Here is a 72,089-nt window from a genome sequence, read left to right on the forward strand (position 1 = left end):
ATGTCTGGGCAGTGCTGGGAGTTGTATCCACCCCCCCTCATATGTCTGGGCACTGCTGGGAGTCACATTCACCCACCCCACATATGTCTGGGCACTGCTGGGAGTCATATCCACCCACCCCTCATATGTCTGGCCTCTCCTGGGAGTCATATCCACCCACCCCCATACTGTTGGCCTCTGCTGGGAGTTATGTCCACCCACCCCTCATACGTCTGGGCACTTCTGCGAGTCATATCCACCCACCCCCATACTGTCGGCCTCTGTTGGGAGTCCTCTACACCCACCCCCATACTGTTGGCCACTGCTGGGAGTCCTCTGCACCCACCCCCATACTGTTGGCCACATGGGGTTGATGGCGTGTGTGTGCCTCATATCACTATTGTAATGGTGCCGTACGCGAGCCTGTGAGACGCACCGTACCCCAACATTCCTGGCATGTGTGCGCATCGTATCACTATTGTAATGGTGCCTTACGAGAGCGCGTGAGACGCACCGTACCCCAACATTCCTGGCGTGTGTGCGCATCGTATCACTGTTGCAATGGTGTCATACTCGAGGGCATGTAACGCACCATACCCCAACATTCATGGGTTGTATGTGCATCGTATCACTATTGCAATTGTGCCATACTCGAGCGTGTGAAACGCACCGTACCCCAAAATTCATGGCATGTGTGTGTGCCTCGTATTACTATTGCAATGGTGCTATACGTGAGCGTATAAGACGCACCGTACAAGTACACTTCCGTTGTTGCGGTACGTTGCTTTCACCGTATGCGTCGTCGTCGGATTCTGTGCACCAGGTCGTAGGGGTACAGGACTGGGATGACATGGAAGATGGGGTTCATGGCATGTATGTCGTGTACCGGGGATGCGGTTCGGCTTGGACTGTGATTTTCCGGATGTTTTCGGATCCCGTAGAAAAAGGGTCGTACGGAGTGTCGCAGAGATGAATCGTACTTGCTGGGCCGGAAACTGCTGCTTGATTACGTACGGACGTAGCGTAATGTGTGTTCCGAATACAATTCGCAAGGATTTTTTTAGCGTACAGTGTTTAGTACGATTCGTATTGGGACCTGCTTTGGTTACGAATCGTACTTCATCGTACGTACGGGAAAGTTTACGGGTACGATTTGTATGGGAAATATGCTCCGTACGGCTATTTGTAAGGGATTTTACCGAATCGGAATCGGCCCCTTTGTGTACACACACTTTATAAGAGCTCGGTTTGCAGGAAGCAATAATTTTTAAGTCTTACTCAAACAATGGAACCCATTTATAAGGTAGTGTTAAACATTCTGTAAGTTTTTTTAAGTACATTTTGTAAATATACATGCATCGTGGATTTACTAAACCCTCTAACCATTGCACCGGCCCCATCCCAAGTGACATTGCCATTGACTTTTAAACCCACAGACACTCCTACTGGACCAGTCTGATAAACCTCTTGCTCAACCAAGGCTTCCTTCCTGCTGCCTTTAAAGCGGGACAGGTTACTGCCTTCTAAAGAAACCTTCTGCTGATGCAAAACATTATCTGTATCACCAACCTTACTTTTCTTGCTAAAATTACAGAAAGTTGTGTGGCAAAGCAACTTGCCAATCATATTAAAATCAACTCCCTCCTTGTCAAATTCCAATCTGGTTTTACCCAAGGTTGCAGTACTGAAACAGCCTTACTTCAAGTAAGCGATGATGCCCGGTGAGTAGTTGACTCTGGTGGATCTTGTATCCAGATCCTTCTTGACCTATCCGCAGCCTTTGACACTGTTAAATCTCAACACTCTTTTTGAATACTTTAAAGTTAAGAATGGGTTTTGAAGGCACAGTGCTCAAATGTTTCGAATCATTCCTCTCGGGCAGATCTCAGATGATCAAAATAGCTAATTGTAGAAAATGGGGGGTGGCAGGCAAACCTACCATTCAGGAATGGATGAGGGTAATGGACTTAAATATCACGGCTGAACGTGTCACATATCACAGCAGGGAATGTCCCAAAAAATGTCATAGGATCTGGGACCCATGGAGATGTTACTTTGTGCTCGATATTGGGGATGACACACAACGGTCTGCGACGCATTCCACACAAAGAACTCTCATGGTGGGGTCAGGATGAGACCTGATGTTAGGCACATCATGAATGGATATATGAGGCCACCTCTAGATCTCTAATACACTTGCATGGTGGTCAATTGGAAACAAGGGTGGTGTTTATACTTTTACATGTATCAGCAAGGGGAAGGGAGAGTGGCTTTGAAATAAAAGAGATTGTTTCCTGTCAAAGACGTTTAATTTTTGCGGACATATCCTTCAATGACTGTATTTTGCCAATTGTTCAGTGGAATTATTTTTTTTAAATAGCTAATTGTCTCTCCACTTCAATGGCTGTTGAACAAAGTGTCCCTCAATGCTCGATCCTCACGCCCACTCTGTTCAACCTCTACATTGAATCGCTGGGCAATCTCCTAAAAAGATCTGGGGTCCATTATCACCTATATGCAGATGTCACCCAATCTACCTAAAGGTTTCTTCCATTCATGACATTTCAATCCTCAATACCACTCTCTACTCCATCCACCACTGGCTGTCTACTTATCAACTATTACTGAATCCTCTAAAACAGAATTCTTCTCCTCTCAACCTCACTTTCTCCTCCCCCAATCCAATCTTGGATGAACAATTTGCACATTCTCAACAACAAGCCTATCATTGTTGACAGTGCCAAATTTCTAGGCGTCATCCTAGATAAAAGGCTCAACTAACAATCCTATATCCATTTAATCACCAAGAATGCATGCTACCAATCTTCTCAGGGGGGTTGGTGCTTCGTTCCTGAACAAGACCTAAAAACCCTGGTCCAATCATTTGTTCTTTCCAGATTGGACTACTGCAACTCTCTCCTTGCAGGCCTCCCCAAATCCCACCTTTCCCCTCTAAAATCTATCCTCCACTCAGCAGCTCGCTTCGTATGTGGGGCTAAAAGAAATGACCACATCACACCCATACTGTTGTATCTTCACTGGCGTCCTATCGAAGAAAGATCAAGTTACAAAACTGCCTGTATCACCCACAAAGACTTGCACACGACCACCCCACACTATCTGGCTAATAAATTCTAAATCTCAGGAGGCTCTAGACCTTCACGCAATGTGGAAAACCTTCTGCTCAAACCTCCTACCTTCAAAAGGGAATGATGTATGGCTCAATCCTTCTCTGGTAATGTGACCAGAATCTGGAACTCACTTCATCCATCCCTCCGAATCACCACCTCTTTCTGGACCTTCAAAACGGATCTAAAAACTCACCTCCTCCAAAGACACTTCCTGGAATAACTCAAACCATTTCTTGACCATTATGACCAGCTAGCACTCACATGAGATCAACTTTGTAAATATGTATTTTACTCCTGTTTCAACCTAATGCTGATACATTTCATATTTTTTGCAATATAAATATGTAACCTGATAGCGTTGAAACTGAATATATGTAACTTGTTAGTGTGATCAGCCTATTTTGTGTACCTGTAACTGTATATATGTAACTTGTTAGCGTTTTCAGTCTATCTTGTGTACCTTTAAAATTTACATGGCACTCACATGAGGTCAACTTTGTAAATATGTTTTGTACTCCTGTTCTAACCTAACACTGACACCTTTTATTTTTTTACAATATAAACATGCAACTTGTTAGCGTTTTAACTGCATATATGTAATTTTTTTGCGTGATCAGCCTATCTTTTTTATCTGTAACTGTATATATGTAACTTGTTAGCGTGTTTAGTTTATCTTATGTACCTTTTGTAGCTTACTGGTTTCTTTTGTAAAGCCCTCTGACACCTTTGGGTAAAGTTTGCGCTTCATAAAACAGCATTAAATAAATACAATTATCACTCTCTGCTGATTACACAGACACCCTACTCCCGTAAGTAAAAATATGCTGCCATAAAAAAGATGTTTAAGTTATTTTACACGTTCCGTTTTTATTTCCTGCTCGAAGCTGGACGAAATTGCCGTTTTCACATTTTAAGATCTTTAGAGGCAGATTTACAAGGCACTTGCGCCACGTTTACGCCGCCGTTGCGTCACGCCAAGGCGGCGTAAACGTGGCGCATCCCTGCGACCCATTTACAATGTGACGCAACTAGGCAGATGCGTCACGTTGTAAAGCCCTGCGCCACATGTGGGCGTTCCGGCGCAGGGTGGGCGTTCCGGGGCAGGTGCTCCTCGCAAAAGTGCCTGCGTGAAAACTACAAGATTTCAGGCAGGCACTTGTGCGACGCTGCTACGTCAATTCCTTACACCTGCTTGAAGCAGGCGTAAGGACTGATGCAGCACATTAAGTATAGGGCACACCCGAGCATTGCTGGAGTCGCGTCACGATTGCGACGCGACTCCAGCGATGCGCCGCCCTTACGTCACGAGATGCGTCACACATCTGCCTACCCTTGCGCCACGGCGCGCCGCATTGTAACTGCGGCGCATCTGCATGACGCAAGGGTAGTTTTGAGTGACGCATTTGTTCTGGCGCATCCCTGCTGATTTGCAGAGATGCGCCAGAACTCATAAATATGCCCCTTAGTTTCCTCTAAGCAGGCCAGTCACAGCATGAGCAACTACAGATAACAACTCGCTAATGTCACATTTCTTCACCTGGCCTGGGCTGCCGTGCACTCCCTACCTCATCAATAGCACAAAACACGTGTTAAAACATTTTCGGACTTATAGAAGCAACAGGTGTTTGGCCTCTATACTACAGTGCAAAGTGAGCAGGTAAAGTGAGCGTCATAGACATGTCTGGCTTTCTGACATTTGTATCTGGTATGGAATGGGAGATGCAACGAGGTCACTGATGTTTGGCCATTTTTTTGGAAACAGAAATAATACATATTATAACTTGCTACTATACATATTTTGTTAATCTTCGGTGTTGTAGGAATGTAATCTCACTTATCCTACAGGATGTTTTTAAAAGACAGTTACTTATTTTTCTATCACGGACAAACTCTGCATGAAATTGCCAGAAACGCTAAAAGGAAAAAGGAAGTTGAACAGCCTTCAAAACATATATCTAAACAACTATCACGTTCCTACTTTTTATTTAGCATTAAATATATTGTGCCTAACATAGGGAATTGAAAGCCTTGAGATAAGCAATCCAAATTTAAAAAAAACATTGGCCTCATAAAGCAAATCTGTATTCACGATATACATAAGCAAACATGATTTGGCCATGTTTTAACAGCATCTTTTGTGTAAACCATAGGTAGATTTATGTGCTGTGCATTTTTTTTTCACGGCCAGCAGATATTTTCACTGCATTTGTCTGCCCACTGTGAGGAGAGGCAGTCATGTTAAATAGCGCTATACAATGTGTTAGTAGAATTCCACATTACAGAGACACTGATGCAATTTTTGAGCATTTTTCCTAGGATATGCCAATTTACTCCGATAAAACAAAGTGTTCGGGCGGGTTAGAAGGTTTGTACAAAAAGAAAATATAGTATGATAGGGGTATTAATATAACACTTACTTCCCCTGATGAGGAACAGAAGTGCTCTGCATCAGATAGCATGCTACTCATTGAATGGCTAAACATTATGGGGCAGATTTACAAGCCCACTGCTCCACCAGTGTCACTTTTTGTGACTTACTGGTAGGGCATGTTAATGCTCCATATTTACAAGGACAGAAAAAGCCACCCTGCGTGACTTTTCCTGCCCTTGTAAATACGGCCCCTTTACATGCAGCACTTTGCGATTAAAGGGGCGTTCCATCGGTTTTGCTGTTGGTGTTCCCACACAACACCATTGGAACAAGACACATTTCCAGACTTATGCGGAATCGTAAATCTGGAAATGCGCCTGAATGCTACGCCACCCTAGGGGTGGCGTAGTGAGCTGCAATGAGGGGAAATGTTTTCTTTTCTCCTCGTTCTTTCCTCTTTCAATGTGTGCTACATTCTACAGCATGCATTGAAAGAGGACACTGCCTGTAGTGATTGTTTTTGTGCAGGAAGGTGCCCCTTCTTCACAAAAACAATCTCCCAATAACGCAGGAATCCTTGCACCATGGTGCAAGGGTGCATGCGCCAGCACATGGCAGCAGTTTGTGCACCAGCGCAGGGGAGAGCACAGGAATGCAACATATTATTGTAAATATGTTGCATTCCTGGGCTTTGGAAGTACTGTAGCGTGGCACAGCCAAAGGGCTTGAGTTGCCGCGCTGCGGCATTTCCCTGTAAATCTGCCCGACAGATTTAGTCATGCATGCGGGATTTAAAGATATACAACCATAGGGATTACAGATTGTAATGATGTTTGTGACAATCTATCACACAGTTTTTATTGCGCTACTTATAAATATGTAGATGTTACATTGGTATTCAATCTGAACTAAAGGGATGCTAGAAACTTTGTCACACATAGGGAATTACAGTTTGTCACACAGATGTCATTTCATTTTCCAGAAATTTTCAAATTAGAGATTTAGGCTCAATTCCAAGTACCCTTTTAAAAATAATATATGTGTGTTAACTGAACCTATGGGAATTATGAGTTTTGTATAAATACCACACCCTTGAAGTTTCCCCAGATGTATTTTTAGGATTTCAAATCTCCTATACTTAATGAGGGGGAAATGCCCAGTAAATACTGAGCCATGTGAATTTCAGTGCATTAAGCTCCAGAGGCCACTTGTTATGGCCTCTTTTCTGGGAAAATTCAGAATACGTGATAACATACTGGACTAGATAAATTCCACAAGCCTGATTGTCAGTTTTTTTGTGCTGAAATAATTTTCTAAACAAACACCAGGAACTCATAATCCAGGCCTTTAAATTGCATTGGGATTGCAGATTGCTTTACTCTTATCATACAGTTGTCATGTTGTTTGTGAAAAGTTATCAGTTTTGTGTGTCCCTTGTTATATTTATGGATGCTACAGATTGGTATGCAAATTAAGGAACACATTATGATGCTGGATGGAAAAGGCTTCCATCCACCGTGCTTGTGGCAAAAAATCCACCCGCATGACCCTCAGCATCTCCGTCAGTCAAATCATGATGCAATGCACGGAAAATCCTACCACGGCGGACAGAACTCACAAAAGACCGTCCCCCATGCTCGGAAAAGTAACAAATCCGACCGCGGCGGAAGGGGAATGCAGTTCAAGGGACTAAAAAGGCTGATCCTGCCGCGGAATGACCGCATGGCCAATTACGATGAAACCGCGGAGCTGGAGGATGGAGCATCGCGCTCCGATCTCCTTGCTCGTGCATAGAACAAATGAATGGAGGTAGTAAAAAACTGAACAGCGATGCACAAAATGTGCCTGCACTCGAAACTGCCCTCAGTCACATCACACACACCACAATGATACACCCCAAATGTCCATTGGCAATATAAGCCATGCCCAGCTTGAAAGAAACAGATGGAGGATATCACACATGTGGACACACTCACATACCACAGCATAAAACCAACCCCTTCCTGGACCAGCATCCTTTGCACACCAGAAGCTGATATAGAGAGACAGGACTCCATTTACGCACACAGCCCAACATCACAATCACCCATCTCCACACAATACAACTTCCCACCCACACACCTGACACACTTCACGTAACTCCACCCCCTTGCACTTTTCTCATCTTTGCACCATGGTAAAACTGAAAATGCCCACACTCACCGACACTGAGTTGAAAGTGATGGTAGATGAGATAATAAGGGTAGAAGCAAATGTGTATGAAAGCCTGGTCCAACACACCCCACTTGTGCGCAAAACCCAGATATGGACAACGATCTACACCAAAGCCAATGCTGTAGGGATCACCTTACGTACACTGCATGACATCAAAAGGTGGCGGGTGGACCTCAAGGCCCAGGTCAAGCATCGGGCCCATAGGAACCATGAGGCAGCCCAAAGAACTGGTGGCCGTCCTCCCATACCACCACTAACCTTCACTGAATGGGAGGAGAAGGTGCTTGCCATACTGCATCCCGAGAGTCTCACAGGAATCAAGGGGGGAGTGCAGGCTGGTAAGTACAAACAAAATGATCACATCCCACTTTAATGTACTGTTGTGCACAACAAGTGAGCCTCAATAGCCAGACAAAATCAAACTCGTACAATGCACGCGGTCAACTTAAATGTCTCATAAGGCTAATATTTCCTTCCTCTGCTTCACTTAACAGGTAGGTAGCCATCTTACTCGGGAGGGGTTTGTCAGGACCTGACAGCAAGACCACAACTCCCACAAGGCCCTCTGTCTCCCTCCCAAACAGCATGGAGCACCCTCCAAACCCCACAGCCATGTGGCAGCCATCACTCTCTTCTGCTTCATGTAACCGGTAGGTAGCCTCCCTACCCGGGAGGGGGTTGTCGGGACCTGACAGTAAGACCACAACTCCCACAAGGCCCTTTGTCTCCCTCCCAAGCAGCAAGGAGCACCCTCCCCACCCCACAGCCATGTGGCAGCCATCACTCTCTTCTGCTTCATGTAACCGGTAGGTAGCCTTCCTACTCGGGAGGGGGTTGTCTTGACCTGACAGCAAGACCACAACTCCCACAAGGCCCTCTGTCTCCCTCCCAAACAGCATGGAGCACCCTCCAAACCCCACAGCCATGTGGCAGCCATCACTCTCTTCTGCTTCATGTAACCGGTAGGTAGCCTCCCTACCCGGGAGGGGGTTGTCGGGACCCGACAGTAAGACCACAACTCCCACAAGGCCCTCTGTCTCCCTCCCAAACAGCATGGAGCACCCTCCAAACCCCAAAGCCATGTGGCAGCCATCACTCTCTTCTGCTTCATGTAACCGGTAGGTAGCCTCCCTACCCGGGAGGGGGTTGTCGGGACCTGACAGTAAGACCACAACTCCCACAAGGCCCTTTGTCTCCCTCCCAAGCAGCATGGAGCACCCTCCCCACCCCACAGCCATGTGGCAGCCATCACTCTCTTCTGCTTCATGTAACCGGTAGGTAGCCTTCGTACTCGGGAGGGGGTTGTCTTGACCTGACAGCAAGACCACAACTCCCAGAAGGCCCTCTGTCTTCCTCCCAAACAGCAGGGTGCTATTCGACCACCACATCCTGCACTTGTGAGCCAACTCTGTCAAGCTGCATAAGTTGCAGCCAGCGCACACACAGAAAATACCATTGAGCGTTCACTTGAATCACAGTGTCATTGATGAAGTCACATGTAACTGCAAAGCAAAACCCAAGAACGCATTGGCCAAAACCCAATGTGCAAGTACCATTATACCAAAGCATAAAGGCTCACATCAATACAAAACATGTATGTAGACTCAGTCAAACATCGCAACCCACACAGGGACAGTACAAAAAGCACAACAGTAATGAGGAAGTTGCGGCATAGTAGACAAACAGTCATAGCAAAGTCACAAATATCCTAGCATAAACAGAAGTGGATGAGCAACAAGTTGGTACTGGAGGACATGCACCTGGAAATACAATATCTGTACATATGAAATTGGTGCTAAAGCCATTGTCACATCACTGACAAGCAATGTATTTACCTCCACATCATGTCCCACTAATAACAAAGTAATGCTAAGATGAAAAGTAATGTTGTCTCAATCAAAATGTGCCAAATATGAACATCAAAATTGTGCCGTGTACTGAACATGCTGACAATCCAACCTCTGTTCGACAGGTGACTCGCCGGCAACAGCAGGTGCCTGTGCCATGGACGAGCCCAGACAGTCTCCCACCCAAGAAGCAGAACCCTTGGATGAAGACTCCCTGGTTTTTATGGATGAGGAAGACTGACCTGGCCCCTCCGGCGTGCCCAGGCAAGCACAGTCTCTGGCCCTCAATGTCCCCACCACCAACACTCCCACAACAGCTGCAACAACAATGCTGCAAATACAATGCTGACCCTGAAGCACTGACCTGTGTGGCAGCCACCTTCAGCATCACCACCGCTGCCTCCAACACTGTCCCTGTGCCAGTTGTAGTCAATCCCACCAGGCAGCCTCGGGGTGCTGGGGACAGTGTGCAATGGCAACAGGGCATGTGGCCATCATGCAAACTCTCCTTGGGGCATACCAGCAGAACCAGTGACAGATGGGCCAAGTCCTTGACGAACTGCGTGAACTCGCCTGCTGCAGAGGTTCATTGACACTCATTTGGGGCAAATTGCAGAATACATGGGTCAGCTTGTGGGTGTCCTGAGGGACATGCATGCAACACAAATAGCTGGCCACCCCCCCGTGGCCAGCTGGATGATAGTCACACCACCTCAGCAGCAGCCACAGGGAGGGGTGAGTCACATCACAGCAAATCCTCAGACACCTCCGAGCATGCAGCAGGTACCCCCCAGGCCAAAAGGCGTAGGGGACATCCCAAAAATTCCCAGGGGGATCATGTGGCAGAGCACCGTGCCATACCAGTTCACGGAGCAACAACTGATGTCACCACTGTAACAATGAGCATTGACTTTGTTGTAAATCAGAACCCACATTGCCACAAGGATGGGAGTGTTCTGTTGGACTTTGGAACTCTACCATTGTGTGTTCTACCCTAACTATCTGTGTGCCATCACTTTCAAATTCAACCCTCAACTGTCACTCATTGTTAAATAAACACAACTCACAACAGTATGCTTTTGTGTCAAGAGCATTTTCATTACAATAAGTAGCATGTTAACTCACATTGCAATGTATCAGAATATGTAAAAGCGATAATCCATTAAGAGAGTGGATGAACCTGGAAAGACACAAGGAAATGTGTGTTGACATATTATGGAATAACCTCAAAAGCACACCACTAGGCAACACTGTACACTATGCCTTCCAGATAGCAGCGGCCAACATCATCAACATGGACAGTAGGTGGACTGGAGCACACAACTACACCTCCCCACACAGTTCACCCCTTAGCATCCTGATAAATGCAGTTCAGCTGAAAAACTTACTTTTGTCACCCTTGTTGAGAGTCAGCAAGGTTGGTGCAGGTCACTGCTGTGATTCTCTAGACACATCTGTTTTGCATTATCATCCTACATCAGTAGAGGTAAGATACATTGTGATCGGTGTCTGCTGAGGAAGCTGCCATAATCCACTTGGGTCTCTTTACCTCTCCCTGCCCAAATCAGGTGAAACACTTCAATCCCATGACAAGTAAGTATTATGACTGCAATGCATTTACTTGAATGCTAAGGTATGAACTGTGCTGGGAGATGAAGCAGTGTGCTCCCATCCCCTTAATAACATCAACATGGACATGACGGAAGTTGTCACAGATCACATAGCGCAGACCAATGAAATCCTTAGCAGTGTGCCCACAAGAGCCAGCATCACAACACATCCTGTCATGTGGACGATGTTGAAATTGTCGCATTCACACACTCAAGTACTGTGGCACAGGGCTTATCATGTGACATGTGCGATTTATGCATGTTTACCCACATGAACCCCAGTCCCTCACATCATACCCACACTAAATCTATTTTACAACCGAAGTTTACTTCTCCTTAATGAGCACAACTGCTGCGGTCACAGGGCAGGCATCACGTATTTAGAAACTGTTGCACAATGTGGTCCTTGCTGAATCAATGTTCTCCTTACTCCCCCATATGTGATTGTGGATAGTCATTTGTGGCCTCACATTCCCACAGCAAAATTATACTTCAATAAGTGTGCAGGCACAATCGGCTTCTGTTTAGACAAGGATTCACTCTCACACCAGCCCGGAGACCTTCAAATTCCAAGTTCTTTGACCGTCCCGCGTGGGCCAGTCACTGCTGAACACGGCACTCCCACTTTTTGTTTAGGGAACTGACACACAAATTATTGATAGCATATGACACTGAAGGCTGTTGCACACTTTTTTCAAACTTGTGGGCTCTGGCCTTGTCCCTTCGTTTCATGCAATTTCTGGAGTACTACCGGATATCATTCCTCCAGTTTTCATACTGCATTTAGCGCTTTAAGATCATTACTTTGGCTGTAAAGCAAAGTGCCAGTTCTGTGATTGCTCTCATGCCATGTCTGACCATCCTGTGGTCCAGGCCGACCCCGGTCAGTTGAAACTGCAGTGTGACCGTATGCAGCATCTCTTTGGATGTGTCCCCTTAGCTGTGCTATGCATCAGTTACAGGCTAACTTTCCGCTATGCCTATTTCACCTCCGTGCAACCTGTGTTCTACTCTCGATGATGCCACTTTCACTGGGCCATGGATGTCTGCATTTCCAACACATCCCTTGCTGCCCTGGACCATGAGCTGTGGGTGAGTCCTTTGTTGGTCTACGACCAGGACTGCTTCGGTGATACTCGTTTGTGGGATGCCTATCAATGTGTCGGACAGGCTGCCAGCTGCGCCTGTGCGTGTGCGTTTGCGCAATGTGAGGAGCAAAGCTGTTCCTTCATAATGCTGGATTGAATGGCGGTCCTTTTTGCTGAAGATGATTTGTATCGTCTTTTTGAACTGATTGCTTTCGAAGCTGTCTGTGCCTTCTTGGATTCATAACTACTTAACAGCAACAGGAACTGTTGGCGACTATTTCAATATCCTTTTAACTTTTTCACGCCTACTTACAGGAATTTTCATTCAGCTCTCGGATTATAGCCCTGTCTGCATTAGCTTTGCCTCTGCTGACCTCTGCGGTCTGTATAGCTTGGTACCACATACCTGAGCAAGGGGAGGCTGACATCTGACCATCATGGATATTGTCGACCGGCTTCCATCATGCAGCTGTAGCACATGAAATTTACATGGTGTTTTCTTTTTGCAAGTACATTAGTAGTTGTCTGTCACATGAAAAGTGTCCGCAGAACTTGTCCAGGAGTACTGCCTGAACATTCTGTCTGTGGTCGGAGGACATTGTCTGATGTCATTCTGTGCTGGTCAGGCCCTAGCACCCCAAGTCAACAAAGTGTCACAGCTGCTATAGGACATGTGTTCCTTTTAGATGTCATGGGTAGGTGGACTAGTTGCCCAACACTTGGAGAGTGATCCATCCAGTGATGAGAGCGACACAGCACATGGGATATACATTTCACTATGTATTGTCTGAGGAATGGGGTCTGCTGGCAAAACTCATAGACCTGGGACATCTCATACAACTCCTCCCAGCAAGGGATGGGTGGATATGCTTGTGGGTCTTCGTCCAGAGGGAATATTGATATGACATCTTGCTTCATGTGTTATGGATGTGTCACTATGGTAACTGTTTTTGTACTCATGCATTCTCAACTTGTTGTGGCAGGTATGTTGCATGTTGTGATACTGTAGTAATAAATGCAAATTTCAAAGTGTTTCTTGTCTTCAACTTATCTACTTGTGTACAGGCATTTGAATACCTCGCAGTGAGTAGAAGAGCCAGTGAGGCACTATAGCAATTGGGTCCTGTGCATATGGGTGCTTCAGGGTGCTCAGTCCATGCCTGCCCAAGTTCTCTAATCCTGTGCATAGTCCTGTATGTGTACAGAATGCCAGCAACAATGATCAAAGTTTGTGAGACAACAGCAAGGCAAGCAGACACAGTCATAGCCACTCATTGTTCACTTAAACTCAATGGAAGTAGTTGACGATGAGCTGTTGATGCTGGTCAAGGCCTTCTTCCTCACCACTGTCATCGTCACTGGGCATGTGTGGGTTGGGAATGGGGGGCTGCTGCTGTTCATCATCGTCCAGAATCAGGGGGATCCTTCTGTGCAAGACTAGGTTGTGTAGCATGCAGCAGCCTACTACCATCTGGCATGCCTTCTGTGGTGAATACATAAGTGCACCACCAGTCAAGTCTAAGCACCTAAATCTTGAATTCAACAGTCCAAAAGTGCACACTACCACACAACATGTCCTCCCATGTGCATCATTGTATGGGACTTCCCTCAGTGTTGGTGAATTCCGCAGTGGGGATAGCAACCATGAATGATTGGGATACCCAGAGTCACCTAGTTGTGTGACAAACAGTGTGATCTGAATATGTAAGGAGAGCAGCATTTCACACATACATCAAAGTCATTGACACAGCCCACTCACCAACAAGCCAGGCCCTCTCCGATGCAGATTGGTCATCAATTGGGGTATGGTGCTGTTCCGCAAGATGTGGGAGTCATGTGCCGACCCAGGATAATTTATACACGCACCCATGTGAGATGATCTGGTCTGCCTGGCATACCACTTGCACGTTGATGGAGTGGTAGTGTTTGCGGTCCCCATAGATGTGTTCACTTGCCTGTGGCAGAACAAGGGCAATGTGGGTACCATCAATTGCTCCCACTACACTTGGAATGCCTCCCACATCATAGAACTCACCCTTCACAGCTGCCAATTCATCCACCCTCGGGAAGTGGACATGTCTGTCCTTGTAAAGCATCTATGCTGACAGAACGTCATGCAACTCCATGCTGTACAAGGGCTGTGACATCCCACCAGCGCTTGCCACAGTGTACTGGAAAGACCCAGTAGTGAAGACATGCAGTGCAGCCATAACCTTCACTGTAGCAGACAATGCAGCTGGACATATTCTTTGGGCTTCAAATGGAGCTCCAACTGGGCACATAGGTTTGGTAGTGTGCGATAATCCAAACGTAATTTCTGGATGAATTTGATGTCCTCCATCGTCGTCAGGTCGGGACAGGTCAGGACAGGTCGAAAGATGAGTGGTCTCCTACTACATATGTCAGGGTACACAACCATGGGCTGAGTTACAGATAAGATGTGAGGAACAGTTTACCCAGACACTCACACACCCACAACATTGACAGAACTCATGCTCACGTGAATTGCACAAGTGACCTGCATTCAGACGTTGTTTTTCTTCACTTACTCGACATACTGACACTACAACATCCAAAGAAGTCGATGTGTATGGCATATAGTACTCTGCTACATCAAGCATGAACTCCCCTGTGGTTAGCACCTCTGTTTCCCAGCATCAGTGCTGAGTTGCATGTCGCTGCTGTCACTGCACGACTGCAAGCTTTAGTCCCACAATACACAACAACATTATCGGAAGAGGGCAGAGAGTATCACCTGGACAGTACAACATGGATATACAGCATGGTGGACAGACACATGTGGACATTATGGGGTCAGTCCTGCATGAGTGTGTGAGGAATTTGCGTAACAGACATTGCAATGTTCACCTCAATGAGGAACAAATGCACATGGATTGTGTATACATTCCTACATGGCTGACAATGACAGATGATGTTGGTCAGAGCTGTGTTTGTTTGTTCCACATGTGCACTCCTATGATGTGTGTAGGAACATTTACAGGCAATGGCAGCTAGGCACACTGCATGCCACATCAGTCCGTGTGTTGGGAGTGCTAGGGATTACAAGTATGCCTGCTTTGCAGACAATGGACACCTCTGATTGTCTGCCAACATCAATGACCCTTCACAAGACGACCCCTTGCCAAGAGACCCCAGTCAGTTGTCAAGGGATATTCAAGCGATATTCACAGGTTGGATGTTTCATTACACAACATTGGCACAGTGCGAGAGACCTTTGTCCTTTTTGACTTCTTCCCTCATTCCAGTCCATGCTGGCCACGAGGCATGACTATGTATGTAATTTCACTCTCCTTTTCTTGGACATACCATGAGCGTGAAGACTTGACTCAAAGGTCACATTCTCTCATACCTTCATAGTGTAGTGACCAGCTGGTCACTGTTCTAGTTGTTCTGATGTACCAGCCACTCCCAGAGGGCCGGCTTACTCCCCACCCCAAAGCCACTCAGCACAGGTGGCTGTGTGGAAACTTTATATGCATGTGTGCCTAGTGCCTCACAACATTACAAATGGGGTGCAACAATCACTTTAGGCGAATGAGTTGTGATGTGTGATGCAATTCGCATGTTGACAATGCAAATGCAGAATGTATTGCATGCACATTAGCTGGCCTGCTCGTGGTGCAGATTGGCCATCAATTGGGGTATGGTGCTATTCTGCAAGATGTGGCAGTCATGTCCCCAATAGGCTTCAGGGGCACCGAGGGTCACTCATGAGGATTGGGTGGGCCTCGCACTTTGCATTTGGAAGGTTGCCACATTCATCGTGGTCACACCACGCCTGCTGGGAGTTGTTGTAGTTATTCAGGGGTTGCATGCATGGAGATGATTGGTACGTACCTCTGTTGTTGAGCGCGGCAGCGTCTTGTCTGCTGAGGTGCATCAGGTAGAACAGCGGGAAAGGCCTGTAGTGCAGGACCCATGTTGGCTCTGGTGGTTTGGATGGGTACTGTATCGGCTTTTCCTCGCCGTTGTTGTGTTCCGCAACATGGTGGTTGATACGCGGCCGTGGTAAGGGCTGCTTGCAACATCGTAATTTGGTTGGCGGATGGTTCGTGTTTCCGCACGGCAGTCTTGCTCTGTTGGCTCGGTCCACCACCCTTGTGTATGCAAGAAAGCGTGCGGAACCTGAAAGACCATGGCAGACGGAAAATGGCCTCTGTTGGACCATTGTACTTTGCTGGTCGCAATGACAGCAACTGAAGCAAATATAAAATGAACGATTTCGGCCACCGGCACCAGCGCGGATGGGCTTCCGTCTGTCATCGTGATGAGCCCTAAATTTGAGGAAAGCTCACTGCATTATGAATTTTATCATGAATGAGAAAATTAGAATTTGATATGCTCTTTGTCACAAAAATGCAAAATGCAAGCAATTCATCATTTTTTGTCATTTGGCTGGGTATATATGGTAATTATAAGCACCAACATAAGCATTCTATTGGCGGGTGGCCAAGCAAGATGACTGACAACACGCTTTAGTTGCAGGCTCCACAGTGCCCCTTTACAATTCTCTGGCATCCTGTGTTCCGGCCGCATGATCCAGCGTAGGCTCAATGAGAGTACACAGTTCACTGACACAACATGTATGTAATAAATAGCGATGTAAAAAATATTGAGTAAAAAATAATGACAACAAAAATATCGATTCCTATACATAAACAGGTAAGTACAAAAATATTGATCAACAAAAATATTGATGCAAAAAATATACATGTATAAAATATTGACTTTTATATAAATATAAAAAAATATTAAATATTAAATGTAATGTTAACAAAATCAAATACATTTAATATACATTTTATTAAAATATAACAATTAAACTTAATAAAAAAGATAAACACACAAACATAATATTTATACATATGTATTTACTTTAAAGCAATTCATATACTAATATTTTTTATTGATGGTAAAAGTTTAAAATTATACAAAATATATATATCAATGATTGAAAATGTAAAAAACTCAAATCTATAATACATCAAAACATTAAACTATTAAAAAATATTTAAACTTACATTTCACAATACAGTCAGTACAACAGTTGGGAAAGTGTTGGATAGGGGAAGGGTAAAAAAACTATTCCTACTCCAGTGAGTGCAACAGTAAGGAAAGTGTTGGATAGCGGAGGGGTAACATTTACTATTCCCACTCCAGTAATTGCAACAGTAGGGAAAGTGTTGGTTAGCTGAGGGGTAACTTTGTAGTCCCACTCCAGTGAGTGCAACAGTAGGGAAAGTGATGGATAGCTGAGGGCTAAAAAAATGTATTCTCACTCCAGATACTGCAACAATAGGGAAAGTGTTGGATAGCGGTGAGGCAAAAATGACTATTCACACTCTGACAGTTAAAAAAAATTACAAATTAAGAAAAATTACAACAATAAATAAATAATATTTTACAATTTGGAAAAATATATTAAATATATAAAAAGAAAACATATTATACTATAAGTTACATATAATAAATACCTGCAAATAATATATAAATGTAATAATGAAAACATCAAATACATCTTTTAAACTAGAAAATATTTACAAACAAAAACATTAATTAATACATAAATGCATTTATTTTATTTCCTACCCTATAACACCACACCAATAACAACACACTTCAACATTTTAAATTACATTTACTTCCATAATTAATACTCAAATCAAAAAACATATAAAAACTAATAAACTTTAATAAGTTAATTAATGTTTATTCAGTGTTTTTAATAATACTTTAACACTATAATGTCCACAACACACACCTAACTTAAACTATAAAATGCTAAAACACAGTTAAATCTTATTCTTATATTAAAACCTAATACTATTAACAACTAAGTATAAAGTATTTAAAATGTATTTAATACCAACCCTTTAAGACTTTAAAAGTAAAAACAATACACACAAAATAGACAATTACCCAAAATAAATATCAAATAATTAAAATTAATTAACAACTATGTATTAATTATTTAAACAAAAACTACTACCTATCCATTCTCCATATAAACACCACAACCTGAGGGTTTGAGTGTATGAGATAATTCCGATTACTGCACTAGCTTGTCATTGCAAAGGGCACGAGTTAGGTGCTTGTACTGCGCTGCTATTCTTTTAAATTGTTGGTTCCTTTGCAAGGGGCACGAGTTAGGTTGCTCACTCAGCGCTTTTAAAAATTTCAATCTGTCAGCTTTCATTGCAGGGGGCACGAGTTAGGTGCTCGCACTGTGGTGTGACTGTGTAACTTGCACTCAGTGCATTCCTGTTCCTGTTTACGGATGCTGCTGCTGTGAGAGAGCAGGGGGCACGATTTCAGGTGCTTGCACTGTGCTATCTGAATTTAAAAGCTCACTGTATATTTTAATTTCACTTCCTGTGTTTCCTGTGTTCACTGTATTTGCTTCCCACTCATCGTTCCACCCCGAGCCGAGCTCGTTGTTGTGGAGGGAGTTCCTTCTTATTACTTTGCACACTTCCGGCGGAAGGGGAGAGCGGTCTAGTCGCCACACCGCCGCCTCCCTTCATTACCGATGTGCTGGCCGACGCGCAGCGGACATGCGCAGCGGGCGCGATGATTGCGCGCCGAAGTCGCGCCAAAGTCCAGCCAGTCTGCGCCCGTCCGCGACTGGCCGGGACCAGGGACCATGCCCCCTAATACTTCATTTCCAAATCCTTCGATTATTTACTCCAGAGATGCCCTTCTCAGCCTCCGACCATCGTAATGCTTACACAGCATGCCCCCGAATTGCCATCTCGCCCCCTTAACCTGTCCCAACTGTAACCTTTCCCTCTCCTCCCTTCCCTCCCTAACGAACATAACAACCTGTAACTTCCCTCCATCTCAATCTCTGCCTATATACACAAAGCCCCCCCAAGTGTATACTTTCATCAGCCTAAACTGCAGGTCTTTAGTGAAACACAAGAGAGACATCTTTGATCTGCTCATCTCTTCGCAACCAGCGGCTCTATTTCTTACAGAGACCTGGCTTAAAGACCACTCTGGCCCAGACATTGCATCCGCCCTCCCTGACAATTACACTGATACCGGACAAAACAGAGTGGGGAAAGATGGTGGTGGGATAGCCATCATTTTTAACAGACTCTACTCCTGCAAATGGGAGAACCTGGACATACCGAACAGTGAAGCAGGCTATTTTAAACTACTGCTATCTCCGAACTTTACCTTCTCCGGGATACTCATTTACCGCTCACCTGGGCCATGACCTTTCCTGAGTACATAGCCCCTCTACTTCAGGACTCCACGAATTTCACGATCATTGGTGATCTTAATTTACATTTTAATGACTCCTCTTGCCCAATTAGCTCCAATCTTCTTCAAGACCTCACAGCCCTTAATATCATCTTACACAACTCTGGCCCCACCCACAAAGCTGGTTACCTTCTTGATCCCATCCTCTCCAACCTTGAATCCATTGTGTGCAGCCCATCCCTACCCATTCTATGGTCAGACCACTATTTGGTGACCTTTTCTGTCACTTTTAGCTGTCTGCCCAACTTCCCCTCGACCCCTACTGAAATTAGACCTTCCAGAAAATGGAAAAATCTGGACCCTATAAAATTTAATTCTTGTCTTATTAATACCAGGCCCCTCACTGAAGTCACCAACACTAAAGCGGAGGCTTCTATTAATAGCTGGTTAACTGAAGCTGTTAACATATGCCTACCCCAGCAAAAGAAAAAGCACAACCAGCACCATCCCCCCGCACCTTGGTTCACAGACGCACTGAAAAAAGAAAAAACTTTATGTAAAAACCTTGAGCGCAAGTGGCGCACACACTACGACACAGGCTCTGAGCAAACCTACAAGATCGCCTTAAACAACTACCACCTTCTCTGTAAAACTGCCAAAAGAGAACATGTCAATACCACCATACTTGAGGCACAAAATCGCCCCAAGGCACTCTTTAAGGTTGTACTAGAACTTTCAGGAGCAGCATGTCAGCCCAAAGCGCCCTGCTTAGACGCCTCACAATGCAACTCCTTGGCTGAATTTTTTATTTCTAAAATCGATGCCATCTACGCTGATTTTGACAAGCCCATCCCCCCTCCCCCCTTCTAAAATTACCTGATCCGGCTACTCTATGCAATCCTGAGGCTTCTGTGGACATGCATCCCTCACCCTCGCAACAGAATAGCTCCCCTAATAGACTTGATCGTGTGATCTCTCATGCACCTGAAGTCTTAGAGGAAATCCACCTTTCACCTGTCCAGCAAATCTGTACTTGGGATCTTCTCACTAGTTCTACACTCATCAACATCATCAGCAATATCAAATCTGGTTCTCCACTTGATCCACTTCCCCCTCAAATTTAAAAATTTTTGGATACTCCCTCCCTTAACCTCATCCTGGACCTACTTAATTCCTCCCTCAGAGAAGCCAAGGTACCCTCCACATGGAAACACGCCATGATTGTGCCCTTACTAAAAAAGGCCAATGCCGACCCCAATAACCCATCCAATTTCCGCCCCTTTTCTCTCCTTCCTATTTTCTCAAAAATATTGGAAAAGCACATCAACACACAACTTACCTTGAATGTTGAATCCTGTAAAATCCTTCATCCTTCTCAGTCAGGCTTTAGATCCAGTTTCTCGACTGAATCTACCCTGCTGGGGGTCTCTGAAACTATTAGATGCTGAGTGGATAGGGGGGAAACCGTGGCACTCATTCTACTCGACCTGAGTGCCGCATTGGACACTGTTTCCCACCCCATCCTTATCAATGCCCTTAAATCATCCGGCATCACCGGCCCAGCCCTCAACTGGCTTGTAAGTTTCCTTTCAGACCGTACTTTCCAAGTATACTCTCCCTCTTCTGTCTCCCAAACCTATAAATCGGCGTATGGTGTCCCCCAGGGCTCCATTTTGAGCCCCTTACTTTTCAATCTGTATGTCAGATGTCTGGCTACGATTGCGGAACAAGCGGGGCTAACCATTTACTCATACGCCGTTGATACACAGATCATCTACTCTCTCTCAACTGGCTCTCAATCCTCTCCCTCTTCCCTCTGTGCTGGCCTCAGTAACATCACCACATGGATGCACGAAAACAAACTTAAGTTAAATGGTGGGAAAACAGAGCTCCTTCTATTTGGTAAGAACACTTCTCTGTGGGGGCCCCAACATTGGCCCACACAAATGGGTACGCCCCCCGTTCCTTCTAAAACGGCACGCAATCTTGGTATCATTTTTGATGATCAACTTTCCCTGAAACACCACGTGCTAAAAACCTCTTCCACCTGTATTACCATCATCAAGTGGCTCCGTAAGATCATTTGGATGCTCCCTCAGGAGACTCAGAAAATTGTAGTCCAGACCTTAATCACCTCCAGACTAGACTACGGCAACATCCTTCTCCTGGGGGCGTGCAAAGAGGTGACCCGTAAAATACAGACAGTCCAAAACATGGTGGCTCGACTGCTCTGTAAAATCCCTAACCGATCCCCCACTTCTAACTCTCTTCGTGAATTGCACTGGCTACGCATTGAAAACCGTACGAAATTTAAGGCCTTATGCTATATGCACAGAATCAACGCAGGTCAAGCCCCATCCTACCTTAGTACTTTAGTGCATCGATACTGCCCTGCCCGCACTCTCCGATCTTCCAATCAGTGCTGGTTTCAAGTTCCCAGAGTTAGGAGAGCCAGGATGGGTGGTCGTTCTTTCTCCGTCCTGGCTCCCTCCCTCTGGAACTCTCTTCCACCTTCTCTTCGCACTGAATCCTGTTACCTTAAATTCCGTAAAGAAATCAAAACCTGGTTATTTAACCAATAGCCTCGCCTTCTCTTCCCCATAATCTGGTCCATAGCGCCGGGAAACCTCCGGGTAGCAGCGCGCTTTATAGGCTTAAATATCCGGTGCAGATTGCCCATCAATTGGGGTATGGTGCTGTTCCGCAAGATGTGGGAGTCATGTGCCGACCCAGGATAATTTATACACGCACCCATGTGAGATGATCTGATCTGCCTGGCATACCACTTGCACGTTGATGGAGTGGTAGTGTTTGCGGTCCCCATAGATGAGTTCACTTGCCTGTGGCAGAACAAGGGCAATGTGGGTACCATCAATTGCTCCCACTACACTTGGAATGCCTCCCACATCATAGAACTCACCCTTCACAGCTGCCAATTCATCCACCCTCGGGAAGTGGACATGTCTGTCCTTGTAAAGCATCTATGCTGACAGAACGTCATGCAACTTCATGCTGTACAAGGGCTGTGACATCCCACCAGCGCTTGCCACAGTGTACTGGAAAGACCCAGTAGTGAAGACATGCAGTGCAGCCATAACCTTCACTGTGGCAGACAATGCAGCTGGACATATTCTTTGGGCTTCAAATGGAGCTCCAACTGGGCACATAGGTTTGGTAGTGTGCGATAATCCAAACGTAATTTCTGGATGAATTTGATGTCCTCCATCGTCGTCAGGTCGGGACAGGTCAGGACAGGTCGAAAGATGAGTGGTCTCCTACTACATATGTCAGGGTACACAACCATGGGCTGAGTTACAGATAAGATGTGAGGAACAGCTTACCCAGACACTCACACACCCACAACATTGACAGAACTCATGCTCACGTGAAATGCACAAGTGACCTGCATTCAGACGTTGTTTTTCTTCACTTACTCGACATACTGACACTACAACATCCAAAGAAGTCGATGTGTATGGCATATAGTACTCTGCTACATCAAGCATGAACTCCCCTGTGGTTAGATGGCACAGCACCTCTGTTTCCCAGCATCAGTGCTGAGTTGCATGTCGCTGCTGTCACTGCACAACTGCAAGCTTTAGTCCCACAATACACAACAACATTATCGGAAGAGGGCAGAGAGTATCACCTGGACAGTACAACATAGATATACAGCATGGTGGACAGACACATGTGGACATTATGGGGTCAGTCCTTCATGAGTGTGTGAGGAATTTGCGTAACAGACATTGCAATGTTCACCTCAATGAGGAACAAATGCACATGGATTGTGTATACATGCCTACATGGCTGACAATGACAGATGATGTTGGTCAGAGCTGTGTTTGTTTGTTCCACATGTGCACTCCTATGATGTGTGTAGGAACATTTACAGGCAATGGCAGCTAGGCACACTGCATGCCACATCAGTCCGTGTGTTGGGAGTGCTAGGGATTACAAGTATGCCTGCTTTGCAGACAATGGACACCTCTGATTGTCTGCCAACATCAATGACCCTTCACAAGACGACCCCTTGCCAAGAGACCCCAGTCAGTTGTCAAGGGATATTCAAGCGATGTTCACAGGTTGGATGTTTCATTACACAACATTGGCACAGTGCGAGAGACCTTTGTCCTTTTTTACTTCTTCCCTCATTCCAGTCCATGCTTGCCACGAGGCATGACTATGTATGTAATTTCACTCTCCTTTTCTTGGACATACCATGAGCGTGAAGACTTGACTCAAAGGTCACATTCTCTCATACCTTCATAGTGTAGTGACCAGCTGGTCACTGTTCTAGTTGTTCTGATGTACCAGCCACTCCCAGAGGGCCGGCTTACTCCCCACCCCAAAGCCACTCAGCACAGGTGGCTGTGTGGAAACTTTATATGCATGGGTGCCTAGTGCCTCACAACATTACAAATGGGGTGCAACAATCACTTTAGGCGAATGAGTTGTGATGTGTGACGCAATTCGCATGTTGACAATGCAAATGCAGAATGTATTGCATGCACATTAGCTGGCCTGCTCGTGGTGCAGATTGGCCATCAATTGGGGTATGGTGCTATTCTGCAAGATGTGGCAGTCATGTCCCCAATAGGCTTCAGGGGCACCGAGGGTCACTCATGAGGATTGGGTGGGCCTCGCACTTTGCATTTGGAAGGTTGCCACATTCATCGTGGTCACACCACGCCTGCTGGGAGTTATTGTAGCTATTCAGGGGTTGCATGCATGGAGATGATTGGTACGTACCTCTGTTGTTGAGCGCGGCTGCGTCTTGTCTGCTGAGGTGCATCAGGTAGAGCAGCGGGAAAGGCCTGTAGTGCAGGATCCATGATGGCTCTGGTGGTTTGGATGGGTACTGTATCGGCTTTTCCTCTCCGCTGTTGTGTTCCGCAACATGGTGGTTGATACGCGGCCGTGGTAAGGGCTGCTTGCAACATCGTAATTTGGTTGGCGGATGGTTCGTGTTTCCGCACGGCAGTCTTGCTCTGTTGGCTCGGTCCACCACCCTTGTGTATGCAAGAAAGCGTGCGGAACCTGAAACACCATGGCAGACGGAAAATGGCCTCTGTTGGACTATTGTACTTTGCTGGTCGCAATGACAGCAACTGAAGCGAAAAATGAACGATTTCGGCCACCGGCACCAGCGCGGATGGGCTTCCGTCTGTCATCGTGATGAGCCCTAAATTTGAGGAAAGCTCACTGCATTATGAATTTTATCATGAATAAGAAAATTAGAATTTGATATGCTCTTTGTCACAAAAATGCAAAATGCAAGCAATTCATCATTTTTTGTCATTTGGCTGGGTATATATGGTAATTATAAGCACCAACATAAGCATCCTATTGGCGGGTGGCCAAGCAAGATGACTGACAACATGCTTTAGTTGCAGGCTCCACAGTGCCCCTTTACCATTCTCTGGCATCCTGTGTTCCGGCCGCATGATCCAGCGTAGGCTCAATGAGAGTACACAGTTCACTGACACAACATGTATGTAATAAATAGCGATGTAAAAACATTGAGTAAAAAATAATGACAACAAAAACATCGATTCCTATACATAAACAGGTAAGTACAAAAATATTGATCAACAAAAATATTGATGTAAAAATATACATGTATAAAATATTGACTTTTATATAAATATAAAAAAATATTAAATATTAAATGTAATGTTAACAAAATCAAATACATTTAATATACATTTTAATAAAATATAACAATTATACTTAATAAAAAAGATAAACACACAAACATAATATTTATACATATTTATTTACTTTAAAGCAATTCATATACTAATATTTTTTATTGATGGTAAAAGTTTAAAATTATACAAAATATATATATCAATGATTGAAAATGTAAAAAAACTCAAATCTATAATACATCAAAACATTAAACTATAAAAAAATATTTTAACTTACATTTCACAATACAGTTAGTACAACAGTTGGGAAAGTGTTGGATCGGGGAAAGGTAAAAAAACTATTCCCACTCCAGTAAGTGCAACAGTAAGGAAAGTGTTGGATAGCGGAGGGGTAACATTTACTATTCCCACTCCAGTAATTGCAACAGTAGGGAAAGTGTTGGTTAGCTGAGGGGTAACTTTGTAGTCCCACTCCAGTGAGTGCAACAGTAGGGAAAGTGATGGATAGCTGAGGGCTAAAAAAATGTATTCTCACTCCAGATACTGCAACAATAGGGAAAGTGTTGGATAGCGGTGAGGCAAAAATTACTATTCACACTCTGACAGTTAAAAAAATTACAAATTAAGAAAAATTACAACAATAAATAAATAATATTTTACAATTTGGAAAAATATATTAAATATATAAAAAGAAAACATATTATACTATAAGTTACATATAATAAATACCTGTAAATAATATATAAATGTAATAATGAAAACATCAAATAAATCTTTTGAACTAGAAAATATTTACAAACAAAAACATGACTTAATACATTAATGCATTTATTTTATTTCCTACCCTATAACACCACACCAATAACAACACACTTCAACATTTTAAATTACATTTACTTCCATAATTAATACTCAAATCAAAAAACATATAAAAACTAATAAACTTTAATAAGTTAATTAATGTTTATTCAGTGTTTTTAATAATACTTTAACACTATAATGTCCACAACACACACCTAACTTAAACTATAAAATGGTAAAACACAGTTAAATCTTATTCTTATATTAAAACCTAATACTATTAACAACTAAATATAAAGTATTTAAAATGTATTTAATACCAACCCTTTAACACTTTAAAAGTAAAAACAATACACACAAAATAAACAATTACCCAAAATAAATATCAAATAATTAACATTAATTAACAACTATATATTAATTAATTAAACACAAATTACTACCTATCCATTCTCCATATAAACACCACAACCTGAGGGTTTGAGTGTATGAGATAATTCCGATTACTGCACTAGCTTGTCATTGCAAGGGGCACGAGTTAGGTGCTTGTACTGCGCTGCTATTCTTTTAAATTGTTGGTTCCTTTGCAAGGGGCACGAGTTAGGTTGCTCACTCAGCGCTTTTAAAAATTTCAATCTGTCAGCTTTCATTGCAGGGGGCATGAGTTAGGTGCTCGCACTGTGGTGTGACTGTGTAACTTGCACTCAGTGCATTCCTGTTCCTGTTTACGGACGCTGCTGCTGTGAGAGAGCAGGGGGCACGATTTCAGGTGCTTGCACTGTGCTATCTGATTTTAAAAGCTCACTGTATATTTTAATTTCACTTCCTGTGTTTCCTGTGTTCACTGTATTTGCTTCCCACTCATCGTTCCAGCCCGAGCCGAGCTCGTTGTTGTGGAGGGAGTTCCTTCTTATTACTTTGCGGAAGGGGAGAGCGGTCTAGTCGCCACACCGCCGCCTCCCTTCATTACCGATGTGCTGGCCGACGCGCAGCAGACGTGCGCAGCGGGCGCGACGATTGCGCGCCGAAGTCGCGCCAAAGTCCAGCCAGTCTGCGCCCGTCCGCGACTGGCCGGGACCAGGGACCATGCCCCCTAATACTTCATTTCCAAATCCTTCGATTATTTACTCCAGAGATGCCCTTCTCAGCCTCCGACCATCGTACTGCTTACACAGCATGCCCCCGAATTGCCATCTCGCCCCCTTAACCTGTCCCAACTGTAACCTTTCCCTCTCCTCCCTTCCCTCCCTAACGAACATAACAACCTGTAACTTCCCTCCATCTCAATCTCTGCCTATATACACAAAGCCCCCCCAAGTGTATACTTTCATCAGCCTAAACTACAGGTCTTTAGTGAAACACAAGAGAGACATCTTTGATCTGCTCATCTCTTCGCAACCAGCGGCTCTATTTCTTACAGAGACCTGGCTTAAAGACCACTCTGGCCCAGACATTGCATCCGCCCTCCCTGACAATTACACTTATACAGGAAAAAACAGAGTGGGGAAAGATGGTTGTGGTTAGCCATCATTTTTAACAGACTCTACTCCTGCAAATGGGAGAACCTGGACATACCGAACAGTGAAGCAGGCTATTTTAAACTACTGCTATCTCCGAACTTTACCTTCTCCGGGATACTCATTTACCGCTCGCCTGGCCCAGCTAGCGCCTGGGCCATGACCTTTCCTGAGTACATAGCCCCTCTACTTCAGGACTCCACGAATTTCACAATCATTGGTGATCTTAATTTACATTTTAATGACTCCTCTTCCCCAATTAGCTCCAATCTTCTTCAAGACCTCACAGCCCTTAATATCATCTTACACAACTCTGGCCCCACCCACAAAGCTGGTAACCTTCTTGATCCCATCCTCTCCAACCTTGAATCCATTGTGTGCAGCCCATCCCTACCCATTCTATGGTCAGACCACTATTTGGTGACCTTTTCTGTCACTTTTAGCTGTCTGCCCAACTTCCCCTCGACCCCTACTGAATTTAGACCTTCCAGAAAATGGAAAAATCTGGACCCTATAAAATGTAATTCTTGTCTTAAGAATACCAGGCCCCTCACTGAAGTCACCAACACTAAAGCAGAGGCTTCTATTAATAGCTGGTTAACTGAAGCTGTTAACATATGCCTACCCCAGCAAAAGAAAAAGCACAACCAGCACCATCCCCCCGCACCCTGGTTCACAGACGCACTGAAAAAAGAAAAAACTTTATGTAAAAACCTTGAGCGCAAGTGGCGCACACACTACGACACAGGCTCTAAGCAAACCTACAAGATCGCCTTAAACAACTACCACCTTCTCTGTAAAACTGCCAAAAGAGAACATGTCAATACCACCATACTTGAGGCACAAAATCGCCCCAAGGCACTTTTTAAGGTTGTACAAGAACTTTCAGGAGCAGCATCTCAGCCCAAAGCGCCCTGCTTAGACGCCTCACAATGCAACTCCTTGGCTGAATTTTTTATTTCTAAAATCGATGCCATCTACGCTGATTTTGACAAGCCCATCCCCCCTCCCCCCTCCTAAAATTACCTGATCCGGCTACTCTATGCGATCCTGAGGCTTCTGTGGACATGCATCCCTTACCCTCGCAACAGAATAGCTCCCCTAATAGACTTGATCGTGTGATCTCTCACGCACCTGAAGTCTTAGAGGAAATCCACCTTTCACCTGTCCAGCAAATCTGTACTTGGGATCTTCTCAATAGTTCTACACTCATCAACATCATCAGCAATATCAAATTTGGTTCTCCACTTGATCCACTTCCCCCTCAAATTTTAAACATTTTGGATACTCCCTCCCTTAACCTCATCCTGGACCTACTTAATTCCTCCCTCAGAGAAGCCAAGGTACCCTTCGCATGGAAACACGCCATGATTGTGCCCTTACTAAAAAAGGCCAATGCCGACCCCAATAACCCATCCAATTTCCGCCCCATTTCTCTCCTTCCTATTTTCTCAAAAATATTGGAAAAGCACATCAACACACAACTTACCTTGCATGTTGAATCCTGTAACATCCTTCATCCTTCTCAGTCAGGCTTTAGATCCAGTTTCTCGACTGAATCTACCCTGCTGGGGGTCTCTGAAACTATTAGATGCTGAGTGGATAGGGGGGAAACCGTGGCACTCATTCTACTCGACCTGAGGGCCGCATTTGACACGGTTTCCCACCCCATCCTTATCAATGCCCTTAAATCATCCGGCATCACCGGCCCAGCCCTCAACTGGCTTGTAAGTTTCCTTTCAGACCGTACTTTCCAAGTATTCTCTCCCTCTTCTGTCTCCCAAACCTAAAAATCGGCGTATGGTGTCCCCCAGGGCTCCATTTTGAGCCCCTTACTTTTCAATCTGTATGTCAGATGTCTGGCTACGATTGCGGAACAAGCGGGGCTAACCATTTACTCATACGCCGATGATACACAGATCATCTACTCTCTCTCAACTGTCTCTCAATCCTCTCCCTCTTCCCTCTGTGCTGGCCTCAGTAACATCACCACATAGATGCACGAAAATAAACTTAAGTTAAATGGTGGGAAAACAGAGCTCCTTCTATTTGGTAAGAACACTTCTCTGTGGGGGCCCCAACATTGGCCCACACAAATGGATACGCCCCCCGTTCCTTCTAAAACGGCACGCAATCTTGGTATCATTTTTGATGATCAACTTTCCCTGAAACACCACGTGGTAAAAACCTCTTCCACCTGTATTACCATCATCAAGTGGCTCCGTAAGATCATTTGGATGCTCCCTCAGGAGACTCAGAAAATTATAGTCCAGGCCTTAATCACCTCCAGACTAGACTACGGCAACATCCTTCTCCTGGGGGCGTGCAAAGAGGTGACCCGTAAAATACAGACAGTCCAAAACATGGTGGCTCGACTGCTCTGTAAAATCCCTAACCGATCCCCCACTTCTAACTCTCTTCGTGAATTGCACTGGCTACGCATTGAAAACCGTACGAAATTTAAGGCCTTATGCTATATGCACAGAATCAACGCAGGTCGAGCCCCATCCTACCTTAGTACTTTAGTGCATCGATACTGCCCTGCCCGCACTCTCCGATCTTCCAATCAGTGCTGGTTTCAAGTTACCAGAGTTAGGAGAGCCAGGATGGGTGGTCGTTCTTTCTCCGTCCTGGCTACCTCCCTCTGGAACTCTCTTCCACCTTCTCTTCGCACTGAATCCTGTTACCTTAAATTCCGTAAAGAAATCAAAACCTGGTTATTTAACCAATAGCCTCGCCTTCTCTTCCCCTTAATCTGGTCCATAGCGCCGGGAAACCTCCGGGTAGCTGCGCGCTTTATAGGCTTAAATATAATAACCTGCACCTAAAATTAATTACACAATTGCAATAATATATTTTTTGTTAATTTAATTAATATCAATTAACAAATAATTATTGATAAAAATAAATACACTACGTAACACCCTTTATACCTATTAACCCTAAATTACCAAATAAATAATTAGAAATAACAACCAACTAATAATTATTCAATTAAAAATCAATTACTTCCCACGCTTTACACCTATAAACTCCAAAACACACACCTATAATTAATTACATAATTACCATAATTAATTACGAATTACTTAATTAAAATTAATTAACAACCAATTTTAATTTATCAATTAAAAAAAATTGACTCCTCACCGTATACACCTATAAACACCAAAACGCACATCTACAATTAATCACACAATTACCATAATTAATTACAATTGAAGAATTATTATTAATTAAAACCAAATTATAAATTAATTAATAATACTTTACATATTTAACACTAAACATCTCAATTAACACATAATAAATAAAAATAATCAATTAATTTAATATAATTAAATTACTTCCCACCCTATTCCCCTACAAACCCACAACCCGCTACGGAACTAAAAATTGAAAGTTGCCTATATTGATAATTTATTTAACTGTTTGGAAGCCACATAAAGCAGAAGAGCAAAACACACCTTACAGAGAGCAGACCGATGCTGCCCTTTGTTGGAGTCCAATCCTGACACTCGCTTTATGCGAGAGTCAGGCAGGCACTTTCACGTGCGCTATTGCACATGAGTCAAACATCATGGATTCCCATGGGCTTTAATCACTTCAGCACTGGCTTTTTATTATCTGGGGACGTTGGTTTCCACCACCAAATGAGCCGCAGTTGAGCCTCTTTTTTCAGCGGCCCCAGGGGAAATAGCTACAGCTCGAGATTGGCTGCATGGCCATGATTATTGGCTCAGACTCTACCCTTTCCCAAGTCATCATAGGAAGGGGCGGGGTCAGGTGTGGGATCAGTAAGCATCACGGACACAGAACCCACCCCACCCTATAACGAGTTGCGAAAGAGTGGGATTCCCTTACTCTCCCAGCCTCCAAAAGCCTCACTGTGTCACTGTCATCCATGCATGCTACTGAGCTGCAGGAACAATAAGACGGCAGGTCGCTGAAGTTAAATGTTGCTTGCTAAGGGACAGAGCTGTTCCTGGGGACTAGTGACAAAATGTGTTTTACATTTAGGATCCGCTGTTGTGGCATCCTGGCAATTATGCAGTCCAGAATCGATTTTTGGGCAAATTCAGTGATATTAAATAACTGCTTTGACCTAATAATTGGATAAACTCATGCTAGCACAAACCTATAGGCAGGTTTAAATGGGTGACTGCTCCTGCACCTCTCTTGGCATGGGACATCCAGGTAAACTTGTTGATCCTCTTTTCCTGCAATGGTCGTAGCACATTCCCCAGCCTTGCAGTCGGTTCCCCAGGAGCAGTTAAAGAGAGGGCTCCAGGTTTACACAGCTCCAGTTTTACTGGAAGAAATGGTGGGGGCTGCACTTCACACCGACGCTGGTTCACCCGTTGCCCACATTGTTTTAAGGCTGGGGAGGGCACAGTTGTTCGACTGCCAGTGGTTGCAATGACACCATTCATTTTTCAATTAGCTGGCAGGTTTGTCTGCAAGTCACCTTTGATTCGGCTTGGAAGCCTGCTGGGTGGCGAGAGTTGCTTTACACACATTTTGTCTTTTAATCACAGAGGAGAATAACATTACACACTTGTTTTTAGGTGTGGGCTCAACACTGTGTGAGTCTGAGCAAATCATTTAATCTCACCCTGCTTAAAAAACACAAAAAGGAATGTGTCATTGTGCAATGTAACTGGTGCTCGTTTATGTAGAGTGCTCCAATACTTTTGGGTGGAACTTCTGCTGTATAAAACTAAAGAAACAAAACTGTAAATAGTTGCTTGCCTTTCACTGGCCAGTAAGGGGCCGATTCCGATCTCGGTCAGAAAGCACTCCGACCGAGCCGGATCCGGGGTGTTTTCCGACCGATCCGGACTCCTGCAGTCCGACCGAGCGAGTACGATGCAGCCGTATGCTGTCGGACTCGGTTCGGTCAGACTCCCACAGAAGTCAATGGGAGCCGGTCGAACGATGCGTACATGGGCTCCCAGTGACTGAATGGGTACGTTGGGGACAAGTGCGCCCCCAACAGTGGGTTCCCGTCTGTGCCATCCACACTGTACATGCCTGTGTTGGGAAGACCCATGGGTCTCCCACTGTGTCCAAGTCGTAAGGCTGCGGGTAACAGGGGGTCAGACGTGGACCCCTGAAGTCCAACTATCGGAGCTATAGCGATGCGGACAACTCCGACTCGATCCGGCTGTCCGAATCGAGCATTGTACTAGCTTGGTCGTGAAACGTCTCCATTGCGCGCCACGGTTTGCTTGTGACCGAGTCGTACGGAGCGGTTTGGACCCGGAAACGATGTGGACGGAGATTACGCACTTGTTTGCATCGTACTTTGACATCCGTACCCGTGTACGACTCAGACGGAAATGCTGAGCCCGATTCTGTGCCCTACCGACCGAGATCGGAATCGGCCCCTCAGTGTTTGCAATGTTGGAGCATTTTGATTGCCCAAAAACGCAAAGGAATGCACGGGGTTAGGGTGAATCGGGAGAACTAATGCGAGCTTCAGTCCAGGTGCTACAATAGGCCAAAGCCTACATGATGGATCGGGTGCCTTTTTTTCTTTGCCTTCCTAGTGTACTTGCCCAATGCTGTGCATATTTTATCAATCAATATGGCATGAAGATGTTTGCTTTACCAATCAGATGCAGTGCAGAGGCAACTGTGTAAGCAGGTAAGATAATTAAAAACATTACGTGTCACAATGTCAATTTGCACACTACGGTAACATATTAAACATATTTAATGCAGTAAGATATGAATCCGTGTTTCATGTGATTAAATGTTTCAAGCCCCATATTCACAATTGCTTCATAAACCTTCTTGCTTTTTCAGTAAATTCTTTAATAAATTTGCTATATAGTGCTCCATTTTCCACTCTCCTTTTGTCAGTCAAATTTGGACGCTTCACTTGCCTCGCTTGCTACGGAAAACTCAGCCCTACCTTTGAAACCCCACCACTTTGAAATGTCAAAACCTGGCACTATCATGCGGTCTACTGAAAAGGTGGGTTGAAAGGTCTTGACTTACAATTCTACTACTTAGCTGCACAGACTCAATACGCCCGGAACCGGTACCATACCTCAAGCCCTATCTTGCTCAGATGACATCCCTCTCAAGACACTAATATATAGTGAGATAAAGACTGTTGCGACCACCTGCTCGGCATGGAGGAGATTGGTCCGGTGACTGGGCAGCCCATTCCTTTATTCCCCTGTCATCCCACTGACACAGAATCCACTCCTGCCGTTACCCACAGAAACACTGGCATGTAACACCCTGCAGTGCAGCGGTATACATAACGTTAGTGCCTTGTGTGACATGGGGACTGTTGGAAATGGCCCTTTTTGCAGGGTTATCCCCAAACTTTTTGTTTCTTCCTCCTTTATTTTTCCTGACCCGTGGTTGTTGGCAATAGGACTCTGGGCCCTTTACCAATGCTGATCAGTGCCAAAGTGCATATGCTCTCTGTATAAATTGTTATTGTGATTGGTTATCCTTGATTGGCATACCTATTTTACCAGTAGGTCCGTAGTAAAGTGCACTGAGTGTGCCAGGGCTGGTGATTCAAATGATACTAGTGGGCCTACAGCACTGATTGTGCCACCCACAGGAGTAGCCCTAACATGGTGTCTCACGCCTGCCACCGCAGTGCCTGTGTGCAGTTGCTAACTGCCATGCTGACCTGCCCAGTGTCCACACTGGCCAGGCCTAACCCTTCCCTTTCTGTACACATTCAACACCCCTATGGAAGGCCCTAGGTACCCCCCTGGGCAGGGTGCAGCGTATGTGAAAAGTAGAGCATGTACTAGTGTGGGTGACATGCTCTGGTAGTGATTTACAGCCATTTTCATTTTTCACTATTGAAAGGCTATCTTGCCCATAGGTCATAATGGAGAATGCTGTGTATAATGTTTACCTGCATATCTCCATATAGGAGCAAGATAGAAAATTGAAGTCCGGTATCCCTGAATTCAGAATTTATTAACACATCTTTTAGGAAGGACGTTTTTTAAATCTTGTGTTTGAAAACGGCACTTTCAGAAAGTGGCTGCTTTCTTGTCTGACCTTTCTGTGTGCCTTTGGCTGTTTGTGAATTGACTGCCTGGTTTGTGAGTGACAGGGCTGGGGGATTCCAGGAGACAGAATGAGTCTGCCCAGTGCTGAATAGAGAGATCTGCATCTAGATGGGAGGGAGGAGTTGCACCTGGGACCTGAATAGGACTGTGCCTGCCCCCCACAGTGCTGGCTCCACCCCCTGTGGTATGTCCGATGTCTCTGCCCTGCACTGTGAAAGGAGAGAAGTAATCATGTCAACAAAGTGCTCGAGGGCTGTGATTTCCCTCCACAATTCTGGCTCCATCTCCTGTGGGGCGTCTGATGTCTCTGCTTTGCACTGTGAAAGGAAAGAAGGAGTCATGTAAACAGAGTGCTCCAGAACTGTTTCGGACTGGGCTCAGAGCCCTCCTGCACAAAGGGAACAAAGACGTTTTGGGGTATAAGTACAGGACCCCTGACTACTGAACTTTAGATCATCCTGGAATCAAGAAGGAACCTCTGCCAAGGAAAAAGCTGGAAGACTGAAGAGGAAGGACTGTCCTGCTGTGTACTTGTGGGCTGACCTACAGTTGCTTTGCTGCCAAGGAGAGGGGAAGGACTTTGCTGTTGCTGTGTCCCCTTGCTGAAAGAGATCTCCAAGGGCCTGAATAGAGCTGTCTCCCTGTTAAAAAGTCCCAGGAACAAAAGGACATCACCCCCAGCTTCCCCCTCAACTCTGCCCTTCCTAGAGTGCTTGGTCCAGTTGTGGTGTCTCTGGAAGTTGTGCCTGCTGTTTCGGAAGCTGGACAAGAAGAAACTAAGACAATCTGCAAATTTTCACGCATCACTCACTTGCGGAGTGCGTCCCCGACAGTGCGAGGAAATTCCTGCTGCCGTGAAGATCGAGATCGTCGCTGCGCCTGTTGCCGCTGCAAGAACCAACGCATCCTTCGCTTGCGGAACGCATCGGCCCAGTGCGGGTAGATTACTGTCGCTGCGACCATCATCGCAGAGCTTGTCATCGCTCAGTGAGATCGCCACACCTCTTGCTTGCGGACCGCATAACGTCACTGCGAACATCGTCGCAGAGCCATCACATCGAGGGACCGCTAGAGGAGAAGATCGATGCTGCGCTGCGCATCACCGCCTCACCTGAGATCATTGCCTTTGCGAGACACTTCCTACTGAACCTGCGCACTGGAATCCATACAAGGTATCGCCTCCCCCACCATACAGACCAGACCAGATTCATCGCAACATGTCGGCTGCGTCCAGCGGGGATGTCGCACCGCCTCCCCAGGGTCTCAGGAGTGACACATCACTTGTTTTACAATGCTGCAAATTGCATTTGGAAATTTTGGCACATCTAAAGGTACTTTTGTCTAAATGTGATGCAACTGTAGATTATTTTGATGCAAACCCTAGAACTGTGTATGTTGGATGTTTGTCGTTTTGGTCTTGTGTAGTTTAGATAAAGATACTTTATTTTTCTAAACTGGTGTGGAGTCCATTTGTGGTGTTTTCACTGTGTTACTGTGAGTGTTGGTACAAATACTTTTCACATTGCCTTTGATGAGCCTGCCTGCTCGTGCCAAGCTACCAAGGGGGTGAGCAGGGGTTATCTAAAGAGCATATCCCACTTACCCTGAATAGAAGCAAGTGTCTCTATTTGGACATTGGTATCTACCGCTGCCAGCTAGAGACCCCCAGATCTAACAGGGACATTTGTGTTCGTGGAACACATGAAGTCGCCGATATCTGTTCCTTGCTCGATTGAGATGCTCAACCTGAAAATGACTTCCTGAGTTCCCAGAGGGGTGAACAGCCTTTACAACAAAACTTTTACAACGCACTACCTTTACAACGCAACTTTTACAACGCAAACTATTACAACGCATTGCTCTGGGGGCGCTCTAGGATAGGGAATAGGTTAATTTACTATCCAAAAACCTTCCCTAGTGTCCACGGGGACTGGAGTTGGAATAGTAAATTAAACTATTCATTATCCAGCACCCCAAAGCACTATGCGTTGTAATGGACTGCGTTGTAATACTTACGTTGTAAAGGCATGCGATGTAAATGCATGCGTTGTAATGTCATACATCCCCCAGAGGAACCTGCAGATTTTACTACATTAACTGCCCTTATTCCATATACAGACACAGCCCGATGGGTTTCTAGACTATACGCGATGTGCTCATCACTCAAATCGCACCACATGAATTGCATCAGAATGGCATGGGAGAAGGACATAGGCGACATGTCATGCAGGCCCGCTGGCATTTTTGCTGCATTCAGACCAAAGTTATTCCATTAAATCACCTTTTTGAACAGTTAAACTTTAAACTCTTACATCTTGCTAATTCTACACCTGCAAAATGAGCCAGGATCCCATAAATGGCCCAGATTTAGCCACAACAGTGCAGAATGTATTCCCCTTGTCTGGCCATGCTACACCATACAGACATTCTGGAGGGCAGTGACAGACACACTGTCAGGCATACTGGAATATTATAGCGACCTAAGGCATGTCATGGCCCTCTTGACTATGTCAAGAGGATCCCAACTGAAGTGCATCTACTAGCAGCTTTTGAACTCCTACTAGGTCAGAGGAGAATCATCATGCACTGAGAAAGTGACAACTCACTCCGCACACAAGAATGGTTAATGGACCGACCTTCCTGTAAGGGGCCAATTATGATGCAGCCCGGAAAGGCTGCGCCCATCAGTTTAATTAAACCGGCCGGTCATTCTGGCTGGCTTCCAACAGGCTCAAAGAGCATGTACTACGGCCAGTTTACGGAGGTAGGTTTGTAGTTTTTTAAACACACAATTAAGATTGCCAGGATTCAGTTGCTCTGAAACTCTTACAGCTTAACTTTTTACAAGTGGTTCAAGTATTTCACTTTTGAAACACATGATCTGTGGCTCTCTGATTCTTGCCTAATGTAAATGTTAGCTTTATTTCTTAAACTCTCGAACAACACCCACTCCCATGGAAAAAACACAAAAATATTCACAAACTAGCTTGTTAAATGTGTTAATTGCCAAGACATTTTTATTTTGCTAGAATTCCCGAAATTATATGTATAATATACTTATTTGTAAAGGCTTACTGCTAACCCTCTTCATGCCTTAGTCTGTTTTTGTGCCATTGAAGCATACAACAAGGAGCAATTGGGCAGTCCACTTTATTGGCTAACTTTACAGTGAGTGATGGCTTTTTGCCCTTTCAAAGGGAGCACATCCACACACAAAGTTGTCTCTTAATTGCCAGGCACTATTCTAGCACTGTAATGTATGCTTTTTGAGACCAAATAAATATTTTTGTTCTCAGTCGTTTTATTTTAGAATGACAAGATTCCAGTGGATTTTCCCAAACAAACGTTTTGAAAAACCCATGACCAAGCGACTTCTTACACATTTTTTCGTGCCATTATCTTCCTTTCTATCCCAGTCCAGCCGGCCTTTCTAAACTCTGTCTGATCATTGGAGACAGAGGGCAGTCAGACGCTGTGACCTGCTCCTAGCTCTAGAAGCAGCAAAGCGTGACAGCAGTGCACTGAATGCTGGCAGGTCAATGCGCCCCAGAAATGTAATATATTGAAAGCGGACTTAAGGTCAGAAGCAGAACAGGGACGGCTCAAGGCTCATGGCGGCCCTCGGCAGGGAGCATAGGAAGGGGGCCCCCAGAGGGACGCAGGCGCGGAGGCCAGTGAAGAGGGGGTTCAGGGTGTTTGGAAGTGGAACAGAGACTGAGGCCGCCTAATCCCTGCCAGGGACCGCCACGCAAATATGTATCCATCCTCAGAGGATTATTATATTAAGGATATATATTGGTGTGGCTGCCCCTGGGGTTTGGCGGCCCTGTGCAGGTGCGCAGCTTGCACATGACTAAGGCCACCCCTGAGCAGAAGCAAACATCTACAGAAATACTTCAGAGGAAACCATCTACCCAAAAATCAGAACACGTGTTCGACACTAATTGTTTGCATGGTCCACTTCAACATATTTTGGAATATGTCAAATTATACTTGTTCTTAAGACAGCTGATCATAGAAAAAGGTTGATACCATGGCCTGCAAGTAACTCTTACAACAAGCACTGGCAAATCCAATTAGTTTTTGCCTATGTAAGACCTGTTGTCTTTATCAATGTTTTATTTTTTTAAACAAGTTACACAGCAGAATGGACTGTTGTGCAGCATGAATTAACGTAAAGAAAGAAGGTGCTATGATATGTCCAGCATTGACAGCGTCATAGCACCTTATTTTTCTGTAAGCCATGTTGCATAGCAGCCCACACTGTGTCTAAATACGCGCTGTGGAGGGAGGGAGCAGCGGACAGTGAGATGAGGGCAGGGGGGAACAAAACAAGGGAGCTGCAGGAAAGGAGGAGGGATAAGCAACAACAGACAGCAGGAGTAGGGCAGGCGTGGGGGGAAGAGATGGTACAGATTAACCCTTCTGAGAACGCAGAGCTCAGCCACAGTGGCTGCTTTCAGCGGAATCACACTGCTCTGTCACATTGGTGCTCAACAACTAGCAGTCAAGAGGGCTCTTACCAGTATATTGGTGGGACCTGATGATATCAGACACCGGGAATCTTGGCAGAGGCTGTGAATCTTAAGCACATCTTTTCCGACACTTCAAATTGTGAAGTGCTCTGAAACCAATCTTGGTCTTGTTTGCGCTATACAAAACTTTTATAAATAAAGAAAGAAATAAACTCTCATTATCAGCTGCCACAAACACACTCTGTGCATCTGGGCAATTCTTGAGCCCATGGGGGTGGGCACTTAGCTTGCCAACCTATACACAAGCTATTAGTACTTGGTCAGGTGCCCGATAAGCATAAGCAGTAGCGACCTTGCAATTAGGGATTCCACATCGCTCCAAGCCAGAAGTAAAGCATCTACATACCATTCTAGGCTAGGTCATTTATCAGGTATTTAAACGGTTTAATCGGAGTGCCATGCAAAAAGTGTTCTAAAAAGTACCTGGAGCAGATCGCGGCCTGTAGAAAGGCACTAGCTGCAAACAGGAAGCTGTGATAGGTACATGCTCCATGGCAGGGACAGAAAGCTCAAGAAGAAATCAGAAGGAGGGGAGCAGCCAGGAGGAACAAGCGGTGTGACCAATAAGAAGTAAGGAAACAAGAGTGAAGTGGAATTCTACCAGCGCTAAGTATTGATAAGTAATGGATGGGCTCTAAGCCAGTCTTTAAGCTTTTCTGTTTTTATTAACAAAAGATTTTGCTGACAGCGCATGCACAAGCACACTGTTCAGGTGTATTCTAAAAATTTTTTTGCAGACAATGTTTCTCTTCGCTTTGTCTGTGGAGAGAAAGGAAACAATAGCCTTCTTATTTTTGTCATGAGCTCAAGTGATGGCAGCGACCATTGAGTTTAGAACCCAGGCTGCCACATTAATAGGAAGTGTCGGAGTTTCAACATTAAGTTTTTTGAAAATGGAGTTAAAAGATACACTAAAATCACAATTGTCATTTTACTTTGACGAACAAAGATTTTCAAGACTAGTTTAAAGACTAGTTTTAAAGATTTGTTTGAATTTTAATGTGCTCCTCGCAACAGTGTTGTCGCCAGGGTGGAGCACCCACAACAGAGGCACCAAGAGGCGTGAGTTACTGTATCTGCTAGCAAACACACTTAATACTTATCAGAAAGAAAGACAAAAGGTTGACGTCACCTAAAAGATCCTTCACAATCTGAACAGTAGAGATGGTGGTCCCAGCCTTAGCCTTCACCCCCACCATCTACTAAATGGCAGTGCTTAGAAAGGCTACTCACCAGCAAAACAACCAAATCAAATTTCTAAAGATAGCCTGTCTCCTCTGACCCCACTTCAGGATTTAGGTCTCCTACCTGCCACTTCAGGAATGTCATTAGTACACATCCACCATCTGGGAAAATAACCTCCCCTCCATCTGGAGCATGTGAACAGGCCAGGAGCTTCCGGAATAGAGCCCACAGGCCTCCATTTTATCTGGTTCACTTACGCCCACTGCTTGTACCACACAGGCCACATACTCAAACACAGCATACACATGGGATGTTAGAACAAGGATCTGAGTTAGATTAGTACATATAAGAAAGATGTGGTTGCAACTACTAAGTCACAGAACATGTTATGCTGCCACAATGGCGCTAAACAGTAAACTCATAATAGGGACTGTAGTCCACTGTCCATATCGGCAACAATTTGCTGTAGATATCTGATTGTGTATTACAGTATGCCATATCTAAATGCCGGTCTTTTAGAGTTGGTAGTGGTCCCTGTTAGACCTGGCATCCTTGGCGTGGTTTCCCCCTATCTTTTTGCCTCTACCTCCTGTATTTTTGATGCTGTGCTGGATTTCGTTTTTGGTGGTTTAGATGCTTTGGACACTCTGCCACTGCTGATCAGTGTCAGAGTGTAAGTTCTCCCTGTGTAAATTGGTATTAAGATTGGATACATGATTGGCATATCTGTGTCACCATGAAGTCCCTAGTAAAGTGCACTGGTTGTGCCAGGGCTTGTGATGACAAATGCTACTAGTGGGCCTGCAGCACTGATTGTGCCACCCACATGAGTAGCCCTAAAATGGTGTCTCAGGCCTGCCACCACAGTGCCTGTGTGCAGTCTGTGAACCGCCATTTGTCGTCCTGGTCAGTGTCCCCACTGACCATGCCTAACCCTTCCCTTTCTGTGCACATTGGTCACCCCTATGGAAGGCCCAAGGTACACCCTTGGGCAGGGTGCAGAGTATGTGAAAGGTAGAGCATGTCCTTGTGCAGGTGACATGCTCTGTAGTGAATTACAGCAATTTTCGTTTTTCACTGCTAGGAGCAAGATAGGACATAAAAGTCTGGTATCCCTGAACTCAGAATTTAATAACACATCTTTTAGGAAAGGTGGGTTTTAACTCCTGTGTTTGAGAATAGCACTTTTAGAAAGCTGCTGTTCTCTTGTCTGACCTTTCTGTATGCCTTGGCCTGTTTGTGTATTGACTGTCTGGTTTGAGAGTGACAGGGGCTGGGGATTCCCCAGGAGGCTGGCTGAGTCAGCCCTAGGCTGAATGACTGCAATTGCAACTTGAGTGGTGGGAGGAGATAGCACCTGGGCCTGAATAGGGCTGTGCCTGCCTTCTACAATGCTGGCTCCACCTCCTGCTGGGTGGCTGATGACCCTGTCCCTCACTCTGAAAGGAAAGGAGAAGCCAGGAAAACAAAGTGCTCAAGAAACACCCAGAACTGGTTCAGACCGAGCTCAGAGCCCTCCTGCACAAAGGGATCAAAGACTTTTAGGGGTACAAGTACAGGACCCCTGACAACAGAAAATTAGATCATCCTGGAATCAAGAAGGAACCTCTGCCAAGGAAAAAACTGAATCTGAAGAAGGAAGACTGTCCTGCTGTTGCTCTGCTGGACTGAGCTGCTGTTGCTTTGCTGCCAAGGAGAGGGGAAGGACTTTGCTTTTGTGCTGTGTCCCCTATCTTGAAGGAATATCCAAGGGCCTGAGAAGAGCTGGCTCCCTGTTTTTGAAGTCCCAGGAACAAAAGGACTTCACCCCCAGCTTCCCTGAGCTCTGCTGAGAGAGCTCTGTCCTTCCTGGAGTGCTTGGCCCATGTGTGGCGCCTCTGGACGTTGTGCCTGTGGAGGGGAGCTGGAAATCAGGCTTTTAAAGACTTTGCTACAGAAAATGTATCGCAAACACGGCCGAGCGTGAAAATTCCCGCCGCTACGAAGATCGAGATCATCGCAGCGTCTACCGCGCTGCCCAAAGACGCCGTATCCTTCATTAGCGGGACGATTTCCGCCGCTACGAACATCATCGCAGAGCCTGCTGCTGCTGGGTGAAACCATCGTCTCACGTCGCTGCGAGAATCGTCGCAGAGCCACCGCTGGACCGCGCATCATCGCCCCGGAGATCGTCGCAATACCCGAGAATCGTCGCATCGTGCCTTTGCGGGAGAAAACTTCCTTCGGAACCTACGCAGCGGAATCCATACAAATGACCTTCCTCCCCATACAGACCGGATTGTCGCAAACACGCCCGCTGCTGCAGCGGGGATATCGCTGACGCCTCCCCAGGGTCTCAGAAGAAACGCATCGCTTGTTTTTCACCGCTACTGCTTCTGTGCTTGGAACTTTTTATCGCTAACAAAGGTACTGTGACGCAACCTTGAATAAAGTTATCGCTAACATTAAGAACTCTTTTGCAACCATTTTCTTGAACTGTGTATGTTGGATTTTTGTCGTTTTGGTCTTGTGTAGTTTAGATTAAATACCTTTATTTTTCTAAACTGTTGTTGAGTCCGTTTGTGGTGTTTTCACTGTGTTACTGTGAGTGTTGGTACAAATACTTTACACATTACCTTCTGATTAGTCTTGACTGCTCGTGCCAAGCTACCTAGAGGGTGAGCAGGGGTTATCTCAGAGGGTTTCCTCCTTACCCTGACTAGAATTAAGGGTCCCTATTTGGACAGCGGTACCTACCTCTGCCAATTAAAGACCCCCAGTTCTAACATTGTTGGTCAGCGGTGGGGATTTGAACTTGTATTTGTACTAGACCCACAGTGATTGGTGTACATCTCTAGTGAGTGCAGACCACTACGCCACCGCATACTACTGTTTTTTTGGTTGGTTCTATTTTTGAGTAACTCTTTCTGTGAATGGAAAGGCACCCAGTAAGGAGGCAGAAGTAGAATTGGAATTTGTCATTGAGGATTTGTATTCCTTCAAAGTTGATGAGCTTAGGAAATTCTGCCACGAGCTTGAGTTCCCCATAAAGAGCGGCTGCAGGAAGGATGAACTGCAGAGAATCTTGAAGGCCATTGGGAGGCAGGCACAAGAGGGAAATGATGCAAGTGCAGGGAATGGTTTTCAAGTCACAGATTTGCCAGTGAGCAGAGTAGGCTCAAGGCCTGGCAGAAACCATTCCAATAGAGGTTTCACTCAGGAAGAGTTAGAGGAGAACCAAAGAGTGAGAGAATATGACTTGGAAGTCATGAAGATGAAAATGAAGCAATTGGAAATGGATAAAGAGAGAGAAAAGGCGGCGGAAGAGAGCAAAAGTCCCCGCGCCTTGGAAGAAAAGAAATTGCTTCTGGCTCATGAGTTGAGCATGAAAGAACTGGATCTTAAAGCCAGGGAGGTGGATGCCAGTTCAAATGGTGGCAGCGTACAGCCAGTGCAGGGGGGTAAAGTATATATTCCCAAGGATTTGGTACAGAATTACCATAGGAGTGAGGATATTTATGCCTGGTTTACTTCTTATGAGATTGCATTGAGAATGAATGGTGTGCCTGAACAGCATTGGGGTTATTATGAAGAAAGAGGGGTCCCAGACAGCCAGACACTTATTCATACATTGATGTATTATTTAGAAAGAAGGTTTTTCAACATATAAGTCAGTGGTTACGTTGAATTTATTTCACAATGTAACCCATAGAATCATTAAATGGTTCAAGCAGATAGCGAAAAATTCATATGCAATTCATAAGCATTTGCGTGCCCACATAGAAAGGGGGGTGGGAAGTGAGGTGAGGGATAAAAGTGACAGTAGTGACAAAATTATTTCAATACTCAATTATACATCATTGAATAAAGATTCCTTAACATATACATATACACCGGTCTCCTAAATTTTGGAGCCACGTACAAAGGAGCGTATCACAATCCAAAGTGAAAGAAACAGTATCTCCTATACAGGGTTGTATGATTCATATATAACCAAAGGAGTACATATCATGAAAAAACGTCTACGTTTCGACCCTGAGCGGTAGGTTGGATGGCCCTTACAGGCGGGTCTTCATCAGGACATTGGAAAGGTGGGCAGACCTCCTTCAGCAGGGGAGGTTCGAAACAGTGGCCTCCACCATAGGTCGTTACCACCGCCAAGTATTCTTCAATCCCTTGTATATCGTCACGTGCGATGTCAGAATCGGGTTAGTCCAAATCACTTGTCTACATGAATTACAGGCGTAGTCTATGTGCAGTCAAATGTGAGGGACTCGTGTTTCCAAAATTAATTCGGCGTTACTATTTGGTCAAGATCATGGCGTGGTCTTGAACAGCATTGGGGGGCGGGCCTGTGGAAACATTTTGAGGCTTCTGGGAGGAGTGCTCTAGAGCAGTGGTTCCCAAACTTTTGACTCCGGAGGACCCCCATTGAGTCACCACCGGAAGCCGAGGACCCCCAAGCAATTTGTCTGATTTAAATTTCAAACATTAAAACAATAATTCGAAAACAATAAACACACATGTGCACACAAAACAAATACTCGAATTACTATGGATTTTAGTATTTTATATTGAAAGATTTTGCAAAAAACAGGAAGGTTAGTGCTGCATCTCCGTGACTAACTTTTAAATGGCTGGTTTTATTTCGCAGTACGAGGCTCCTGCCAGGGCCAGACTGGAAACCCAAAGCAGCCCTGACAAATGTTTTCAGACCAGTCCCCATACAGTGCACACCAAGTGCAGTGAGTGAGCCTGACCACTACAAAAGGGGCTTTGGGAGGCTCCCCCCCAAGAAAATTTAGGAAACAATGGTGCATTCTACAACAAATTTATCATTATAGATTGAATTGTATCAGCTTTTAAAGAATAGTTAATGATGACCTTACTATGCACCAGGATACGACAATCTTTATTGGGGTTCTTCAATGATTCCTTTATTTTCACCCTCCAACAGTGACTTTCATCTCTCCATAGCCCCTCTGTCACATGTATTTCATTGGTTTTATAGCATCTCTCATACCATTGAAGGATGTCAGAGCACTTTACATCACACACATATAGTGGCACATTTACAAGCCCCTTGTGCCACGGGTGCATCACAAAAAGTGATGTACCGGTGGCGGATTTTAGTGCCCCATATTTCCAAGGCAGGAAAAGCCACCCTGCGTGACTTTTCCTGGTCTTGTAAATATGGCCCATTTGCACACAGCACTTTGCATGAAAGGGGCGTTCCATGGGTGTTGCTGTGGATGTTCCCACGCAACACCCATGAAACCAGACACATTTACAGATTTACTAGAAATCGTAAATCTGAAAATGTGTGTGAATGCTATGCCTCCCCAGGGGACGCAGGGAGGAGCAACGAGGTGAAATGTATTAATTTCTCCTCGTTTTTTCCTCTTTCTATGCTTGTTGCATTCTGTAGCATGCATAGAAAGGATATCACCTATGGTGATTGTTTATGTACAGGAAGGTGCCCCTTCCTGCACATAAACAATCAGTAAAACAATGACGTTTTGCAAGTTCTATGTGTGCTAATGCAGCACACTTAGAAGTAGGAAAACCCCATTTCTAATTGTTTATGTGCAGGAAGGGAACCCTTCCTGCATATAAACAATGTCCCCACAACGCAGGCATCCTTGCACCATGGTGCAAATGTGCCTGTGCAGGTGCATGGCAGCAGTTTGTGTGCCAGCGCAGGGGGGAAGCACAGAGATGGGACATATTGTTGTAAACATGTCACATCCCTGTGCTTTGAAAGTGACTCAATGCGGCGCAGCCAAATGGTTTGCGGCACGCACTGTGTCACTTTCATTGTAAATATGCCCCATAGAGACAATGATTCATACGTGTAAATCAGTGTATGGAAAGTGTCACTTAAGGCAAATGCGACAACAAGGTGTAGGATTTACATGTCATTCATACTGGTAGGCATTTGTATAGAGTGCTTGGTCTGGAGAAGCACACACTCAGGATTCAGAACATAACACAGTGGTTAGCATTTACTTTAACAATAAAAATGTATTTCCACCCAAATAGACCTTTTTAGCAGCATCAGGATAAAGAAAGACTTGGAAAAAAAATATGTTTCTAACTTGTACCATGCAGTTTGCAAGCAGCTCTTTGATGACAGTTTATATGTCACTTCTAGCTTACGATTGTCACTTATGAATGGCACAGTAACAAAAGAATCTCTGTGACAAAAGCAGTAACTCACTAACCTATGCACATAAAAAACAGTTTTTTAAAATGCATGGTACACGTTCTTTGCAGCAGGCATATTAACCTTCGGTGCTACATTAGATAAGTCAAAGCTGCCACTTGACAAAACTCTCATCTCTCTCAGCAGGAAACATCATTTACAACGCAACTTTTACCACGCAGTGCCTTTACGATGCAACTATTACAACGCAAACCATTACAACGCATTGCGCTGGGGGCGCTCAAGGATAGGGAATAGGTTTAATTTACTATCCAACACCTTCCCTACTATCCACGAGGACAGGAGTTGGAATAGTAAATTAAACTATTCACTATCCAGCGCCCCAAAGCACTATGCTTTGTAAAGGCATGCGTTGTAAAAACAGAGTTGTAAAGGCATGCGTTGTAAAAACATGCATCGTAATATCATACATCCCTCTCCAGCAGGTACATTAATCACTGACATTATCTTGACACTGTTATTGTTGCTGGAAAACTGCTAATTCTACAAGGAACTTTGTTGTGCTTTTAAAATTACTGCCTGAGGACCCCCTGGGAATGTGTCACGGACCCCTGGGGGTCCGCGGACCACAGTTTGGGAAACACTGCTCTAGAGCCCTTAGAGATGGCAGGTGCCATGACCTACCCCAATATGAAGGAGACCTTATGTCTCAGGTATGGCCTTACTCCAGAGCAGTATAGACTGCAGTTTAGAAACTCTAAGAAGAAAGAGTCTGAGACTTGGATGGAGTGTGTGAATTTGTACTCACATGCACTGGAAGGTTGGATTAAGGGCAGTAAAGTAACTGATTTTAAGGGGTTGTTGCATTTAATCAGTTGGGAGCACTAGAGTAGTCTTTGTGCTCCAGAGCTGCGCCAGCATCTTTTAGACAGCAAGCTGACAGACCCAATTGAGCTTGCTAAGGAGGCGTACCGCTGGGCCTGTACCAGGGTGCACAGAGGAATTGTGGGTACCACAGCCAAAGGTGGGCAGGGTCCCCAGCAGAAGAGTGGGGGGGACAAGGGTAACCAAAAAGAGTTCTTGCCAGGGCCACAAAATAGTTCCCAGGGAAAGGAATCCCAACCCCCCAAACCTAGACAGCCATGGCCCCCTAGGGGCAGGCGGGACAATAGAGATAACAGAGACAACAGGGCGCCACCTACCTGCTATCACTGCAACGAGGTGGGCCACATTGCTCCTAAATGTCCCAAAAAAGAATCCAGCACCCACTAGTGCTCCAGCCTCAGGGTTAGCAAGTGTAGCTTTGGGCGGGGATTTGATTTCCAGTGGGGAGGAGGGTTTAGCAGTTATGTCCCTTGTCTCTTTAGGAGACCAAAAGATGGTCCAGGAAATCTTACGGCCCCTTAACACTAAGAAATATGGGCAGAAGGTGATCATCAATGGGAGGGAGATAGAGGCTCTGAGAGACACAGGGGCCAGTGTGACATCCGTGAGGTGTCAGTGGGTGTCTGAAGAGCAGATCATCCCTGATGTACTCCGCCCTGTAGTGGCAGCTGACAGCTCAGTACGCCTCTGCAAGTTGGCGGGTGTTCCCTTTGAGTGGGGGGGAGTCTCTGGTCTTTTTGAAGTTGTTGTCAGTGATGCCTTGCCTGTAGACTGTCTGCTAGGTAACGACCTGGAGAGTTCTACATGGAAGGATGTAGAACACAGAACTCATTTGGAGATGTTGGGTGTGCCTGCGTAGATCTGTGTGACCACGAGTGCGATGGCAGCCAGTAGGGGTGATTCAGCAGAACTGGAGCCTGAAACAGTGGCCCAGAGACCTACCAAGCGAGGAAGAGGCAGAGGGCATGGGAAACCAGCCCCAGCCATTCCCACAGTCCAGGAGGGAGCAGAACCTGAAGGGGATACCCTGGAACCTACAGGGGAACAGGTGGCCGAACTGGGCGACCTGCCGGAGCTGACCCATTGGCAGTAAGAAGGTGGGCCCTCTAGGGAGGAATTCTGCAAGGAGTAGAAAGAGTGCCCTTCTATCGCTGGTATGTGGCAACAGGCCGTGGACCAGGCAGCAGGCATAGGGTCCAAAGATCACTACATCTACTGGGAAGATGACTTGTTATAAAGTGAGCCTAAGTTTGCTGAGCTCGGTGCAGCCCATGTGCTGGTGGTACCCGCACGCTTCAGGAACTTCCTAATGGGTCTGGCTCATGACGTGCCTCTCGCAGGACATCTGGGGCAAGACAAGACCTACCACAGGCTTGTCTTCCACTTCTACTGGCCCCAGATGAAGAAGCATGTTGGTTCCTTTTGCAGGTCTTACCAAACATTGCAGGCCAGTGGCAAGACGGGAGTGAAGTGCAAGGCACCCCTCCAACCCTTTCCTGTGGTGAGCACCCCTTTCAAGCGGGTGGGTATCAACATCGTGGGGCCCCTGGACCCCAAGACAGCCTTAGGCAACAGGTTCATCCTGGTCTTGGTGGACCATGCCACCCGGTACCCGGAAGCAGTCCCTCTCAGGACAATCACAGCACCCATGGTGGGCCGTGCATTGATGGGGATCTTTTCCCGTGTGGAGTTCCCCAGAGAGGTGGTCTCCGACCGGGGTCCCAACTTCATCTCTAGGTACATGAAGTCTTTGTGGGAGGAGTGTAGGGTAACTTATAAGTTCACCACTCCTTACCACCCTCAAGGAAATGGGTTGGTTGAAAGGTTCAACCGCACCCTAAAAGGTATGATTATGGGCCTAGCGGAGCCCATGAGATGGAAGTGGGACGTCTTTCTTCCATGCCTGTTGTTTGCCTACAGGGAAGTGCCTCAGAAGTCCTTCAGTCCCTTTGAACTCCTGTATGGCCAACCTGTTAGAGGACCTCTCACACTGGTGAAGGAGGGGTGGGAGAAATCCCGTGGAAGACCCCCCAGGATGTGTTCAGCTATGTGCTGGCCATCTGCAACCAGACACAACGCTTTAGGAAGCTCGCCTAGGGGAACCTGGAAGCTAGCCAGGAAGGAATGAAAAGATGGTATGACCAGAATACCACTCTGGTCAAATTTTAACCTGGGCAGAAAGTGTGGGTGATGGCACCAGTGGAGCCTTGTGCGCTACAAGACAAGTGGACTGGGCCATATGAGGTGGTGGAACGCAAGACCGAAGTAACCTTCCTGGTTAACTTGAAGACTCTTTGGCAGCCCCTGAGTGTCTTGCATGTGAACCGCCTCAAACCACACTTTGAGAGGTCTAAAGTGACAATGCTCGCGGCTACAGATGCAGGAGGGTAGGAGGATAGTGATCCTCTCCCTGACCTCCTGGCAGCTAAGGAGCAAAACGGGTCAGTGGATGGTGTGGTCCTCTCACCCACCCTGACCCCAGAACAGCAAAGGGACTGTCGCCAGGTGTTGGGTCTGTTTTCCTCTCTGTTCTCCCTGACCCCAGGTGTCACCAATTGGTGCGTCCATGATGTGGACACTGGAGATAGTCTGCCTGTGAAACAGAAATTTTACAGGGTAGCTGACAAGGTCAGGGCCAGCATCAAGGAAGAGTTTTCCAAGATGTTGGCGTTAGGGGTTATTGATCCCTCCAGCAGCCCCTGGGCTAGCCCAGTGGTCTTGGTACCAAAAGCTGCTGTGCCCGGTGCCACTCCAGAACTCAGGTTTTGTGTGGACTACCGTGGGCTCAATGCGGTCACGAAGACTGACGCACACCCCATCCCCAGAGCTGATGAGCTTGTGGATCAGTTGGGAGCTGCCCAGTACCTCAGTACATTTGATTTGACTTCTGGGTACTGGCAGATTGTCTTAACTGATGGGGCCAAAGAGAGGTCTGCATTCTCAATGCCAGAGTGGCACTTCCAGTTCTGAGTCATGCCCTTTGGGTTGAAGAATGCCCCTACCACCTTCCAGAGACTGGTTAACCAGGTATTGACCAATCTGGAGGAATTCAGCGCCGCATATCTGGATGACATTGCTGTGTTCAGCTCCACGTGGGAGGACCACTTGCAACACCTCTGTGAAGTGTTGAAGGCTCTGCAATGTGCAGGGCTCACTATCAAAGCCAGCAAGTGCCAGATAGGGCAGGAATCTGTGGTGTATTTGGGACACCAGGTGGGGAGCGGCCAGGTGGCACCCCTACAGGCAAAGATTGATACCATTCTGGCTTGGGAAACCCCAAGACCCAGACAGGGGTGAGAGCCTTCCTAGGACTCACCGGGTATTACAGGTGGTTTGTCAAGGGGTATGGCACCATCATTGCCCCATTGACAGAGCTGACCTCAAAAAGGCAGCCCAAGAAAGTGAATTGGACCGAAGCCTGCCAGACTGCTTTTGATGCCCTGAAGACTGCCATGTGCACAGCACCGGTGCTCAAAGGCGCTCAACTTCTCCAATGAGTTCATAGTGCAGACAGACGCTTCAGAGCATGGTGTGGGAGCAGTACTCTCGCAGATCAATGAGGAGGGCTGGGAAAAACCTGTGGCTTTCATTAGTAGGAGGCTACTCCCCAGGGAACAGAGGTGGAGTGCGATTGAAAGGGAAGCTTTTGCTGTGGTCTGGGCTCTGAAGAAGCTGAGGCCCTACCTGTGTGGGACTCACTTCCGTGTTCAGACTGACCACAAGCCCCTCAGGTGGTATGCAGACAAAATATCGAAATTTAAATATCGATATACAATAATATCGATGTTTAAATATCGAAGGGAAATAATATAGAAGGTAAGTAATATCGATAGATATTAATATCGAAATTATTAATATCGATGTTTTAAATATCGATGTTAGTAATATCGATGTTAATAATTTCGATGTTACTAATATCAATTTTTATATTATTTTTCTGTATATTATTATGTGTTTATTATGTTTTTAATTTATTTTTATGTAATTTAATTAATTTTTGTATTTTAGTACTGTAGCGGGTTGTGGGTTTATAGGGGAATAGCGTGGGAAGTAATTTAATTATATTATATTAATTATTAATTAATAGGAATTATAAATGAATTTTAATTAATTGGTAATTAATTTTAAATAATTGATTAATTGTTAATTATGTTCTGTAGCGGGTTGTGGGTTTATAGGGGAATAGGGTGGGAAGTAATTTAATTATACTAAATTAATTATTAATTAGTAGGAATTATAAATTGATTTGAATTAATTGGTAATTAATTTTAATTAATTGGTAATTAATTTTTATTAATTGATTAATTGATAATAATGTTCTGTAGCGGGTTGTGGGTTTATAGGGGAATAGCGTGGGAAGTAATTTAATTATACTAAATTAATTAATAATTAGTAGGGATTATAAATTGATTTCAATTAATTGGTAATTAATTTTAATTAATTGGTAATTAAATTGTATTAATTGATTAATTGATAATTATGTTCTGTAGCGGGTTGTGGGTTTATAGGGGAATAGGGTGGGAAGTAATTTAATTATACTAAATTAATTATTAATTATTAGGAAATTAAAATTAATTTTAATTCATTGGTAATTAATTTTAATTAGTTGGTAATTAAATTATATTAATTGATTAATTGATAATTATGTTCTGTAGTGGGTTGTGGGTTTAAAGGGGAATAGGGTGGGAAGTAATTTAATTATACTAAATTAATTATTAATTATTAGGAAATATAAATTAATTTTAATTAATTGGTATTTAATTTTAATTAATTGGTAAATAATTTTTATTAATTGATTAATTGATAAATATGTTCTGTAGCAGGTTGTGGGTTTATAGGAGAATAGGGTGGGAAGTAATTTAAATGCAATTAAGTAATAAGGTTTTTCAATTAATTATTTTGTTAATTATATAATTGTTTATTAATTAATAATTGGTAATTAAATATTATTAAATGGTATTTTTTATTAATATTTTTAGTTAAATATTTATTGCTAATCATGTTTTTAATAAGTATGTATTGGTATTTGTAAATTGTTTATATTTATTTAATAGTTACGTTTTTTATTATTTAAAAATTGTTTTTCATTTATAAGTATGTTACTTTTACCCCTACGCTATCCAACACTTTCCCTACTGTTGCACTCTCTGGAGTGGGAATAGTAATTTTTACCCCTACGCTATCCAACACTTTCCCTACTGATGTACTCTCTGGAGTGGGAATAGTAATTGTTACCCCTACGCTATCCAACACTTTCCCTACTGTTGCACTCTCTGGAGTTGGAATAGTAATTGTTATCCCTACTCTATCCAACACTTTCCCTACTGTTGCACTCTCTGGAGTGGGAATAGTAATTTTTACCCCTACGCTATCCAACACTTTCCCTACTGTTGCACTCTCTGCAGTGGGAATAGTAATTTTTACCCCTATGCTATCCAACACTTTCCCTACTGTTGCACTCTCTGGAGTGGGAATAGTAATTGTTACCCCTAAGCTATCCAACACTTTCCCTACTGTTGCACTCTCTGGAGTGGGAATAGTAATTGTTACCCCTACGCTATCCAACACTTTCCCTACTGTTGCACTCTCTGGAGTTGGAATAGTAATTGTTATCCCTACGCTATCCAACACTTTCCCTACTGTTGCACTCTCTGGAGTTGGAATAGTAATTGTTACCCCTACGCTATCCAACACTTTCCCTACTGTTGCACTCTCTGGAGTGGGAATAGTAATTGTTACCCCTACGCTATCCAACACTTTCCCTACTGTTGCACTCTCTATAGTAGGAATTGTAATTTTTACCCCTACGCTATCCAACACTTTCCCTACTTTTGCACTCTCTGGAGTGGGAATAGTAATTTTTACCCCTACGCTATCCAACACTTTCCCTACTGTTGCACTCTCTGGAGTGGGAATAGTAATTGTTACCCCTAAGCTATCCAACACTTTCCCTACTGTTGCACTCTCTGGAGTGGGAATAGTAATTGTTACCCCTACGCTATCCAACACTTTCCCTGCTGTTGCACTCTCTGGAGTTGGAATAGTAATTGTTACCCCTACGCTATCCATCACTTTCCCTACTGTTCCACTCTTTGGAGTGGGAATAGTAATTTTTACCCCTACGCTATCCAACATTTACTTACTTTTTTTAATTTGTTGTACATTTTTATTAATAGTTCTTTATATTAATATTTTATGTATATACATTTATTTGTAATTTATTATATTTTCAGTTATTAACATAATTTGTTAGAGTTATTATTAATGAAGTATATACTATGTATTATATCTTTATTATTTATTTTTATTACATAATTTATTAATTTTAAATATTATAATATATTTTTAACTGTTTATTACATTTATAAGTATTATTTTATTAATATTACATTTTGTTATAATTAAAAAAACAATATTTTTCAAAAAACGATATTTTTGACATCTATATATTTTTTTCAATATATTTGTACTTACCTTGTTAGAGATAGGATTTCGATATTGTTGTAATCGATATTTTTGTTGCGATATTTTTGTATGTAGATATTTTTGTATTCGATATTTTGTCATAGATTCCCTGAGATGGTTGATGCAAATGAGGGGTGAGAACCCAAAACTGTTGAGGTGGTCCATCTCCCTACAGGGAATGGACTTTACGGTGGAACACCGACCTGGTACAGAACACGCCAACGCTGATTGTCTGTCCAGATTTTTCCGCCTTAGTGAAGAGACCTCCCAAGAGGGTGGGCAGTTCTCCCCACTTTCAGCTGGAGGGGACACGTGTTAGACCTGGCATCTTTGGCGTGGTTTCCCCCTATCTTTTTTGCCTCTACCTCCTGTATTTTTGATGCTGTGCTGGATTTCGTTTTTGCTGGTTTAGATGCTTTGGACACTCTGCCACTGCTCATCAGTGTCAGAGTGTAAGTGCTCCCTGTGTAAATTGTTGTTATGATTGGATACATGATTTGCATATTTGTGTCACCATGAAGTCCCTAGTAAAGTGCACTGGGTGTGCCAGTGCTGGTGATGACAAATGCTACTAGTGGGCCTGCAGCACTGATTGTGCCACCCACATGAGTAGCCCTAAAATGGTGTCTCAGGCCTGCCACCGCAGTTCCTGTGTGCAGTCTGTGAACTGCCATGTCCTCCTGGTCAGTGTTTCCACTGACCAGGCCTAACCCTTCCCTTTCTGTGAACATTGGTCACCACTTTGGAAGGCCCAAGGTACCCCCTTTGGCAGGGTGCAGTGTATGTGAAAGATAGAGCATGTACTTGTGCAGGTGACATGCTCTGGTAGTGAATTACAGCCATTTTCGTTTTTCACTGCTGCAAGGCTATCTTGCGTCATAGGCTAACATGTAACATGGGGGATGCTGGCTACAGTGGCTACCAGCATATTTTCCCATAGGAGCAAGATAGGACATAAAAGTCTGGTATCCCTGAACTCAGAATTTAATAACACATCTTTTAGGAAAGGTGGTTTTTAACTCCTGTGTTTGAGAATAGCACTTTTAGAAAGCTGCTGGTCTCTTGTCTGACCTTTCTGTGTGCCTTGGCCTGTTTGTGTATTGACCGTCTGGTTTGAGAGTGACAGGGGCTGGGGATTCCCCAGGAGGCTGGCTGAGTCAGCCCTAGGCTGAATGACTGCATTTGCAACTTGAGTGGTGGGAGGAGATAGCACCTGGGCCTAAATAGGGCTGTGCCTGCCTTCCACAATGCTGGCTCCGCCTCCTGCTGGGCGGGTGACGACCCTGCCCCTCACTCTGAAAGGAAAGGAGAAGCCAGGAAAACAAAGTGCTCAAGAAACACCCAGAACTGGTTCAGACCGGGCTCAGATCCCTCCTGCACAAAGGGATCAAAGACTTTTAGGGGTACAAGTACAGGACCCCTGATAACAGAAAATTAGATCATCCTGACATCAAGAAGGAACCTCTGCCAAGGAGAAAGCTGAATCTGAAGAAGGAAGACTGTCCTGCTGTTGCTCTGCTGGACTGACCTGCTGTTGCTTTGCTGCCAAGGAGAGGGGAAGGACTTTGCTGTTGTGCTGTGTCCCCTGTCTTAAAGGAATCTCCAAGGGCCTGAGAGGAGCTGGCTCCCTGTTTTTGAAGTCCCAGGAACAAAAGGACTTCACCCCCAGCTTCCCTGAGCTCTGCTGACAGAGCTCTGTCCTTCCTGGAGTGCTTGGCCCATGTTTGGCGCCTCTGGAAGTTGTACCTGTGGAGGGGAGCTGGAAATCACGCTTTTAAAGACTTTGCTACAGAAAATCTATTGCAAACCCGGCCGAGCGTGAAAATTCCTGCCGCTACGAAGATCGCAATCGTCGCCCAAAGACGCCGCATCCTTCGTTAGCGGGAAGATTTCTGCCGCTGCGAACATCGTCGCAGAGCCTGCTGCTGCTGGGTGAAACCATCGCCTCACGTCGCTGCGAGAATCATCGCAGAGCCACCACTACGAGGAGCTGCGAGAGAAAGATCGCCGCTGGACCGCTCATCGTGGCCCCGGAGATCGTCGCAACACCCTTGAATCGTCGCATCATGCCTTTGCGTGAGAAAACTTCCTACGGAACCTATGCACCCAAATCCAAACAAGTGGCCTTTCTCCCCATACAGACTGGATTCGTTGCAAACACGCCCGCTGCTGCAGCGGGGCTGTCGCTAACGCCGCCCCAGGGTCTCAGGAGCAACGCATTGCTTTTTTTTCACCGCTACAGCTTCTGTGCTTGGAACTTTTTATCGCTAACAAAGGTACTGTGACTCAACCTTGGATAAAGTAATCGCTAACATTAAGAACTCTTTTGCAACCATATTCTTGAACTGTGTATGTTGGATTTTTGTCGTTTTGGTCTTGTGTAGTTTAGATTAAATACCTTTATTTTTCTAAACTGTTGTGGAGTCAGTTTGTGGTGTTTTCACTGTGTTACTGTGAGTGTTGGTACAAATACTTTACACATTACCTTCTGATTAGTCTTGACTGCTCGTGCCAAGCTACCTAGAGGGTGAGCAGGGGTTATCTCAGAGGGTTTCCTCCTTACCCTGACTACAATTAAGGGTCCCTATTTGGACAGCGGTACCTACCTCTGCCAATTAAAGACCCCCAGTTCTAACATTGTTGGTCAGCGGTGGGGATTTGAACTTGTATTTGTACTAGACCCACAGTGATTGGTGTACATCTCTAGTGAGTGCAGACCACTACGCCACCGCATACTACTGTTTTTTTGGTTGGTTCTATTTTTGAGTAACTCTTTCTGTGAATGGAAAGGCACCCAGTAAGGAGGCAGAAGTAGAATTGGAATTTGTCATTTAGGATTTGTATTCCTACAAAGTTGATGAGCTTAGGAAATTCTGCCAAGAGCTTGAGTTCCCCATAAAGAGTGGCTACAGGAAGGATGAACTGCAGAGAATCTTGAAGGCCATTGGGAGGCACAAGAGGGAAATGATGCAAGTGCAGGGAATGGTTTTCAAGTCACAGATTTGCCAGTGAGCAGAGTAGGCTCAAGGCCTGGCAGCAACCATTCCAATAGAGGTTTCACTCAGGAAGAGTTAGAGGAGAACCAAAGAGTGAGAGAATATGACTTGAAAGTCATGAAGATGAAAATGAAGCAATTGGAAATGGATAAAGAGAGAGAAAAGGCGGCGGAAGAGAACAAAAGTCCCCGCGCCTTGGAAGAAAAGAAATTGCTTCTGGCTCATGAGTTGAGCATGAAAGAACTGGATCTTAAAGCCAGGGAGGTGGATGCCAGTTCAAATGGTGGCAGCGCACAGCCAGTGCAGGGGGGTAAAGTATATATTCCCAAGCATCTGGTACAGGTCAGGTCAGGTCAGGTCATTACGTCTTTATTTCGAAATTAAATTCATAAAAGACAAGCATACAATACATGAAATGTTAATATAAAACAGCATTCATAAACCCATTTGAAAAGTTATTAAACAATTGATAAAGACTTTACAATAAAAACAGGTTCGGAGATTGTCATTTATAAAATATTCAGATTCCTAATACGGATCAGCCACGCCCCGCCTAGGAACTTGGCCACACTAACTACTACAAACTCAGACCTGATAGTACGAAACATCCTCAGTGCTTCAAGGTATCCCCTACTATCCAGTCTACTACATAAGGGTTTGAGCCATTTTAAACGTGGGGCTCGATAGGCTGGGCAGGCAAAGAAAAAATGACCAATACTTTCCAAATGGTCCGGGCACCAGGGACATTTGTTATTTACATTCCCCGCCCACTTCACAGTAAATGAATTAATGGGGAGTGTCCCGACACGGAATTGATGATACAATTTCCGGTCGAGGGTTTTACAGATCGCATCCCAATAAGGCTCAAGAGAAGGTGTCAGTTTATGAGTTAGAAAATGGCCTGTTAGGTTGGTATCTATTGATTGGGTGACTGCAGTTGACTTGACAGATGCCCAAAATAGATCTTTGAAATCTTGTTTGGAGGGGAAAGTGGAACCCCCCGGATTAGACCACAGCTGGTGGAGACCCATTTCTAACAAGACATGTTTAACTTCCCTAAGCCAGGGGATTCTAGAAGCTCCCCACAATGATTTTACCTCCTCTAATTCTTTAGCAAAAAGGCTAAGCTCTGGGGTCGTCCAGAGCCGTCGCCATAATGCCACCAAACGGAACCGGGCCATTTCATTAAGGGGTTTACAACCTAGGTCTAGCAGCAGTGGTTTAGTAGGTGTGGAGTGGGGGAGGCCTACCAGGTTTCGCAGGAACTTATTCTGAGCTATGACCAAAGTAGACAAATCCTTATAACCCCAAATATCAGCACCATACAAGGTAGCTGCATTGATCTTAGCTTCATAAATCTTTAATACGGGGGCAATACGTTTGGTCAGGGATTTCTTCTGTTCCTGTAGTAAGCAACCCGTAAGACGAACAAATTTAAGATATAATGCCTCGATCTGGGGTTTCCAGCTTAGTTGGTAATCCAGGGTCACACCCAGATAAGTCATTACCTTCACCTGTTCGATCAAAACACCATTCAAACTAACAGAGTTTGTGATTGGGTTTTTATTACTGAAGACCATAAATTTTGTTTTGTCTACATTAATCTGAAGGTCATTTACCCTGCAAAACTCTGCAAACCTATTCAGGGCTGTTTGCAACCCACTACGAGTTTTAGAGAGAAGCAGGGTATCATCAGCAAAAATTAACATCGGGTACTTGGACCCGCCCAAAGATGGTGCATCTGTCTGTGAATTGGAGAAAAATTTAACAACCTGGTTGATGAATAAGAGAAACAGGGTGTGGGCCAGTACACATCCCTGGCGCACCCCACGTTTTACCGGGAAGCTGTTAGTCACCTGGCCTTGTTTGCCCCACCTCACTCGGGCAAAGTTATCCTCGTGTAATCTCATAACTATTTCCAGGAGTTCAACAGGTAGGCCCATGAGTCTCAGTGAATCCCATAGTTTAGCTCTTGGTACCAAGTAAAAAGCCGACTTGAGGTCCACAAATGCGACATAGATAACCCCTCCACCCAGAAATACCACCTTCCAATATAACATAGTGAGTCTGAAGACCTGGTCTATGGTACTAGTGCCCAGTCTGAACCCAGCTTGCATGGGGGATAGTATATTTTCCTGCTCTATCCACCCGTGTATTCTTACAAGTACCATCCTAGCAACTATTTTTTGAAGTGAGTCTATCAGACTTATGGGGCGATAATTTCCTGGGAGTGAGCGGTCCCCTTTTTTAAAAATTGGTAAAATCTCTGCCCCTTTCCAAGATTCAGGGATCCTGGCCCCCGCTGCAATGGCATTCACCAACATAGTTATGTACAGGACCCATACATCGAGATTCGATTTGAAAAGATCTGCAGGGATTGCATCCAATCCCGGTGCTTTCCCTGACTGAACAGTACCAAGGGCACGCTCTGTGTCTATAAATGAAAAGGTAAGTGCGGCCCCATCACTAAAAAGCAAGCCCGATACAGTCTCCTTCTGATTAACATGCACTGCACTCATGTCTTCGAATTGAGCGGAGTAAAAACCCACCCAATCCAATGCAGAGACATGATTAACAGGTGTTTGAGAATCCGGGTCCCTGCCCCACTTAACGGTCTCCCAAAACTTCATTTGGTTGGACGATTGACACGCCAAGAGGAGTTCTGACCAATAATGGTCATCCCGTTCCCTCTTTGCTGACCACAAAACTTGTTTATAAGATAACCGGGCGTTTTTAATATCATTAGTGACCCTAGATTTAACTGCTGCGATTAATTTACTGTGTGCTTCCCTACAACTCTTATTGTACCACCTTTTGGGAGCATTATCTTTCTTAAACCTCAGTGGCTTTGTGAGCAAAATGTTTAATTCCATGAAGCACTTCTCGTGTAAATCGATAATTTGAGAATCAACCCCAAGGAGAGGTGGAAGATCCACCATGTCACCCATTGTTTTCATTACCATCTCCTCTATTTCTTTAATAAGCAGAGGCTCTGCTGTGACCCTAGGCCATTTTACCCGTTTTCTGTCATTACACAGAATGACCTCAGACGTCGGGCATGCTGTTACAGAAGGTCCATCCCACAGACCGGGTACCCTAAGGCCCAATGAGAGAGGATTATGATCGCTCTCAGGCCGTACCTCTACCTCCATGTCTGCCACAAAAGACCAAAAATCTACTTTAACCAGTATGTATTCGATTCGACTCATACTGGTCCCATTGTTAAAGGTTGGTTGGCCAGATTTGTCAGAGACTGTGCGCCCATTCACTGCCCGGAACCCCCACTCCGAACAAAATCCCGGCCAATGCAAAGCCGCCTCAGTTCCCCTGACACCCTTGCTTATGGTTAAAGGTGGGATGTTCCAAACAGTGTCCTCATCGGCTCCCACAACCTCATCTAGACTAAGGATAGGTTCAAATGAACAGTTTAGATCCCCTGCCACTAGGATAAAACTGTCACAGCTTAATTCCCTCAAAAACAAATCAAGGTCATTCAAAACTGGTTGCTTACGGCCTCCTTGACAGCCCCGGGCATAAATAATAATTAATACAATGCTCTGATTATTACCCCTACTGAGATTAATACATAGGAGGTCTGGGTTGTCTACCAAAATTTCAGTGGATTGGTACCCCAAAGAGTCTCTAACCCACACCACTAATCCTCCAGAGGCTCTTCCCTTTGGGCCCTGAATAGCAGGCTTATAGTGGTTTAAGTACCCCACTCTGAATAACGGGACTGTTGCCCAGCTCTCCTGAAATACAATAATGTCATAGGTGTCGATGAATTCTGCCCAATCTTCATTTTCCAAACGGCCCCTTAACCCTGCTATGTTCCAGGAGACCACTTTGAGCAGCCCCGTTTGGCTACAGATAGAATTAGCCTCTGGTAAACTTACGTCCTCCACCCTTGTCTCAATAATCCTAGTTACAGGACTCAGACCCAAACTTGGTCCTTCTGTAAAAACAGCACTATCTATGCATGGTTCTGGTGGGATAGGATCGGAAATCACAGAAATGGAAATGAGTTCAGGATCATTAATAAAATCCTTTACCCTCCAGAGTCAATCGACCTCATCTAAGCATCCGAACGGATTAGATGTTGGTGCCCCTTCCCACCAACCATTGTGACCTTGCCATCCATCCCTTCGCCCACCCCGCACAGTATTTTGAACTAATGACCAGTTCCCCTCTGGGTTTGGGCTTGGCCGCGGGGGATAGAAGAAGGTAAGTGGCCTAACAACAATTGTTGAGTTTTCGCCTCATGCATCCCATAAGCATAGTTGTTGCGCTGTACATGGATCAGCAAACGAGACGACAATGCAGTTACCTGGGATGGATTTAGATGCGGGGCCTACCCAAGGGACCCTACGTACCATTAGGATGTTACTTCTTAAATGGTTTGGTAGCTGTCTGTTTGCGTTAAGCCAGTAAATAACCTTATTCTTTAGTGACCAGAAGTTCTCTTGGGTTTGTGTCTCCAATACAGGCACTCCAGCTAGCACCACAACATAAGGCCTAGCATCTGGGGGTAGATCTATAAACCCCCCACGAAAATTATGTACATTTCTAGGTCCCTGTGGATATGTACGTTGGCTCATGGTCTTATTTGGTTTTTGGACAACGACCCGAGACCCAGGTTTTGTAGGTGGTATGCCTTGTGCAGGGCGATGAATTGAGGCATTAATTTGTGGGGTGGTAACTATGGGATTACAAACCTTTGTGCGGGGTTTGGGTATAGGTTTAGGTTTAGGCGGGGGCTGAGCAGGTGGGGCTGCAACTAGAGCCTGTGCAGTACTCTCAACTCCCTGTAGGATTTTTGATTTCATTTGCTTTAGACTAAGACTAGCTAATGTAACAATTGTCTTGTCCATCTCTAACAGGTTATTTTCTATGCGTGAGAGTCTGAGTTCAAGGGGGGATAAAAGCTTTTTCAGTGTCTCCCAAACAATTTTTAGGAAATCTTCATCACTCCCCTGTGGCTCACCTGGCGGTCCCTCATTAACCCCCTCGACAAAATGTGGACGGGTTTCCCCCATTGATGTGTCTAATTCTACACTGTCTGTACTGGTACAAGTCTCCTCGCCCCTTAGACATGAATTGGCAAGGGGAACATCTACACCCACCCTGTTTAGAACTGGGAGTCTTCTATTATTAAAGAATTGTGCCCTCGCAATTTTGGCCTTTTTCCGGGCATAGGCTGATCTTGCAAGGCGTTTTCTTTTTTGGACAACATCCCTTTTGTTAGCACTTACGATTGGCTTGATCATCTCAGATTTTTTAGAGAAGCCTAAGTCCAAAACAGGGGTATTTGTCAACAGATTCTTTTTGGATTTAGGAGAAGCCGACATTGGGATAAGGGTGGGGTTGTTGGGGAGTGATGAATGACCGCCTTTGTTATTAGTGGCCGGGGACCAGACAGGCGCTCGGGAGTTTTGGCAGAGGCAATATTACCTAGAGATGATTTTTTTGACAAGGCTAGGTCCTGGGATAGTCTTCGAGCCAAGTCTAACTCTTTGGAAACTCTATGTTGCATTTTGGTAATTTCAATATCAATTGCCGTATTGGTCTTAGTTATAAAGTCATCTAGGGTCCCGTTGAGCATTTTCCCTCCCTTTGCGGTTTTGCTTCGACTACCCCGTGAGCACATGGTGAATCACAAAATGAAATGGAATTAATAAATAAATAGCAGGGTGATAGGGTTAAAACAGAGGGGGTTGCCCAGTCCAGTCCTTTCCGTCCTTGAAGGGCCTCAAACGGCCCGCTCTTTGCCCGGTCTTCGCCCCGAGCTGCGTCCCGCGCTGCGGGAGTCAAGACCTAAGTTATAGGGGAGGTCACGGGCTGTGGGCGGAGCGACAGGGAGAGCGGACCGGAAGATGGCTATCGGTCAAGCAGGGACTCCTGGGAAATGGAGTCCCTGCAACGCTCGCAGCCCTGTTGTCTGCCTCAGCCCGGGACCAACAGTTCACAGCTCCCTCGCTGTGAGTCCGGCAGCCCCTCTCTCCACTAGGCGATGCGGCACCCGCGGAGCGGGTGCGGCGAGATCCGTCAAGCGAAAGGGCAAATTCTCCTCCCTCGGCGATAGCTCCTCACAGGCAGAGTATTCCAAAGTGGTCCCGCAGAAAGAGAAGACACTAGGGGTTTAAGAGGCCTCAGGTGGGCAGCGGGCGGAGCAACAGGGAGAGCGGACCGGAAGATGGCTATCGGTCAAGCAGGGACTCCTGTGAAATGGAGTCCCTGCAACGCTCGCAGCCCCGTTGTCTGCCTCAGCCCGGGACCAACAGTTCACAGCTCCCTCGCTGTGAGTCCGGCAGCCCCTCTCTCCACTAGGCGATGCGGCACCCGCGGAGCGGGTGCGGCGAGGTCCGTCAAGCGAATGGGCAAGTTCTCCTCTCTCGGCGATAGCTCCTCACAGGCAGAGTATTCCAAAGTGGTCCCGCAGAAAGAGAGGACACTAGGGGTTTAAGAGGCCTCAGGTGGGCAGCGGGCGGAGCAACAGGGAGAGCGGACCGGAAGATGGCTATCGGTCAAGCAGGGACTCCTGTGAAATGGAGTCCCTTCAACGCTCGCAGCCCCGTTGTCTGCCTCAGCCCGGGACCAACAGTTCACAGCACCCTCGCTGTGAGTCCGGCAGCCCCTCTCTCCACTAGGCGATGCGGCACCCGCGGAGCGGGTGAGGCGAGGTCCGTCAAGCGAATGGGCAAGTTCTCCTCCCTCGGCGATAGCTCCTCACAGGCAGAGTATTCCAAAGTGGTCCCGCAGAAAGAGAGGACACTAGGGGTTTAAGAGGCCTCAGGTGGGCAGCGGGCGGAGCAACAGGGAGAGCGGACCGGAAGATGGCTATCGGTCAAGCAGGGACTCCTGGGAAATGGAGTCCCTGCAACGCTCGCAGCCCCGTTGTCTGCCTCAGCCCGGGACCAACAGTTCACAACTCCCTCGCTGTGAGTCCGGCAGCCCCTCTCTCCACTAGGCGATGCGGCACCCGCGGAGCGGGTGCGGCGAGGTCCGTCAAGCGAATGGGCAAGTTCTCCTCCCTCGGCGATAGCTCCTCACAGGCAGAGTATTCCAAAGTGGTACAGAATTACCATAGGAGTGAGGATATTTATGCCTGGTTTACTTCTTATGAGATTGCATTGAGAATGAATGGTGTGCCTGAACAGCATTGGGGGGCGGGCCTGTGGAAACATTTTGAGGCTTCTGGGAGGAGTGCTCTAGAGCAGTGGTTCCCAAACTTTTGACTCCGGAGGACCCCCATTGAGTCACCACCGGAAGCCGAGGACCCCCAAGCAATTTGTCTGATTTAAATTTCAAACATTAAAACAATATTTCGAAAACAATAAACACACGTGTGCACACAAAACAAATACTCGAATTACTATGGATTTTAGTATTTTATATTGAAAGATTTTGCAAAAAACAGGAAGGTTAGTGCTGCATCTCCGTGACTAACTTTTAAATGGCTGATTTTATTTCGCAGTACGAGGCTCCTGCCATGGCCAGACTGGAAACCCAAAGCAGCCCTGACAAATGTTTTCAGACCAGTCCCCATACAGTGCACACCAAGTGCAGTGAGTGAGCCTGACCACTACAAAAGGGGCTTTGGGAGGCTCCCCCCCAAGAAAATTTAGGAAACAATGGTGCATTCTACAACAAATGTATCATTATATATTGAATTGTATCAGCTTTTAAAGAATAGTTAATGATGACCTTACTATGCACCAGGATACGACAATCTTTATTGGGGTTCTTCAATGATTCCTTTATTTTCACCCTCCAACAGTGACTCTCATCTCTCCATAGCCCCTCTGTCACATGTATTTCATTGGTTTTATAGCATCTCTCATACCATTGAATGATGTCAGAGCACTTTACATCACACACATATAGTGGCACATTTACAAGCCCCTTGTGCCACGGGTGCATCACAAAAAGTGATGTACCGGTGGCGGATTTTAGTGCCCCATATTTCCAAGGCAGGAAAAGCCACCCTGCGTGACTTTTCCTGGTCTTGTAAATATGGCCCATTTGCACACAGCACTTTGCATGAAAGGGGCGTTCCATGGGTGTTGCTGTGGATGTTCCCACGCAACACCCATGAAACCAGACACATTTACAGATTTACTAGAAATCGTAAATCTGAAAATGTGTGTGAATGCTATGCCTCCCCAGGGGACGCAGGGAGGAGCAACGAGGAGAAATGTATTATTTCTCCTCGTTTTTTCCTCTTTCTATGCTTGTTGCATTCTGTAGCACGCATAGAAAGGATATCACCTATGGTGATTGTTTATGTACAGGAAGGTGCCCCTTCCTGCACATAAACAATCAGTAAAACAATGACGTTTTGCAAGTTCTATGTGTGCTAATGCAGCACACTTAGAAGTAGGAAAACCCCATTTCTAATTGTTTATGTGCAGGAAGGGAACCCTTCCTGCATATAAACAATGTCCCGACAACACAGGCATCCTTGCACCATGGTGCAAATGTGCCTGTGCAGGCGCATGGCAGCAGTTTGTGTGCCAGCGCAGGGGGGAAGCACAGAGATGGGACATATTGTTGTAAACATGTCCCATCCCTGTGCTTTGAAAGTGACTCAATGCGGCGCAGCCAAATGGTTTGCGGCACGCACTGTGTCCCTTTCATTGTAAATAAGCCCCATAGAGACAATGATTCATACGTGTAAATCAGTGTATGGAAAGTGTTACGTAAGGCAAATGCGACAACAAGGTGTAGGATTCACATGTCATTCATACTGGTAGGCATTTGTATAGAGTGCTTGGTCTGGAGAAGCACACACTCAGGATTCAGAACATAACACAGTGGTTAGCATTTACTTTAACAATAAAAATGTATTTCCACCCAAATAGACCTTTTTAGCAGCATCAGGATAAAGAAAGACTTGGAAAAAAATATATGTTTCTAACTTGCACCATGCAGTTTGCAAGCAGCTCTATGATGACAGTTTATATGTCACTTCTAGCTTACGATTGTCACTTATGAATGGCACAGTAACAAAAGAATCTCTGTGACAAAAGCAGTAACTCACTAACCTATGCACATAAAAAACAGTTTTTTAAAATGCATGGTACACGTTCTTTGCAGCAGGCATATTAACCTTCGGTGCTACATTAGATAAGTCAAAGCTGCCACTTGACAAAACTCTCATGTCTCTCAGCAGGAAACATCATTTACAACGCAACTTTTACCACGCAGTGCCTTTACGGCGCAACTTTTACAACGCAAACCATTACAACACATTGCGCTGGGGGCGCTCAAGGATAGGGAATAGGTTTAATTTACTATCCAACACCTTCCCTACTATCCATGAGGACTGGAGTTGGAATACTAAATTAAACTATTCACTATCCAACGCCCCAAAGCACTATGCATTGTAAAGGCATGCGTTGTAAAAACATGCATCGTAATGTCATACATCCCTCTCCAGCAGGTACATTAATCACTGACATTATCTTGACACTGTTATTGTTGCTGGAAAACTGCTAATTCTACAAGGAACTTTGTTGTGCTTTTAAAATTACTGCCTGAGGACCCCCTGGGAATGTGTCACGGACCCCTGGGGGTCCGCGGACCACAGTTTGGGAAACACTGCTCTAGAGCCCTTAGAGATGGCAGGTGCCATGACCTACCCCAATATGAAGGAGACCTTATGTCTCAGGTATGGCCTTACTCCAGAGCAGTATATACTGCAGTTTAGAAACTCTAAGAAGAAAGAGTCTGAGACTTGGATGGAGTGTGTGAATTTGTACTCACATGCACTGGAAGGTTGGATTAAGGGCAGTAAAGTAACTGATTTTAAGGGGTTGTTGCATTTAATCAGTTGGGAGCACTAGAGTACTCTTTTTGTTCCAGAGCTGGCCCAGCATCTTTTAGACAGCAAGCTGACAGACCCAATTGAGCTTGCTAAGGAGGCGTACCACTGGACCTGTACCAGGGTGCACAGAGGAATTGTGGGTACCACAGCCAAAGGTGGGCAGGGTCCCCAGCAGAAGAGTGGGGGGGACAAGGGTAACCAAAAGGAGTTCTCGACAGGGCCACAAAATAGTTCCCAGGGAAAGGAATCCCAACCCCCCAAACCTAGACAGCCATGGCCCCCTAGGGGCAGGCGGGACAATAGAGATAACAGAGACAACAGGGTGCCACCTACCTGCTATCACTGCAACGAGGTGGGCCACATTGCTCCTAAATGTCCCAAAAAATAATACAGCACCCACTGGTGCTCCAGCCTCAGGGCTAGCAAGTGTAGCTTTGGGCGGGGATTTGATTTCCAGTGGGGAGGAGGGTTTAGCAGTTATGTCCCTTGTCTCTTTAGGAGACCAAAAGATGGTCCAGGAAATCTTACGGCCCCTTAACACTAAGAAATATGGGCAGAAGGTGATCATCAATGGGAGGGAGATAGAGGCTCTGAGAGACACAGGGGCCAGTGTGACATCCGTGAGGTGTCAGTGGGCGTCTGAAGAGCAGATCATCCCTGATGTACTCCGCCCTGTAGTGGCAGCTGACAGCTCAGTACGCCTCTGCAAGTTGGCGGGTGTTCCTTTTGAGTGGGGGGGAGTCTCTGGTCTTTTGGAAGTTGTTGTCAGTGATGCCTTGCCTGTAGACTGTCTGCTAGGTAACGACCTGGAGAGTTCTACATGGAAGGATGTAGAACACAGAACTCATTTGGAGATGTTGGGTGTGCCTGCGTAGATCTGTGTGACCACGAGTGCGATGGCAGCCAGTAGGGGTGATTCAGCAGAACTGGAGCCTGAAACAGTGGCCCAGAGACCTACCAAGTGAGGAAGAGGCAGAGGGCATGGGAAACCAGCCCCAGCCGTTCCCACGGTCCAGGAGGGAGCAGAACCTGAGGGGGATACCCTGGAACCTACAGGGGAACAGGTGGCCGAACTGGGCGACCGGCCGGAGCTGACCCATTGGCAGTAAGAAGGTGGGCCCTCTAGGGAGGAATTCTGCAAGGAGCAGAAAGAGTGCCCTTCTATCGCTGGTATGCGGCAACAGGCCGTGGACCAGGCAGCAGGCATAGGGTCCAAAGATCACTACATCTACTGGGAAGATGACTTGTTATAAAGTGAGCCTAAGTTTGCTGAGCTCGGTGCAGCCCATGTGCTGGTGGTACCCGCGCGCTTCAGGAACTTCCTAATGGGTCTGGCTCATGACGTGCCTCTCGCAGGACATCTGGGGCAAGACAAGACCTACCACAGGCTTGTCTTCCACTTCTACTGGCCCCAGATGAAGAAGCATGTTGGTTCCTTTTGCAGGTCTTACCAAACATTGCAGGCCAGTGGCAAGACGGGAGTGAAGTGCAAGGCACCCCTCCAACCCTTTCCTGTGGTGAGCACCCCTTTCAAGCGGGTGGGTATCAACATCGTGGGGCCCCTGGACCCCAAGACAGCCTTGGCAAACAGGTTCATCCTGGTCTTGGTGGACCATGCCACCCGGTACCCGGAAGCAGTCCCTCTCAGGACAATCACAGCACCCGTGGTGGGCCGTGCATTGATGGGGATCTTTTCCCGTGTGGAGTTCCCCAGAGAGGTGGTCTCCGACCGGGGTACCAACTTCATCTCTAGGTACATGAAGTCTCTGTGGGAGGAGTGTAGGGTAACTTATAAGTTCACCACTCCTTACCGCCCTCAAGGAAATGGGTTGGTTGAAAGGTTCAACCGCACCCTAAAAGGTATGATTATGGGCCTAGCGGAGCCCATGAGATGGAAGTGGGACGTCTTTCTTCCATGCCTGTTGTTTGCCTACAGGGAAGTGCCTCAGAAGTCCTTCAGTCCCTTTGAACTCCTGTATGGCCAACCTGTTAGAGGACCTCTCACACTGGTGAAGGAGGGGTGGGAGAAATCCCGTGGGAAGACCCCCCAGGATGTGTTCAGCTATGTGCTGGCCATCTGCAACCAGACACAACGCTTCAGGAAGCTCGCTTAGGGGAACCTGGAAGCTAGCCAGGAGGGAATGAAAAGATGGTATGACCAGAATACCACTCTGGTCAAATTTCAACCTGGTCAGAAAGTGTGGGTGATGGCACCAGTGGAGCCTTGTGCGCTACAAGACAAGTGGACTGGGCCATATGAGGTGGTGGAACGCAAGACCGAAGTAACCTACCTGGTTAACTTGAAGACTCTATGGCAGCCCCTGAGAATCTTGCATGTGAACCGCCTCAAACCACACTTTGAGAGGTCTAAAGTGACAATGCTCACGGCTACAGATGCAGGAGGGTAGGAGAATAGTGATCCTCTCCCTGACCTCCTGGCAGCTAAGGAGCAAAACGGGTCAGTGGATGGTGTGGTCCTCTCACCCACCCTGACCCCAGAACAGCAAAGGGACTGTCGCCAGGTGTTGGGTCTGTTTTCCTCTCTGTTCTCCCTGACCCCAGGTGTCACCAATTGGTGCGTCCATGATGTGGACACTGGAGATAGTCTGCCTGTGAAACAGAAATTTTACAGGGTAGCTGACAAGGTCAGGGCCAGCATCAAGGAAGAGTTTTCCAAGATGTTGGCGTTAGGGGTTATTGATCCCTCCAGCAGCCCCTGGGCTAGCCCAGTGGTCTTGGTACCAAAAGCTGCTGTGCCCGGTGCCACTCCAGAACTCAGGTTTTGTGTGGACTACCGTGGGCTCAATGCGGTCACGAAGACTGACGCACACCCCATCCCCAGAGCTGATGAGCTTGTGGATCCGTTGGGAGCTGCCCAGTACCTCAGTACATTTGATTTGACTTCTGGGTACTGGCAGATTGTCTTAACTGATGGGGCCAAAGAGAGGTCTGCATTCTCAATGCCAGAGGGGCACTTCCAGTTCTGAGTCATGCCCTTTGGGTTGAAGAATGCCCCTACCACCTTCCAGAGACTGGTTAACCAGGTAATGACCAATCTGGAGGAATTCAGCGCCGCATATCTGGATGACATTGCTGTGTTCAGCTCCACGTGGGAGGACCACTTGCAACACCTCTGTGAAGTGTTGAAGGCTCTGCAATGTGCAGGGCTCACTATCAAAGCCAGCAAGTGCCAGATAGGGCAGGAATCTGTGGTGTATTTGGGACACCAGGTGGGGAGCGGCCAGGTGGCGCCCCTACAGGCAAAGATTGATACCATTCTGGCTTGGGAAACCCCAAGACCCAGACAGGGGTGAGAGCCTTCCTAGGACTCACCGGGTATTACAGACGGTTTTTCAAGGGGTATGTCACCATCATTGCCCCATTGACAGAGCTGACCTCAAAAAGGCAGCCCAAGAAATTGAATTGGACCGAAGCCTGCCAGACTACTTTTGATGCCCTGAAGACTGCCATGTGCACAGCACCGGTGCTCAAAGGCGCTCGACTTCTCCAATGAGTTCATAGTGCAGACAGACGCTTCAGAGCATGGTGTGGGAGCAGTACTCTCGCAGATCAATGACGAGGGCTGGGAAAAACCTGTGGCTTTCATTAGTAGGAGGCTACTCCCCAGGGAACAGAGGTGGAGTGCGATTGAAAGGGAAGCCTTTGCTGTGGTCTGGGCTCTGAAGAAGCTGAGGCCCTACCTGTTTGGGACTCACGTCCGTGTTCAGACTGACCACATGCCCCTCAGGTGGTATGCAGACAAAATATCGAAATTTAAATATCGATATACAATAATATCGATGTTTAAATATCGAAGGGAAATAATATAGAAGGTAAGTAATATCGATAGATATTAATATCGAAATTATTAATATCGATGTTTTAAATATCGATGTTAGTAATATCGATGTTAATAATTTCGATGTTACTAATATCAATTTTTATATTATTTTTCTGTATATTATTATGTGTTTATTATGTTTTTAATTTATTTTTATGTAATTTAATTAATTTTTGTATTTTAGTACTGTAGCGGGTTGTGGGTTTATAGGGGAATAGGGTGGGAAGTAATTTAATTATATTATATTAATTATTAATTAATAGGAATTATAAATGAATTTTAATTAATTGGTAATTAATTTTAAATAATTGATTAATTGTTAATTATGTTCTGTTGCGGGTTGTGGGTTTATAGGGGAATAGGGTGGGAAGTAATTTAATTCTACTAAATTAATTATAATTAGTAGGAATTATAAATTGATTTTAATTAATTGGTAATTAATTTTAATTAATTGGTAATTAATTTTTATTAATTGATTAATTGATAATTATGTTCTGTTGCGGGTTGTGGGTTTATAGGGGAATAGAGTGGGAAGTAATTTAATTATACTAAATTAATTATTAATTATTAGGAAATTTAAATTAATTTTAATTCATTGGTAATTAATTTTAATTAGTTGGTAATTAAATTATATTAATTGATTAATTGGTAATTATGTTCTGTAGTGGGTTGTGAATTTAAAGGGGGATAGGGTGGGAAGTAATTTAATTATACTAAATTAATTATTAATTATTAGGAAATATAAATTAATTTTAATTAATTGGTAATTAATTTTTATTAATTGATTAATTGATAAATATGTTCTGTAGCAGGTTGTGGGTTTATAGGAGAATAGGGTGGGAAGTAATTTAAATGCAATTAAGTAATACGGTTTTTCAATTAATTATTTTGTTAATTATATAATTGTTTAGTAATAATTAATTGGTAATTAAATATTATTAAATGGTATTTTTCATTAATATTTTTAGTTAAATATTTATTGCTAATCATGTTTTTAATAAGTATGTATTGGTATTTGTAAATTGTTTATATTTATTTAATAGTTACGTTTTTATTATTTAAAAATTGTTTTTTATTTATAAGTATGTTACTTTTACCTCTACGCTATCCAACACTTTCCCTACTGTTGCACTCTCTGGAGTGGGAATAGTAATTTTTACCCCTACGCTATCCAACACTTTCCCTACTGTTGCACTCTCTGGAGTGGGAATAGTAATTGTTACCCCTATGCTATCCAACACTTTCCCTACTGTTGCACTCTCTGGAGTTGGAATAGTAATTGTTATCCCTACTCTATCCAACACTTTCCCTACTGTTGCACTCTTTGGAGTGGGAATAGTATTTTTCACCCCTACGCTATCCAACACTTTCCCTACTGTTGCACTCTCTGGAGTGGGAATAGTAATTGTTACCCCTAAGTTATCCAACTCTTTCCCTACTGTTGCACTCTCTGGAGTGGGAATAGTAATTGTTACCCCTACGCTATCCAACACTTTCCCTACTGTTGCACTCTCTGGAGTTGGAATAGTAATTGTTATCCCTACGCTATCCAACACTTTCCCTACTGTTGCACTCTCTGGAGTTGGAATAGTAATTGTTACCCCTACGCTATCCAACACTTTCCCTACTGTTGCACTCTCTGGAGTGTGAATAGTAATTGTTACCCCTACGCTATCCAACACTTTCCCTACTGTTGCACTCTCTATAGTGGGAA

Source organism: Lissotriton helveticus, chromosome 11, assembly GCF_964261635.1.
Source record: "Lissotriton helveticus chromosome 11, aLisHel1.1, whole genome shotgun sequence".
Taxonomy (NCBI): Eukaryota; Metazoa; Chordata; class Amphibia; order Caudata; family Salamandridae; genus Lissotriton; species Lissotriton helveticus.